This window comes from Oncorhynchus keta, chromosome 19 (assembly GCF_023373465.1).
Source record: "Oncorhynchus keta strain PuntledgeMale-10-30-2019 chromosome 19, Oket_V2, whole genome shotgun sequence".
NCBI classification, from domain to species: Eukaryota; Metazoa; Chordata; class Actinopteri; order Salmoniformes; family Salmonidae; genus Oncorhynchus; species Oncorhynchus keta.
The window spans coordinates 76,608,011-76,680,099 of record NC_068439.1 but is presented as its reverse complement, the minus strand read 5'-3'; the positions used below and the strand labels follow the sequence as shown (position 1 = coordinate 76,680,099).

The following is a 72,089-nucleotide window of genomic DNA, read 5'->3' as shown; positions in this document are numbered from 1 at the left end:
ACATGGATATCTACCCAACTGTCGGTGTGCTAATTAGACATGTAAACCGTTATGAACATGGATATCTACCCAACTGTCGGTGTGCTAATTAGACATGTAAACCATTATGAACATGGATATCTACCCAACTGTCTGTGTGCTAATTAGACATGTAAACCGTTATGAACATGGATATCTACCCAACTGTCGGTGTGCTAATTAGACATGTAAACCGTTATGAACATGGATATCTACCCAACTGTCGGTGTGCTAATTAGACATGTAAACCGTTATGAACATGGATATCTACCCAACTGTCGGTGTGCTAATGTGACATGTAAACCGTTATGAACATGGATATCTACCCAACTGTCGGTGTGCTAATGTGACATGTAAACCGTTATGAACATGGATATCTACCCAACTGTCGGTGTGCTAATTAGACATGTAAACCGTTATGAACATGGATATCTACCCAACTGTCGGTGTGCTAATTAGACATGTAAACCGTTATGAACATGGATATCTACCCAACTGTCGGTGTGCTAATTAGACATGTAAACATGGATATCTACCCAACTGTCGGTGTGCTAATTAGACATGTAAACCAGTTATGAACATGGATATCTACCCAACTGTCGGTGTGCTAATTAGACATGTAAACCGTTATGAACATGGATATCTACCCAACTGTCGGTGTGCTAATTAGACATGTAAACCGTTATGAACATGGATATCTACCCAACTGTCGGTGTGCTAATGTGACATGTAAACCGTTATGAACATGGATATCTACCCAACTGTCGGTATGCTAATGTGACATGTAAACCGTTATGAACATGGATATCTACCCAACTGTCGGTGTGCTAATGTGACATGTAAACCGTTATGAACATGGATATCTACCCAACTGTCGGTGTGCTAATGTGACATGTAAACCGTTATGAACATGGATATCTACCCAACTGTCGGTGTGCTAATGTGACATGTAAACCGTTATGAACATGGATATCTACCCAACTGTCGGTGTGCTAATTAGACATGTAAACCGTTATGAACATGGATATCTACCCAACTGTCGGTGTGCTAATTAGACATGTAAACCGTTATGAACATGGATATCTACCCAACTGTCGGTGTGCTAATTAGACATGTAAACCGTTATGAACATGGATATCTACCCAACTGTCGGTGTGCTAATTAGACATGTAAACCGTTATGAACATGGATATCTACCCAACTGTCGGTGTGCAGACATGTAAACCGTTATGAACATGGATATCTACCCAACTGTCGGTGTGCTAATTAGACATGTAAACCGTTATGAACATGGATATAAACTGTCGGTGTGCTAATTAGACATGTAAACATGAACATGGATATCTACCCAACTGTCGGTGTGCTAATTAGACATGTAAACCGTTATGAACATGGATATCTACCCAACTGTCGGTGTGCTAATTAGACATGTAAACCATTATGAACATGGATATCTACCCAACTGTCGGTGTGCTAATTAGACATGTAAACCATTATGAACATGGATATCTACCCAACTGTCGGTGTGCTAATTAGACATGTAAACCATTATGAACATGGATATCTACCCAACTGTCGGTGTGCTAATTAGACATGTAAACCATTATGAACATGGATATCTACCCAACTGTCGGTGTGCTAATTAGACATGTAAACCGTTATGAACATGGATATCTACCCAACTGTTGGTGTGCTAATTAGACATGTAAACCGTTATGAACATGGATATCTACCCAACTGTTGGTGTGCTAATTAGACATGTAAACCGTTATGAACATGGATATCTACCCAACTGTTGGTGTGCTAATTAGACATGTAAACCGTTATGAACATGGATATCTACCCAACTGTTGGTGTGCTAATTAGACATGTAAACCGTTATGAACATGGATATCTACCCAACTGTTGGTGTGCTAATTAGACATGTAAACCGTTATGAACATGGATATCTACCCAACTGTTGGTGTGCTAATTAGACATGTAAACCGTTATGAACATGGATATCTACCCAACTGTTGGTGTGCTAATTAGACATGTAAACCGTTATGAACATGGATATCTACCCAACTGTTGGTGTGCTAATTAGACATGTAAACCGTTATGAACATGGATATCTACCCAACTGTCGGTGTGCTAATTAGACATGTAAACCGTTATGAACATGGATATCTACCCAACTGTCGGTGTGCTAATTAGACATGTAAACCGTTATGAACATGGATATCTACCCAACTGTCGGTGTGCTAATTAGACATGTAAACCGTTATGAACATGGATATCTACCCAACTGTCGGTGTGCTAATTAGACATGTAAACCGTTATGAACATGGATATCTACCCAACTGTCGGTGTGCTAATTAGACATGTAAACCGTTATGAACATGGATATCTACCCAACTGTCGGTGTGCTAATTAGACATGTAAACCGTTATGAACATGGATATCTACCCAACTGTCGGTGTGCTAATTAGACATGTAAACCGTTATGAACATGGATATCTACCCAACTGTCGGTGTGCTAATTAGACATGTAAACCGTTATGAACATGGATATCTACCCAACTGTCGGTGTGCTAATTAGACATGTAAACCGTTATGAACATGGATATCTACCCAACTGTGGTGTGCTACATTAGACATGTAAACCGTTATGAACATGGATATCTACCCAACTGTCGGTGTGCTAATTAGACATGTAAACCGTTATGAACATGGATATCTACCCAACTGTCGGTGTGCTAATTAGACATGTAAACCGTTATGAACATGGATATCTACCCAACTGTCGGTGTGCTAATTAGACATGTAAACCGTTATGAACATGGATATCTACCCAACTGTCGGTGTGCTAATTAGACATGTAAACCGTTATGAACATGGATATCTACCCAACTGTCGGTGTGCTAATTAGACATGTAAACCGTTATGAACATGGATATCTACCCAACTGTCGGTGTGCTAATTAGACATGTAAACCGTTATGAACATGGATATCTACCCAACTGTCGGTGTGCTAATTAGACATGTAAACCGTTATGAACATGGATATCTACCCAACTGTCGGTGTGCTAATTAGACATGTAAACCGTTATGAACATGGATATCTACCCAACTGTCGGTGTGCTAATTAGACATGTAAACCGTTATGAACATGGATATCTACCCAACTGTCGGTGTGCTAATTAGACATGTAAACCGTTATGAACATGGATATCTACCCAACTGTCGGTGTGCTAATTAGACATGTAAACCGTTATGAACATGGATATCTACCCAACTGTCGGTGTGCTAATTAGACATGTAAACCATTATGAACATGGATATCTACCCAACTGTCGGTGTGCTAATTAGACATGTAAACCGTTATGAACATGGATATCTACCCAACTGTCGGTGTGCTAATTAGACATGTAAACCGTTATGAACATGGATATCTACCCAACTGTCGGTGTGCTAATTAGACATGTAAACCGTTATGAACATGGATATCTACCCAACTGTCGGTGTGCTAATTAGACATGTAAACCGTTATGAACATGGATATCTACCCAACTGTCGGTGTGCTAATTAGACATGTAAACCGTTATGAACATGGATATCTACCCAACTGTCGGTGTGCTAATTAGACATGTAAACCGTTATGAACATGGATATCTACCCAACTGTCGGTGTGCTAATTAGACATGTAAACCGTTATGAACATGGATATCTACCCAACTGTCGGTGTGCTAATTAGACATGTAAACCGTTATGAACATGGATATCTACCCAACTGTCGGTGTGCTAATTAGACATGTAAACCGTTATGAACATGGATATCTACCCAACTGTCGGTGTGCTAATTAGACATGTAAACCGTTATGAACATGGATATCTACCCAACTGTCGGTGTGCTAATTAGACATGTAAACCGTTATGAACATGGATATCTACCCAACTGTGAACATGGTGTGCTAATTAGACATGTAAACCGTTATGAACATGGATATCTACCCAACTGTCGGTGTGCTAATTAGACATGTAAACCGTTATGAACATGGATATCTACCCAACTGTCGGTGTGCTAATTAGACATGTAAACCGTTATGAACATGGATATCTACCCAACTGTCGGTGTGCTAATTAGACATGTAAACCGTTATGAACATGGATATCTACCCAACTGTCGGTGTGCTAATTAGACATGTAAACCGTTATGAACATGGATATCTACATGTAAACCGTTATGAACATGGATATCTACCCAACTGTCGGTGTGCTAATTAGACATGTAAACCGTTATGAACATGGATATCTACCCAACTGTCGGTGTGCTAATTAGACATGTAAACCGTTATGAACATGGATATCTACCCAACTGTCGGTGTGCTAATTAGACATGTAAACCGTTATGAACATGGATATCTACCCAACTGTCGGTGTGCTAATTAGACATGTAAACCGTTATGAACATGGATATCTACCCAACTGTCGGTGTGCTAATTAGACATGTAAACCGTTATGAACATGGATATCTACCCAACTGTCGGTGTGCTAATGTGACATGTAAACCGTTATGAACATGGATATCTACCCAACTGTCGGTGTGCTAATTAGACATGTAAACCGTTATGAACATGGATATCTACCCAACTGTCGGTGTGCTAATTAGACATGTAAACCGTTATGAACATGGATATCTACCCAACTGTCGGTGTGCTAATGTGACATGTAAACCGTTATGAACATGGATATCTACCCAACTGTCGGTGTGCTAATTAGACATGTAAACCGTTATGAACATGGATATCTACCCACCTGTCGGTGTGCTAACGTGACATGTAAACCGTTATGAACATGGATATCTACCCAACTGTCGGTGTGCTAATTAGACATGTAAACCGTTATGAACATGGATATCTACCCAACTGTCGGTGTGCTAATTAGACATGTAAACCGTTATGAACATGGATATCTACCCAACTGTCGGTGTGCTAATTAGACATGTAAACCGTTACGAACATGGATATCTACCCAACTGTCGGTGTGTGCTAACGTGACATGTAAACCGTTATGAACATGGATATCTACCCAACTGTCGGTGTGCTAACGTGACATGTAAACCGTTATGAACATGGATATCTACCCAACTGTCGGTGTGCTAATGTGACATGTAAACCGTTATGAACATGGATATCTACCCAACTGTCGGTGTGCTAACGTGACATGTAAACCGTTATGAACATGGATATCTACCCAACTGTCGGTGTGCTAATTAGACATGTAAACCGTTATGAACATGGATATCTACCCAACTGTCGGTGTGCTAATTAGACATGTAAACCGTTATGAACATGGATATCTACCCAACTGTCGGTGTGCTAATGTGACATGTAAACCGTTATGAACATGGATATCTACCCAACTGTCGGTGTGCTAACGTGACATGTAAACCGTTATGAACATGGATATCTACCCAACTGTCGGTGTGCTAATGTGACATGTAAACCGTTATGAACATGGATATCTACCCAACTGTCGGTGTGCTAACGTGACATGTAAACCGTTATGAACATGGATATCTACCCAACTGTCGGTGTGCTAATGTGACATGTAAACCGTTATGAACATGGATATCCAGGAAAGAGAACAGTTTAGTAAATCATTCTAAATCCATTCCAAAAGTACAACCATGATGACTATATGCGAGATAAAAATATTGTTTCTCACAAGTGTATTGTTTCCCCATGTTATCCTTCCTATGAGCTTATAATATAAACTCCAACACGAAAAATGCTGTTTGCTTTACTTTTTAATCATGTCAGAACGATGTAACAGCGGTTTACAGCTTTTTTGTTAGTTTTCATCCTTAAAACACACTTATTTTTGTTATTTCCAATGGGCTTCACCTGAGTTTCCCCTAGTAGCTGGAATACCACTGTATTAAGCCCCTCACACCCTTCCCAAAATAAATAAATATTGTCCCAAATGTTTCACTAGTGTCATAACGAGGAGATAAGTTCTGGTCGTGTTGATGGATTTTTTACACAAAGCCAAACTTTGGGATAAAAGTCCTCAAAGCTGTTTGTTGTTGTAGTTTCCCCTGACTTTTCTCTGGTGGGGTAGGCTTGAGCAAATGTTGTAAAGTGACCTAAAATAACTCAAATGTACTCATAGCCACCTCTTCTGCTTTTCTTTAAATGCACAGCCATTTGAAATCATCTGGAAAGGAGGTGCAGTAGTCACTACACTATGTTTATTTTGTTTGACACACTTACAAAAAGTGTTCAATGTAATGATTCATGAGCTGTCAATAAAATATTTCTCGTGCCACGTTTATCACTCATTCTGTACCTCCAGTAGATGGGCCACTTCAGTGTGTAAGGACAGTACTTGTAAATCAGTGTTCTGTACTGACCTGGTACCACAACTTGTGTCCTTTTTTTAATGTTTCCTTTGTGGTAATCCCTCTGGTGAGACATGGAACCTGCTCCACTCATGCAGTAACTATTTGACTTCACAGGACTACTGGGCTCACAGCTCTGCTTACTGCTTCTATGATGTCTAATTCACTGTATCCTTTTTCAATTTGGTATTCTGAAGCTAAGCTTATCTTTCTGATTTTGATCTGTCCATGCTGGGCTTACTCACTCCACTCTCTCTCTGTGGTGCCTTTCTGGAGCTGGGCCCACCTCTCTGCTGGGTTGAGGAGACCCTCTCTCCTCTTTCTGTGTCCTGCCGCCACTCCTGCCTCTCCTATGGGTTCCCTGTCCACTTGCGACAATGGCACAGAGTGGCTGGGACACGTAGGTAGACTTTTCACAGCAACCTCCAATATTCCTTTGATTTCAGTTGAAGCAGCCATCCCTCGTCCTCTGATTCCATGACATTTTTCTTCTCAGAGTAAATCTGAATCAGTTTGCGCCACGATGCACGATGGCTCTTTTCTTTTACTTCAGAGTCATCTACAGTCGTGGCAAAATTTTTTTGAGAATGACACAAATATTAATTTCCACATTAATTTGCTGCTTCAGTGTCTTTAGATAATGTTGTCAGATGTTACTATGGAAAACTGAAGTATAATTACAAGCATTTCATAAGTGTCAAAGGCTTTTATTGACAATTGCATGAAGTTGATGCAAAGAGTCAATATTTGCCCCTTCTTTTTCAAGACCTCTGCAATCCACCCTGGCATGCTGTCAATTAGCTTCTGGGCCACATCCTGACTGATGGCAGCTCATTCTTGCATAATCAATTCTTGGAGTTTGTCAGAATTTGTGGGTTTTTGTTTGTCCACCCGCCTCTTGAGGATTGACCACAAGTTCTCAATGGGATTAAGGTCTGGGGATTTTCCTGGCCATGGACCCAAAATATTGATGTTTTGTTCCCTGAGCCACTTAATTATCACGTTTGCCTTATGGTAAGGTGCTCCATCATTCTGGAAAAGGCATTGTTCGTCATCAAACTGTTCCTGGATGGTTGGGAGAAGTTGCCCTCGGAGGATGTGTTGGTACCATTCTTTATTCATGGCTTTATTCACTTAGGCAAAATTGTGAGTGAGCCCACTCCCTTGGCTGAGAAGCAACCCCACACATGAATGATCTCAGGATGTTTTACTGTTGGCATGACACAGGACTGATGGTCCACCTTGTCTTCTCTGGACAAGCTTTTTTCTTGATGCCCCAAACAGTCAGAAAGGGGATTCATCAGAGAAGATGACTTTACCCCAGTCCTCAGCAGTCCAGTCCAAAACACCCCTAAGCTAGACTAGCCTATTTTAACAACAGCTAACTGCTAACTAACTAACTAACCAGAATATCAGTCTATCCATTATGTTTTTCCTGGAGAGAAGTGGCTACTTTGCTGCCCTTCTTGACACCACACACTTCTTCTTAACACAGCGTGCATCCAACCCGGAAGCCAGCTGCACCAATGTGTCGGAGAAAACACAGTGCACCTGGCTACCTTGGTTAGCGTGCACTGTGCACGGCCCACCACAGGAGTCGCTGGTGCGCGATGAGACACTGTGCCCGGCCAAACACTCCTTAACCCGGACGGCGCTAGTTGGCCTAGCCCCACAGACCTCCCAGTCGCGGCTGGCTGCGACAGAGCATGGGCGCGATCCCAGAGTCTCTGGTGGCACAGCTAGCCATGCGATGTAGTGCCCTAGACCACTGCGCCACCTGGGAGGCCTGTCGTCATTACATTTTAAATAGGATAGATGGCCTATATGGGTTGAATGTGATAGTCTGCGTATAACCAGCCTGAATAGGCCTGTAACTCCATTAGGTTGAATGTGATAGTCTGACTATAACCAGCCTGAGTAGGCCTATCACTCCATTCCTATTCTATTCAGAGTTTAGAGAAACTTATCAGACTGGTTAATGTGTATTTGGGATGTTGAATTTGGGAAAATCGACCCACGCTCAACCCCTCCCCACCTACTTAGCCTGACAGAAGCTTCTACTGTTTTGTTGTCGTGGCATACTACATACTTTTTACTAAACATTACGTGCTTAATAGTATGTGACGATGAGTATATAGTATGCAGTTGTAGTACGCTAGTATGGATATTCGGACATGACCCATGGTTCTCAGAACATTATGTGCTAGTGTAACGGATGTGAAACGGCTAGCTTAGTTAGCGGTGCGCGCTAAATAGCGTTTCAATCGGTTACGTCACTTGCTCTGAGACCTTGAAGTAGTAGTTCCCCTTGCTCTGCAAGGGCCGTGGTTTTTGTGGAGCGATGGGTAACGATGCTTCGTGGGTGACTGTTGTCGATGTGTGCAGAGGGTCCCTGGTTCGCGCTCGGGTATGGGCGAGGGGACGGACGTAAAATGATACTGTTACACTAGCTGGATTCCTTCTTCTCGAGTCTGAATAGAAAGTTGGACCAGGAAATGGCAATGATTGATCTGCTGTGACAGGGTAGTACTATGAAAGGCTCCAGCTATAACCAAGCCTAGGTTTCCAGAATATTCCTTGTATTGGCTAAAATAGCATTTTCCGAACGTTTATTTTGTCCAGTTTTGAGGAAATTCTGAATATGTTTACATGCGACTTCTGCTATCAGCCTACGAAGATGGCATTGAAAAGACAGGAGATGCCTGACCACCTCAGAAGGTAATCAGGGATGCAATGTGTGCGCATTTCTCCTCAGTCTGGAAGCAATCAGGCTACCGAAAGTGCATACAGTGGGCGAAGTCATCAGCACTAATCCCACATGTCTCCAGAAAACCTGTGTTTTGAGACCTGTAGGCACATTTTCATTATAATGTTGAGGGAAATATGTTCCTAGCATGTGATAAACGTGTTTGCTGGCTTCATAAATGCTAGCAAGCTAGCTAATATTTAAAAAAATATATTTTTTGGTTTGGCTAGAGTTATGCTAACCCATTTTCAATTCCTTTAGCATTGCTTGCTAGCTTGCTGGCTAGTTAAAGAGGTTAGCTTTGCTAGTTAGCTACTGGCATCAGTTGTTGTTGTGTTACTATCATATCTGGCCTATTCCACCATTTGTAGAATGCATTCTGGCATTTGAATATAGCGCTGGAAAAGATCATTCAGACACACTGTGGATATGGTAGACGCATCTAAATGTCGGTGTAGATGCATGATGCGTTCGGAATACCATGATCAGAATCCTAAAGCTGCATGAACTGTCAAGCCTAGACATGGCCCGTTAGAGCGGAAACAGGCAGCACATTACACTGCCTGCGGTGTGTAAAACAGGACTGTGGTGATAAGGACTGAATGGAGGAGGCGTGTGTGCTGCAAGGGACAGTCAGGCTAGGGAGGTGAACACATCACGGATTAGCAGACAACACTATAGTAAACTGTAGAATTTGGGAAAAGAGTGTGTATTGTCAAGGACACAGGAATAGGAAGGAGGGTGTGTGTATGTACCACCTCCCATCACACACACACACACACACGCTTCCACCTCCAATGAATAATTCAGAGGCCTGCAGCGAAAAGTGCACAGTCACCGATGGGGGCCACTCACCTCACACAACCCCTCCCCCACCGCCCCCATAATAACCCAGCACTTAATCTCTACTGAGAAACACACATCTAATCTGAATTGAGAAACATGCAAACAATCATATACAGTCACCCAGAAATACACATATACAGTCACCCAGAAATACACATATACAGTCACCCAGAACTACACATATACAGTCACCCAGAACTACACATATACAGTCACCCAGAAATACACATATACAGTCACCCAGAAATACACATATACAGTCACCCAGAAATACACATATACAGTCACCCAGAACTACACATATACAGTCACCCAGAACTACACATATACAGTCACCCAGAACTACACATATACAGTCACCCAGAAATACACATATACAGTCACCCAGAACTACACATATAGTCACCCAGAAATACACATATACAGTCACCCAGAAATACACATATACAGTCACCCAGAACTACATATATAGTCACCCAGAAATACACATATACAGTCACCCAGAACTACATATATACAGTCACCCAGAAATACACATATACAGTCACCCAGAAATACACATATACAGTCACCCAGAAATACACATATACAGTCACCCAGAAATACACATATACAGTCACCCAGAAATACATATATACAGTCACCCAGAAATACACATATACAGTCACCCAGAACTACACATATACAGTCACCCAGAACTACACATATACAGTCACCCAGAACTACACATATACAGTCACCCAGAAATACACATATACAGTCACCCAGAAATACACATATACAGTCACCCAGAACTACACATATACAGTCACCCAGAAATACACATATACAGTCACCCAGATATACACATATACAGTCACCCAGAAATACATATATACAGTCACCCAGAAATACACATATACAGTCACCCAGAACTACACATATACAGTCACCCAGAACTACACATATACAGTCACCCAGAACTACACATATACAGTCACCCAGAAATACACATATACAGTCACCCAGAAATACACATATACAGTCACCCAGAACTACACATATACAGTCACCCAGAACTACACATATACAGTCACCCAGAACTACACATATACAGTCACCCAGAAATACACATATACAGTCACCCAGAAATACACATATACAGTCACCCAGAACTACATATATAGTCACCCAGAAATACACATATACAGTCACCCAGAACTACATATATACAGTCACCCAGAAATACACATATACAGTCACCCAGAAATACACATATACAGTCACCCAGATATACACATATACAGTCACCCAGAAATACACATATACAGTCACCCAGAAATACACATATAGTCACCCAGAAATACACATATACAGTCACCCAGAACTACATATATACAGTCACCCAGAAATACACATATACAGTCACCCAGAAATACACATATACAGTCACCCAGATATACACATATACAGTCACCCAGAAATACACATATAGTCACCCAGAAATACACATATACAGTCACCCAGAACTACATATATACAGTCACCCAGAACTACACATATACAGTCACCCAGAAATACACATATACAGTCACCCAGATATACACATATACAGTCACCCAGAAATAGACATATACAGTCACCCAGATATACACATATACAGTCACCCAGAAATACACATATACAGTCACCCAGATATACACATATACAGTCACCCAGAAATACACATATACAGTCACCCAGAAATACACATATACAGTCACCCAGAAATACATATACAGTCACCCAGAACTACACATATACAGTCACCCAGAAATACACATATACAGTCACCCAGAAATACACATATACAGTCACCCAGAACTACACACATATACAGTCACCCAGAAATACACATATACAGTCACCCAGAAATACACATATACAGTCACCCAGAAATACACATATACAGTCACCCAGAACTACACATATACAGTAACACACACTTAAATACAGAAACACAAGCAAAGACATACAAACAAGAATACTGGGTAGTTGATATATGGAAAGCTCTCTCGGCTCTCTGATGGCTGCGGCTGCAAAAACAAGAACCAATCAGTGAGCATCTTAGAATCTGACAAACAGTAGTGGTTTACGTGTACAGGCTTCAACAACAACAGCAGCACCAACCAAGAGATTAGGAGAGATCAAATAAGGCCTTTTGTAATTATACTGAACAAATATATAAACACAAACATGCAAAAATGTCAATGATTTTACTGAGTTTGAATTCAAATAAGGAAATCTGTCAATTGAAATGAATTCATTAGGCCCTAATCTATGGATTTCACATGACTGGGAAGTGGCGTAGCCATGGGTGGGCCTGGGGGGGGCATAGGCCCACCCAGCTGGGAGCAAGGTCCACCCACTGGGGAGCCAGGCCCCACCGATCAAAATTTGTTTTTCCTCACAAAAGGGCTTTAATTACAGACAGAAATACTCCTCAGTTTCATCTGCAGGTGAAGTGGTCCTGGGACGGCGTGGTTGGGGTGGTTACTCGTGGCCTGTGGTTGTGACTGCCAAATTCTCTAAAATGGCATTGGAGGCAGTTTATGGTAGAGAAATCAACATCAATTCTCTGGCGGATCTGGTGGATATTCCTGCAGTCAGCATGCCAAATGCATGCTCCCTCAAAACTTCAGACACCTGTGGCATTGTGTCGTGTGACAAAACTGCACATTTTAGAGTGGCTTTTTATTTTCCCCAGCTCAAGGTGCACCTGTGTAATGATCATGGAGTTTTATCAGCTTCTGTCAGGTGGGTGGATTATCTTGGCAAAGGAGAAATGCTCACTAACAGAGATATAAACAAATGTGTGCACAACATTTTAGAGAAATAAGCTTTCTCTGCATATAGGATATTTTATTTCACCTCGTAAAACCTGGGACCAACACTTTACATGCTGCGTTTATATTGTTGTCCATTATATATCAATAGGGCTTCCTCCGTTCCGTTAGCTTTGTTTAAGCTGACAGGTAAACATAGATGTGCTCACGTCAGCATTATAGTATTGTAGTCAGTTGAATGATGCAAAACAACAGCAACCATTATGGAACTACTGATGCGTATACACTGTATTCTACTGTATTTCAGTCAATATCACTCCTACATTGCTTGTCCTAACATTTATATATTTTTTAATTCCATTCCTTTAAATTTATGTGTATTTTTGTGAATAGTTTTTTCTTTTACCAGGCAAGTCAGTTAAGAACAGGTGCCCTGGACACCATTTGTGAATTGATCGCCCCCAATCTAACTTCAGAGTTCGTTCTGTTAGGTGACCTAAACTGGGATATGCTTAACACCCTGGCAGTGCTACAATCTAAGCTAGATGCCATCAATCTCACACAAATCAGCAAGGAACCCACCAGGTAAACCCTAAATCCGTTAACATGGGAACCCTCATAGACATTATCCTGACCAATTTGCCCTCCAAATACACCTCCGCTGTTTTTAATCAGGATCTCAGCGATCACTGCCTCATTGCCTGTATCCGCTATGGGTCCGCGGTCAAACGACCACCCCTCATCACTGTCTCAAACGCTCCCTAAAACACTTCTGCGAGCAGGCCTTTCTAATTGACCTGGCCCGGGTATCCTGGAAGGATATTGACCTCATCCCGTCAGTCGAGGATGCCTGGTCATTCTTTAAAAGTAATTTCCTCACCATCTTAGATAAGCATGCCCTGTTCAAAAAATGCAGAACTAAGAACAGATATAGCCCACTCCAGACCTGGCTGCCCTTGACCAGCACAAACTGCAATAGCATCGAATAGGACTGCAATAGCATCAAATAGGACTGCAATAGCATTGAATAGTCCCCACGATATGCAACTGTTCAGGGAAGTCAGGAACCAATACATGCAGTCAGTCAGGAAAGCAAAGGCAAGCTTTTTCAAGCAGAAATGTGTGGTTCCCACTGATAAATCCATGATAATCGAACATTTCAATAAGCATTTCTCAACGGCTGGCCATGTCTTCCTCCTGGCTACTCCAACCCCGGCCAACAGCTCCAACAGTGTGTCAAATCGGAGGGCATGTTGTCCGGACCTCTGGCAGTCTCTATGGGGGAACCACAGGGTTCAATTCTCGGGCCGACTCTTTTCTCTGTATATATCAATGATGTCGCACTTGATGTGGGCGATTCCCTGATCCACCTCTACGCAGACGACACCATTCTGTATACTTCTGGCCCTTCCTTGGACACTGTGCTAACTAACCTCCAAATGAGCTTCAATGCCATACAACACTCCTTCCGTGGCCTCCAACTGCTCTTAAATGCGAGTAAAACCAAATGCATGCTTTTCAACTGTTCGCTGCCTGCACCCGCCCACCCGACTAGCATCACCACCCTGGACAGTTCCGACCTAGAATATGTGTACAACTATAAATACCTAGGTGTCTGGCTAGACTGTGAACTCTCCTTCCAGAATCATATTAAACTTCTCCAATCAAAAATAAAATCTAGAATCGGCTTTCTATTTTGCAACAAAGCCTCCCTCACTCACGCCGCCAAACTTACCCTAGTAAAACTGACTATCCTACCGATCCTCGACTTCGGCGATGTCATCTACAAAATAGCTTCCAACACTCAACTCAGCAAACTGAATGCAGTCTATCACAGTGCCATCCGTTTTGTTACCAAATCACCTTATACCACCCACCACTGCGACCTGTATGGTCTAGTCGCCAGACCCACTGGCTCCAGGTCATCTATCAGTTCTCTCAGTTCTCTGGTCACAATAACAACACCCACCCGTAGCACATGTTCCAGCAGGTATATCTCACTGATCATAACCAAAGCCAACCTCATTTGACCGCCTTTCCTTCCAGTTCTCTGCTGCCAGTGACTGGAAAGGAATTGCAAAAATCGCTGAACTTGGAGACTTATTTCCCTCACCAACTTTAAACATCAACTATCTGAGCAGCTAACCGATCGCTGCAGCTGTACGTAGTTCATCTGTATATAGCCTACCCAATCTATCTACCTTATCCCCATGCTGTTTTTATTTGATTTACTTTTCTGCTCTTTTGCACACCAGTATCTGTTAGTGTTTCATACTGGAGAGGGAATGCAGATCAACGACGCTGGACAGAGTGGAATCAGGTGTATCAAAAAGGCAGTTTATTGGTCAAAGATATCTTGTTCTACATCGTGCACGGATCTAGTTCATATAACCCCATGAGGGGTCAGGTGAAAAAGAGAACTTATACAGAGGTTACATTCATTTTTATACATAGAATAAAGTAGGTATAGCCTTGTCGTGACGTCTTCTGAATGGTCCCGTAGGGTTGGAGGCGGACCCGCTCTAGCCAGAGTAGAAGCCCCCATTGGTGCACAGCAGTCTTCTGTTCTGGGCACCCGACCATTAGCAGGGGAGAAGAGTTGTTTATTCTAGGAGATGTTTTTGTCAGGGATTCGTGAGGTAGAGGGCAGTTTACTATGGCTGGGTGTATGTGTTCATGCGATGGAATGTCTTTGTTTCCTGGAGTCGTAAGACAGCAAAGCTGAGGAGATAGTGTTAGGGGGTAGTTTTATTGTTGGCTGTGTGAGCTAGTTCCTGTTTTAGCAGGGGTACATAGTCAGGCGGTTTGGCTTGGCGCTGTATAATATATGAACTATGTATATGAATGTTTAAATATATTTATATAACATATCTCTACTTGCACATCATCATCTGCTCATTTATCACTGCAGTGTTAATCTGCTAAATTGTAACTATTCGCTCCTATGGCCTATTTATTGCCTACCTCCTCATGCCTTTTGCTCACACTGTATATAGACTTTCTTTTTTTCTACTGTGTCATTGACTTGTTTATTGTGTTATTGACTTGTTTATTGTTTACTCCATGTGTAACTCTGTGTTGTTGTCTGTGTCACACTGCTATGCTTTATCTTGGCCAGGTCGCAGTTGCAAATGAGAACTTGTTCTCAATTAGCCTACCTGGTTAAATAAAGGTGGAAAGAAATGTGACCTACTGGACTCAAACAAGGTTCAGAATGTCCACTGACTACCCTTCTATATTGCACACCCTTTAGTTTGTTCATTTTCATCTCAGCCTTCAGTGTGTCCCTTTTCATCTCACATGATTTTACACAAATGTTGTAAACTTTATCATTTCAATAGCTCCTTGGTCATATCATACTGACCTCAAACAAGGTTCAGAATGTACAATCAGTGGGCCTACACATTGCACACCCTCTAGTTTGTCCATTTACATCTGAACGAAACCCTGGTCTGGCTGACAGTGACTACCTCAGATAGATTAAGACAGGGGAGGTATGGGAAGATGGCAAAGTCAGATCCATAACTTCAGGATAAATAGTACCATTGCCCTTGGAGGGCTCTTCCAACCCTTACTCTGTGTGTCACCTGTTTGAGGGCGTCTCTCCAACGGCTAGGAGACAAACTGTCTCTGGCATGTTAGTACAGGGGGTAAGGAGACAACGAGGTAGCCCTCTAGCAGGGCTCTTCCAATCCCTCCCTGTATGTCACCTGTTTTCAGGTGTCGCTAATGGTACAAACCAAACGGGAGATACCTGCAGATGGTGATGGCTGTTGATCGTTTACGGAAGGTGGCAGTCGGTTCTGGAATATGGAGCTTTCAGTCAAGCATGAAAATGTGAGAGTGATTCCACCAGACTCAATGATTTGCTGCGGGGCTCTTGTAAACCTGACCTTAACAGGAAGCCAATCTGAGAATGATGGCTCAAAGTCCTGGGAGACGGCTGATGAAAGGGTACTACTGGCATCAGTCTGATCACAGAGCGGCTGTGGTGAAACGTACAAACACGCGTCCCCGTACACTTAGCTTACTCTAAACCGAAAAGGTTTGAATCGAACGCTGGCTTCGGCTGGACCGGCTAACAGTGGAGCTCTAAATGGAGATGGAATATAGGTAGCGGTTATGGACACTGCCGGGTCTCAGGTCCGCCTGGGTTTGGGACTCTACACATTCTATGTGGGAGCTCTCCTCCACACTCCTTGGAGCATGTTGTGGAAATGGCATGTGCCTTACCATTAGCTGACACTACCAGGCCTCAGGCTTGCCTGAGTGTGGGACACCACACATTGTAGGTGGTGAAGGAATCCTCCACGCTCACTAGACTCCAGGCAGAGACTAAACCCATTAGCCCTGCAGTGATAGGGCATTGCTTAGATCTGGATCATGCCCTACGAAGTGGGGAGAGGTATCTCCAGCTTGTCTGGGGAGGGAGGCCTGTAGTACCATTCACGCCCATTGATTTGCTGCGGACCCATAAAATGCATGGAAGAAGCCTAGGTTCCCACTGGGCACGGATCACTGAATGTCAACTTGATGAAATTCAAAGGAGCGTACCCAGCTTTTGTAATCCTGCTCAGTACGAGAGGAACCGCAGCTTCAGACATTTGGTGTATGTGCTTGGTTGAGGAGCCAATGGTGTGAAGCTACCTTCTGTGGGATTATGACTGAATGCCTCTAAATCAGAATCCCCCTAAACGTAACGATACAGTAGTGCAGCAGATCTTCAGTTGGCCCGGGAATAGCCTGCCTCTTTTGGCAGGTGAGTAGAGTCGTTCGTAACGGGGTTGGGTGCGGCCAGATGAGTTGCCGCCCCTCTCCTAAGGCACACCGCATGTTTGTGGGGAACCTGGTGCTAAATCACTCATAGACGACCTGATTCTGAGTCAAGGTTTCGTACGTAGCAGAGCAGCTCACTCGCTGCGATCTATTGAAAGTCAGCCCTCGATCCAAGCTTTTGTCGGGGACGGAAGGCATCTTCCTCCACCATCCTCCTTCTTTACTTACGGGTTACCAGGTGCACGCAGAAGGGGCCAGAGGCCAGACACAGAGTGTGAGAGAGCCCAGGCAGTCAGGAAGGCATAAGATATTGGGCTCTGGATAGGTAGGGGCCCTATAGGGGGCTAGGTGTTGGCAATATAGAAGCGTATTCAGTGTACATTCTGAACCTTGTTTGAGGGAGCTATTGAAATTATAAAGTTGACAAAATGTATGTAAAATCGTGTGAGATGAAAATTGACAAACCACAGGGTGTGCAATATATAAGACTTGTCAGTGGATATTCTTACAGCAGTTTAAGGGTTTTAGGTCACATTAACAGAGAGCTCTGGAAAATCGAAACAATGAAAAACAGAAAAATGTATGTAAAACTATGAAACTTTTAAAAATTCATGTAAAATCTCATGCGATGCAAATGGTCAAACTAAAGAGTGTTTAATGTGTAGGCCACTGAGTGTACGTTCTGAACCTTTGTTTTGAGGTGTGTGGGTCACATGACCAAGGTGCTATTGAATTTCAAAAATGTCAATAAATAATTTAAAATAGTGCGAGATGAAAATCGACAGTTTTGAACGTTTTAGGAGTAATGGTTAAAGAGCTGAAATTTGAAAAAAAAAAGATATTTGAAAAATGTGATTTGTCACTGTGTTGATGGTCGTAAGGAAAACGACAGGCGAATATCCTACCTGAATCTGTCTTTACCACGGTTTTTGTTGTTCTGTGCGTGGAGACATTCAGGCTTACTATTAGCATATAACTATCCATTCCAGGGCTGATAAATGTACTGTCGTCACTGATACCATACAATTCTCTCCAACTACTGTCAATCACGAGAGCGTTCAAGAAAAGCACCATGGTTTATTTTTTTGTACCTCTTGTTTCTCCCCAATTTCGTGGTATCCAATTGGTAGTTAGTCTTGTCCCATCGCTACAACTCTCGTACGGACTCGGGAGAGACCAATACACACTGTCAAGAACAGTGTGTGATCAGAGGTCTCGGCTGTTATATTGCGCTATCGCTATATGCAATTGCATATTCCCTCTCCGATAGAATTAATAGAAAAAAAGTAGCAAAGACGCTTAATTCTTAACACCAGAATTAGCTTCGGTGTGCTCGTTCCTGGTCGAAATAAATTGTTTGTTTTTTTCCCAAAGAAAAACGTCATAGGTAGGATATATATATATTGTTTTACTTGTAGAAATAGGTAAATGCATAATTTGTGTCATTGTTTTAATGCCTCGAATGTGCTTTGCATTTAGCACATATATGATGACAATGGCTAAAAATTTGGAATTTAGGTTGAAATAAATATGTTAGACTATCTCGGGAAAGCGCATCTAGATTTGCAATGTCAGTGATTTGGTTTCAAAATGCTGGATGATTAAATCGAATTGACATGTCAAATATTTTATCCTGGTTAAAACTGACTCAATCTAGTGTGAACAATGGTTGTATTTAACGTTTGCCATAGCAGTTTACATCGACAATGACCATGCAGTCTGTCCAATTTGCAAGGTATTGCATCGAGGTAAGGACTACGCAGTCGAGGGTTTCAACCAAAGGTGCACAGTATATACTCGCACTTTAGCCTACATTTGAATGCATGTATTTTAAATAAAGCATTCCATTTATATGTTGTAGATTTTTGACATTCAAGAGAAAATGACAGTTGCTAGATTTGGACACCGAGGGTAGGTTGGGTGTGTTCTATCTCGGCGATGAAGCCTCGTACAGACAGACTCCCACCAATTGTTTGCGATCCGGCGGAAACCCATTAATATCAATGTGACGCAATAAGCAAATCAAATCAAATCAAATTTATTTATATAGCCCTTCGTACATCAGCTGATATCTCAAAGTGCTGTACAGAAACCCAGCCTAAAACCCCAAACAGCAAACAATGCAGGTGTAAAAGCACGGTGGCTAGGAAAAACTCCCTAGAAAGGCCAAAACCTAGGAAGAAACCTAGAGAGGAACCGGGCTATGTGGGGTGGCCAGTCCTCTTCTGGCTGTGCCGGGTAGAGATTATAACAGAACATGACCAAGATGTTCAAATGTTCATAAATGACCAGCATGGTCGAATAATAATAAGGCAGAACAGTTGAAACTGGAGCAGCAGCAGTCAGGTGGAATGGGGACAGCAAGGAGCCATCATGTCAGGTAGTCCTGGGGCACTGTCCTAGGGCTCAGGTCCTCCGAGAGAGAGAGAAAGAAAGAGAGAATTAGAGAGAGCATATGTGGGGTGGCCAGTCCTCTTTTGGCTGTGCCGGGTGGAGATTATAACAGAACGTGGCCAAGATGTTCAAATGTTCATAAATGACCCAGCAGCTGCAACAAATTGCTGGGACCAGGATGGTTTGCGTTGTTGCATGCGTTGAACGAATCCAACTCGTGAGCTAGTTTTCTGTGCAGTCACAGAAACGGAAGATGATGAACCATCAAAGAAGATGAATATGTGTAGCTTTCGACATATGTTCATGGGATGGCTAGAATATACCCTTTTGACTAGCCAATACATACATTTAAAGTAATATTTGAAACGTCATATTGTTCAATGTTTTCTACCATTGTATGGCTTTTATCATCTGTCTACTACAAGGCCTACACTTTTAATTCTAAATTAAAGTTAATATTAGGCTGAACTTGATAATTATGATTATGCTTATTACTTTCATTATTATATCAATGTTATTTACATTTACATTTAAGTCATTTAGCAGACGCTCTTATCCAGAGCGACTTACAAATTGGTGCATTCACCTTATGACATCCAGTGGAACAGCCACTTTACAATAGTGCATATAAATCTTTTAAGGGGGGTGAGAAGGGTTACTTTATCCTATCCTAGGTATTCCTTAAAGAGGTGGGGTTTCAGGTGTCTCCGGAAGGTGGTGATTGACTCCGCTGTCCTGGCGTCGTGAGGGAGTTTGTTCCACAATTGGGGGGCCAGAGCAGCGAACAGTTTTGACTGGGCTGAGCGGGAACTGTACTTCCTCAGTGGTAGGGAGGCGAGCAGGCCAGAGGTGGATGAACGCAGTGCCCTTGTTTGGGTGTAGGGCCTGATCAGAGCCTGGAGGTACTGAGGTGCCGTTCCCCTCACAGCTCCGTAGGCAAGCACCATGGTCTTGTAGCGGATGCGAGCTTCAACTGGAAGCCAGTGGAGAGAGCGGAGGAGCGGGGTGACGTGAGAGAACTTGGTCTATATAGTCTATATATTGTAATCTATATATTAGTCATATATAATCCACTATAGTCGATTGCAATGGTTCTTCACAAAGAAAATGGTGCTGTTTCTATAAATACTGTTGGATGAACTGGTGGACAGGGTTTGGTAGTAACGGATTACATGCAATCCGTTACAACAAAACAAAGTGTAATTGTAATCCGTTACATTACCAGATTTTTTTGGGTAATCAGATTACATATACTTTTGAAAACTAGATGATTACCTCGAGGATTCATTTTCAATTCAGAAACGATGTTTGGGGAAAGAAAATATTTGACACGTCTCTGTTTTCGCAATGACATTCAAATCAGCATTGAAAAAATGTGCAAATTTCAATTTGTTCCACCTGAGGGAGTCTGACCACAAGTCAGAGACCACTATGATGACACACCAAATGTATTTGATGGATCGCGGGAAAAGAGCACGAATAGGCTTTTGTAGACTAAAATCCAAGCCATGTCTTCCAATGGTGCGACTGCTGTCAGCATCCAAAGATTATCCAACTTTAATAAACACTTGGGCTCTAGCAGCAGCTGCAAAGTGCAGATCCCAGCCTATGGAATAAAAGTGGGGCTTTTATTGCTCAATCTAATACATGCTGTTTAAAATATATAAATCCATAGGCCTAATGGACACATGCTCAAACTCACACACTGTTGATAGACTTAAAAGGGACAACCTGTTGTTGCTGCATCCATTTTAGGGTGTATAAATTATATATATTACAGTACCAGTCAAAGGTTTGGACACCCCTACTCATTCCAGTTTTTTTCTTATTTTTACTATTTTCTCTTTATTTGTATTATTTTCTACATTGTAGAATAATAGTGAAGACATCAAAACTATGAAATAACACATATGGAATCATGTAGTAACCAAAAAAGTGTTAAAGAAATCAAAATATATTTTAGATTCTTCAAAGTAGCCACCCTTTTTCTTGATGACAGCTTTGCACACTCTTGGCATTCTCTCAACCAGCTTCATGAGGTAGTCACCTGGAATGCATTTCAATTAAACGGTGCGCCTTGTTAAACGTCAATTTGTGGAATTTATTTCCTCCTTAATGTGTTTGAGCCAATCAGTTGTGTCGTGACAAGCCAGGGGTGGTATATGAAGATGGTCTTTTATAATAAAGACTCCCTGATGCCTCTCCTAGGTGAGGCGTTATTCTGTAACGAGTGAGCTGAGAATCGGTCCTCAAGTTCAGGGAGTGTTTTAATAAAATAACCGGAACATAATACAGAGCAAGAAACACTAACAGCACACAGGCAAGCAATAAGGTCTGTATAAGGAACCAAAGGGAATGACATAAGGGAGGTGATGGAATCCAAATGAGTCTGATGACGCACAGGTGCGCGTAACGATGGTGACAGGTGTGCGCCATAACGAGCAGCCTGGTGACCTTGAGGCTGGAGAGGGTGCACACTTGACAATAGGCCTCTAGAAAATTAAGCATGTGGCATTCATTGTTCACATGTAAATAGTACTTTTCAGTAGTGCTCAAAGCATGCCATTCCATGAGCACAGCATTTATTTTTCAAATCGAATCAATGAGCCCAATCAGTCCTCCATATGATAACAAAATCATAAACAACAGAGTAGGGCTAGCTAATAAGTGGGGTCATACTCAGGGGAAACAATTTGGCTAATCTATACTTCCATATTTCCAAGTCCTAGTCTTGAAGATCAACGGGTATAGCATTTATTGGAATGTCTGAGGTTCTGATCAAATCAAATCAAATGTATTTATATAGCCCTTCGTACATCAGCTGATATCTCAAAGTGCTGTACAGAAACCCAGCCTAAAACCCCAAACAGCAAGCAATGCAGGTGTAGAAGCACGATGGCTAGGAAAAACTCCCTAGAAAGGCCAAAACCTAGGAAGAAACCTAGAGAGGAAGCAGGCTATGTGGGGTGGCCAGTCCTCTTCTGGCTGTGCCGGGTGGAGATTATAACAGAACATGGCCAAGATGTTCATAACCAGCATGGTCGAATAATAATAAGGCAGAACAGTTGAAACTGGAGCAGCAGCACGGTCAGGTGGACTGGGGACAGCAAGGAGTCATCATGTCAGGTAGTCCTGGGGCACGGTCCTAGAGCTCAGGTCAGTTGAAACTGGAGCAGCAGCACGGCCAGGTGGACTGGGGACAGCAAGGAGTCATCATGTCAGGTAGTCCTGGGGCATGGTCCTCCGAGAGAGAGAAAGAAAGAGAGAAGGAGAGAATTAGAGAACGCACACTTAGATTCACACAGGACACCGAATAGGACAGGAGAAGTACTCCAGATAACAAACTGACCCTAGCCCCCCAACACAAACTACTGCAGCATAAATACTGGAGGCTGAGACAGGAGGGGTCAGGAGGCACTGTGGCCCCATCCGAGGACACCCCCGGACAGGGCCAAACAGGAAGGATATAACCCCACCCACTTTGCCAAAGCACAGCCCCTTGATAGACTTTGTTTTTTAAAATCATATTATTATATGTAGTAGAAAGCGATGGGTTAGAAGAAGCCTACATAACCAACCCATAAAGTAAAATGTAACATCCATATATGGCCAGCTATGTAAACTTTAACATTAATTTATCCTACAATAGATGTCGTTCAATTGGTAACATACATTTTAGTATTCTTCCAATGCCTCTTAAGGGGAAAGTAATCTAAAAGTAACTAGTAACTAATGGATTACATTTAGAAAGTAACCTTCCCAACTCTGCTGGTGGATGACAAGTTATCTTTCATTCTACAATGAGACCGAAACTGAGAAAGCCTCTTGCCATCATCTTAACGAATTGCTTATTAAAATAAATGATATGGCTAAACCGCTATGGCCTATGGTTTGCAGCTGCTGCCTCACTCATACTGCTCTCCTTCTCTGCCCCTTGATGTGGTTGTCTCTCAGTTTGCACCACTTCCTCTACAATCATCCTCTGCAAACTGTGAAATAAATATTCAAATGATTAACTAGTATTAAACACACACACACACAGAGAAAAAAGCAAACAAACATTAGAAACCATTACACCAACCTTTCTCCAGGCAGCAGAAGTGTCAAGAATTGCTGTATACTCTGACACACAAAGCATCAAACCCATAGGTTTTGATTGATCTGTGGCACATTGGTTTCACACTTTGTAAATAATACCATAAGGGAAAGTAGCATGTCTGTTTTGAGGACCTGACGCTGCTTCGCTTTTCAACTACCTCAAATCTAGCTAGTTGGAGTCTGTGTGTATACTACTGTTTGTATCACCACAAGGTAAAGCAACGCACAAGTTGAAAATGTGCGGTACACAGAATGCAGCATCCCCAATGTACCATTGCAGACTGCTCCAATGACAATGAATGACTGAGTTTGATGCATCTGGTGGACATGAGGCTTGAGGAATGGGGATGCAAATGATGAAATTTGTACTATTTCTTTAAACTGGGGGTGCCTATGTAACCGATGCGAAATGGCTAGCTAGTTAGCGGTGGTGCGCGCTAATAGCGTTTCAAGCGTTTCAATTGAAGTAATTGTTCCCTTTAATCTGCAAGGGTTGTGTCTTTTGTGGAGCGATGGGTAACAATGCTTCGTGGGTGGCTGTTGTTGATGTGTGCAGAGGGTCCCTGGTTCGAGCCCAGGTAGGGGCGAGGAGAGGGGCGGAAGCAATACTGTGACACCTAAATAGCCTACCACTGCGTCACATTTCATGCAGTATAAAAAAGCATTTCAACCTTTTCCTATTAAACTGTGTAAGGTATTTGATTTGCTGTATTTCGTCCACTAACATTACATTGTTTCATCCTTGCTCACAGGTGAAAGAAATCATGCCTTTCGGTAACACCCACAACAAGCTGAAGATGAACTACTCCGCGGAGCAGGAGTACTCCGACCTGAGCCAGCATAACAACCTGCGGGACAAGGAAACTCCAAGTGGATTTACAGTGAATGATGTCATTCAAACTGGGGTTGATAACCCAGGTAAATAGCCTTATACTTCATTCACATTATGCCTTATTCACATGACATCTGAGCAGTCTGTTACGTTTCACCGGATGTCATTTAAACGGGGACCCTCCGCAACGGAGTGGTATCGCAGCGCTCCTTGCGATTGAAGGCTTTCTATTCTGGTTAGAGCCAGTTTGTGCTGTTCTGTGAAGGGAGTAGTACACAGAATTTTACGAGATCTTCAGTTTCTTGGCAATTTCTCTAATGGAATTAATTAGCCTTCATTTCTCAGAACAATAATAGACTAACGAGTTTCAGAAGAAAGTTATTTGTTTCTGGCCATTTTGAGCCTGTAATCGAACCCACAAATGCTGATGCTCCAGATTCTCAGTTTTATTGCTTCTTTAATCAGAGCAACAGTTTTCAGCTGTGCTAACATAATTGCAAAAGGGTTTTCTAATGATCAATTAGCCTTTTAAAATGATAAACTTGGATTAACTAACACAACGTGCCATTGGAACACAGGAGTGATGGTTGCTGATATTGGACCTCTGTACTCCTATGTAGATATTCCATAAGTAATCAGCCGTTTCCAGCTACAGTAGTCATTTACAATACTAACAATGTCTACACTGTATTTCTGATCAACTTGATGTTATTTTAATGGACATAAAATGTGCTTTTCTTTAAAAAACAAGGACATTTCTAAGTGACCCTAAACTTTTGAACGGTAGTGTATATTCATGAAATATACACACACAGTGATGTTTTTTTTTGACACAGTGATGATTTAAAGATTAAATTAAATAGACTGCATGGGTGATTTAAGCCAATTATATGAATGTTGCCTTCCATTTTAGTTTATTGTGATGGTAATGCTCTGTAAGCTAGTTTGACTTGCTAGAAATTTAGAGAGACAAGTTGAGGAAAAAGTTACGAAACAAATCATGTTTTATTATAACCTGAACAAAATGTTTCTCCTATATTGAATTAAAGTTTTTTTTGTAATCTCCCAAAATACATCACGATGTGTATGTACGGGGCATTAGAATAGTAAAATACACAAGGTGCAATTTCAAAATTTGGTTGTGCATCAACAGTTTCTCTCCTTTTATGTCAGTCACTGACAGTCACTCAAAGACCTGGCAGTGTGGTGCCAGGACAACAACCTCCAGCTCAATGTGAGCAAGACAAAGGAGCTGATCGTGGACTACAGGAAAATGACATACCCAAATCTAACTGCCTGTAGCTCAGGACCTGAAGCAAGGATTTGCATATTCTTGACACCATTTGAAAGGAAACACTTTTGAAGTTTGTGGAAATGTGAAATGAATGTAGGAGAACATAACACATTAGATCCGATAAAAGATAATACAAAGAAAAAAACAACTTTAAAAAAATGTGAACAGAAATGCAAGAGAAAGGCCAAAATTGTTTATTCTAACCCATATGTAATTTAGACTTTGGCCACTAGATGGCAGCACTATATGTGCAAAGTTTTGGTGATCCAATGAACCATTGCATATCTATTCAAAATGTTGTATCAAGACTGCCCAAATGTGCTTAATTGGTTTATTCATACATTTCAGGTTCATACTTGTGCACTCTCCTCAAACAACAGCATGTTATCCTTTCACTGTAATAGCTACTGTAAATTAGCCAGTGCAGTTAGATGACAAGAATTTAAGATTTCTGCCCATGTCAGACATGTCTATGTTCTGGGATTTTTTTTGTCTATGTTCTGGGATCTTTTGTTTCTTACAACCTCAGTCGAATCACATTAGCCTACGTTAGCTCAACCATCCCACGGACGGGACACCGATCCTGAAGAAGTCCCATTCACATCGACAGGGCTGTAGTGGAGCGGGTAAAAAGTTTCAACTTCCTTGGTGTCCACATCACCAAGACAGTCGCAAAGAGGGCACGACAACACCTTTCCCCCCTGAGGAGACTGAAAAGATTTGGCATGGGTCCCCAGATCCTCAAAAAGTTCTGCAGCTGCACCATCAAGAGCATCCTGACCGGTTGCATCAATGCCTGGTATGGGAACTGCTCGGCATCTAACCATAAGGTGCTATAGAGGGTGGTGCGTATGGCCCAGTACATCATTGGGGCCAAGCTTCCTGACATCCAGGACCTACAGTTGAAGTCGGAGGTTTACATACACTTAGGTTGGAGTCATTAAAACAAATTTTTCAACCACTCCACAAATTTCTTGTTAACAAATTATAGTTTTGCCAAGTCCGTTAGGACATCTACTTTGTGCATGACACAAGTAATTTTTCCAACAATTGTTTACAAACAGATTATTTCCCTTATAATTCACTGTATCACAATTCCAGTGGGTCAGAAGTTGACTGTGCCTTTAAAATGTCAGAAAATGATGTCTTGGCTTTAGAAGCATCTGATAGGCTAATTGACACCATTTGAGTCAAATGGAGGTGTACCTGTGGATGTATTTCAAGGCCTACCTTCAAACTCAGTGCCTCTGCTTGGCATCATGGGAAAATCAAAAGAAATCAGCCAAGACCTCAGAAAAAAAAGTATGCAAGTATAAACACCATGGGTTCATGCAGCCGTCATATCGCTCAGGAAGGAGACGCGTTCTGTCTCCTAGAGATGAACGTACTTTCATGCGAAAAGTGCAAATCAATCCCAGAACAACAGCAAAGGACCTTGTGAAGATGGTGGAGGAAACAGGTACAAAAGTATCTAAATCCACAGTAAAACGAGTCCAATATCAACATAACCTGAAAGGCCGCTCAGCAAGGAAGAAGCCACTGCTCCAAAACCGACATAAAAAGCCAAACTACGGTTTGCAACTGCACATGGGGACAAAGATTGTACTTTTTGGAGAAATGTCCTCTGGTCTGATGAAACAAAAAAAAGAACTGTTTGGCCATAATGACGATCGTTATGTTTGGAGGATAAAGGGGAGGCTTGCAAGCCGTAGAACACCATGCCAACCATGAAGCATGGGGGTAGCAGCAATATGTTGCGGATTTGCTTTGCTGCAGGAGGGACTGGTGCACTTCACAAAATAGATGGCACCTTGAGGGAGGAAAATTATGTGGATATATTGAAGCAACATCTCAAGACAACATCAGTCAGGAATTTAAAGCTTGGTTGAAAATGGATCTTCCAAACGGACAATGACCCCAAGCATACTTCCAAAGTTGTGGCAAAATGGCTTAAGTACAACAAAGTCAAGGTATTGGAGTGGCCATCACAAAGCCCTGACCTCAATCCCATCGACAATTTGTGGGCAGAACTGAAAAAGCGTGTACGAGCAAGGATGCCTGACTCAGTTACACTCAGTTACACCAGCTCTGTCAGGAGGAATGGGCCAAAATTCCCCCAACTTATTATGGGAAGCCTGTGGAAGGCTACCCGAAATGTTTGACCCAAGTTAAACAATTTAAAGGCAATGCTAATACTAATTGAGTGTATGTAAACTTCTGACCCACTGGGAATGTGATGAAAGAAATAGAAGCTGAAATAAATCATTCTCTCTACTATTATTCTGACATTTCATATTCTTAAAATAAAGTGGTGATCCTAACTGACCTAAGACAGTGAATTTTTACTAGGATTAAATGTCAGGAATTGTGAAGAACTAAGTTTAAATGTATTTGGCTAAGATGTATGTAAACTGCTAACTTCATCTGTATATGCGAGGCGGTGTCAGAGCAAGGCCCCAAAAGATGCCAAAGACTCCAGTCACCCAAGTCATAGACTGTTCTCTCTGCTACCGCACGGCAAGCGGCACCGGAGTGCCAAATCTAGGACCAAAAGGCTCCTTAACAGATTCTACCCCAAGCCATAAGACTACTGAACAATGAATCAAATGACCACCTGGACAATTTACGTTGACACGCCTCCCCTCCCTTTGTTTTTACACTGCTGCTACTCACTGTTTATTATCTATGCATAGTCACTTTACCCCTACCTACATGTACAAAATAACTAGACTAAGCTGTACCCCCGCACATTGACTCGGTACCGGTACCCCCTGTATATAGCCTCCACATTGACTCTGTACCGGTACCCCCTGTATATAGCCTCCACATTGACTCTGTACCGGTACCCCCTGTATATAGCCTCCACATTGACTCGGTACTGGTACCCCTGTGTATAGCCTCCACATTGACTCGGTACCGGTACCCCTGTATATAGTCTCCACATTGACTCGGTACCGGTACCCCTGTATATAGCCTCCACATTGACTCTGTACCGGTACCCCTGTATATAGCCTCCACATTGACTCTGTACCGGTACCCCCTGTATACAGCCTCCACATTGACTCGGTACCGGTACCCCTGTATATAGCCTCCACATTGACTCGGTACCGGTACCCCCTGTATATAGCCTCCACATTGACTCTGTACCGGTACCCCCTGTATATAGCCTCCACATTGACTCGGTACCGGTACCCCCTGTATATAGCCTCCACATTGACTCTGTACTGGTACCCCCTGTATATAGCCTCCACATTGACTCGGTACCGGTACCCCCTGTATATAGCCTCCACATTGACTCGGTACCGGTACCCCCTGTATATAGCCTCCACATTGACTCTGTACCGGTACCCCCTGTATATAGCCTCCACATTGACTCGGTACCGGTACCCCCTGTATATAGCCTCCACATTGACTCGGTACCGGTACCCCCTGTATATAGCCTCCACATTGACTCTGTACCGGTACCCCCTGTATATAGCCTCCACATTGACTCGGTACCGGTACCCCCTGTATATAGCCTCCACATTGACTCTGTACCGGTACCCCCTGTATATAGCCTCCACATTGACTCGGTACCGGTACCCCCTGTATATAGCCTCCACATTGACTCGGTACCGGTACCCCCTGTATATAGCCTCCACATTGACTCGGTACCGGTACCCCCTGTATATAGCCTCCACACTGACTCGGTACCGGTACCCCCTGTATATAGCCTCCACATTGACTCTGTACCGGTACCCCCTGTATATAGTCTCCACATTGACTCGGTACCGGTACCCCTGTATATAGCCTCCACATTGACTCTGTACCGGTACCCCCTGTATATAGCCTCCACATTGACTCTGTACCGGTACCCCCTGTATACAGCCTCCACATTGACTCGGTACCGGTACCCCCTGTATATAGCCTCCACATTGACTCGGTACCGGTACCCCCTGTATATAGCCTCCACATTGACTCTGTACCGGTACCCCTGTATATAGCCTCCACATTGACTCGGTACCGGTACCCCCTGTATATAGCCTCCACATTGACTCTGTACAGGTACCCCCTGTATATAGCCTCCACATTGATACGGTACCGGTACCCCCTGTATATAGCCTCCACATTGACTCGGTACCGGTACCCCCTGTATATAGCCTCCACATTGACTCTGTACCGGTACCCCCTGTATATAGCCTCCACATTGACTCGGTACCGGTACCCCCTGTATATAGCCTCCACATTGACTCGGTACCGGTACCCCTGTATATAGCCTCCACATTGACTCTGTACCGGTACCCCTGTATATAGCCTCCACATTGACTCGGTACCGGTACCCCTGTATATAGCCTCCACATTGACTCTGTACAGGTACCCCCTGTATATAGCCTCCACATTGATACGGTACCGGTACCCCCTGTATATAGCCTCCACATTGACTCGGTACCGGTACCCCCTGTATATAGCCTCCACATTGACTCGGTACCGGTACCCCCTGTATATAGCCTCCACATTGACTCGGTACCGGTACCCCCTGTATATAACCTCCACATTGACTCGGTACCGGTACCCCTGTATAAAGCCTCCACATTGACTCGGTACTGGTACCCCCTGTATATAGCCTCCACATTGACTCGGTACCGGTACCCCCTGTATATAGCCTCCACATTGACTCGGTACCGGTACCCCCTGTATAAAGCCTCCATATTGACTCTGTACAGGTACCCCCTGTATATAGCCTCCACATTGACTCTGTACCGGTACCCCCTGTATATAGCCTCCACATTGACTCGGTACCGGTACCCCCTGTATATAGCCTCCACATTGACTCTGTACCTGTACCCCCTGTATATAGCCTCCACATTGACTTGGTACCGGTACCCCCTGTATATAACCTCCACACTGACTCGGTACCGGTACCCCCTGTATATAGCCTCCACATTGACTCGGTACCGGTACCCCTGTATATAGCCTCCACATTGACTCGGTACCGGTACCCCTGTATATAGCCTCCACATTGACTCGGTACCGGTACCCCCTGTATATATCCTCCACATTGACTCGGTACCGGTACCCCCTGTATATATCCTCCACATTGACTCGGTACCGGTACACCCTGTATATAGCCTCCACATTGACTCTGTACCGGTACCCCCTGTATATAGCCTCCACATTGACTCGGTACCGGTACCCCCTGTATATAGCCTCCACATTGACTCGGTACCGGTACCCCTGTATATAGCCTCCACATTGACTCGGTACCGGTACCCCCTGTATATAGCCTCCACATTGACTCGGTACCGGTACCCCCTGTATATAGCCTCCACATTGACTCGGTACCGGTACCCCCTGTATATAGCCTCCACATTGACTCGGTACCGGTACCCCCTGTATACAGCCTCCACATTGACTCGGTACCGGTACCCCCTGTATATAGCCTCCACATTGACTCGGTACCGGTACCCCCTGTATATAGCCTCCACATTGACTCGGTACCGGTACCCCCTGTATATAGCCTCCACATTGACTCGGTACCGGTACCCCCTGTATATAGCCTCCACATTGACTCGGTACCGGTACCCCCTGTATATAGCCTCCATATTGACTCTGTACCTGTACCCCCTGTATATAGCCTCCACATTGACTCGGTACCGGTACCCCCTGTATATAATCTCCACACTGACTCGGTACCGGTACCCCCTGTATATAGCCTCCACATTGACTCGGTACCGGTACCCCCTGTATAGAGCCTCCACATTGACTCTGTACCGGTACCCCCTGTATATAGCCTCCACATTGACTCGGTACCGGTACCCCCTGTATATAGCCTCCACATTGACTCTGTACCGGTACCCCCTGTATATAACCTCCACACTGACTCGGTACCGGTACCCCTGTATATAGCCTCCACATTGACTCGGTACCGGTACCCCCTGTATAGAGCCTCCACATTGACTCGGTACCAGTACCCCCTGTATATAGTCTCCACATTGACTCTGTACCGGTACCCCCTGTATATAACCTCCACATTGACTCGGTACCGGTACCCCCTGTATATAGCCTCCACATTGACTCGGTACCGGTACCCCCTGTATATAACCCCGTTATTGTTATTTTTATTTGACTATTTGTACTTTAGTTTATTTAGTACATATTTTGTTCACTATTTCTTGAACTGTATTGTTGGTTAAGGGCTTGTAAGTAAGCATTTCACGGTAAGGTTTACACCTGTTGTATTCGGAGCATGTGACAAATACTATTTGATTTGATTTGATTAACATGTCGCCTAACAATTTTTTTAATTGGTAAATTAATCTAGCCAGCAATCTAAACTTGTAGTAATCATGGCCGAATAGCGATCTGGCACACAGGGTTAGGTTCCTAGGGACTCTGACCTCCAGGGGGCCCGCCATTGATTTTATTAGTCACTCCCACTCAGATATCAGCCTTATGCCTTATGACATAACACTGGCTCTCTTGCGCAACATGCGCACCTGCGGTCATATCATTCCCACAGCTGTGTGTTAATAGTGTTACCTTTTGTTATTATGTTTAACCCACTATTGTAGCCTATAACTTCATATCCAGTTTGTATACCGACCTTTACCCGTGCAACAATGAATGGTAAGATGGTATGGTAATGGTAAGAGGTTGCGGATTGATAATAGGCGATAGAAAAAAATAGTGCAATGCCATGATAGGTTTTTATATAGATAAAATATTGACGACTGTACAAAATATGTTGTTTTTTTTTACAGAGGAAGTGGGTGTGCTTGGACCCGACCTGGTGGCAGAAATGGTTAATCTATCGCCTGCAATGCAGGGCAGTCCCAAAACAGTACATGGGAAGTTTAGGCATAAACTGAAAATGCCAAAAATACCAGGCTTTGTGCGACGGAGCCCCAAACCCATAGTGGAGAGCAATCCTCCTCAAACAGGTACATTTAACTACAGTATTAATTGGTCAGAATTTGTCTTCAGCATTCTATCTGATGTGTGTATAATTTACAGCGTTTTCAGAAACTATTCATAGTCCTTGATGTTACGAATAACTATGAGTGGTGGATGGAATCAGGCGCAGAGAGCAGGGAGGGGTCTGTCGTTTATCAAATGTATTACACCGGTGCAACCGAAAAAAATCACGCCAACACACAGGGCGTATATAGGTTGCCAGTCCAAAACAACAGGACAAAATAGACCAGAGAATAAAGATAAGAAAACAAATCACACCATCAAACACAGAGTAACAATAAACAAGCCCGCACAAAATACCCAGCGGGCCTAGTGCCCTTAAATACCCTACAAACAAACCCTAATACAAAACAGGTGTACCCAATTAACCACTAACCAACACAAACGGAAAAGGAATCGATGGCAGCTAATAGGCCGGTGACGACGACCGCCGAGCCCCGCCCAAACAGGAAGAGGCACCCTCTTCAGCGAGGTTCGTGACACTTGACTTATTCCACATTTTGTTGTGTTACTGCCTGAATTCAAAATTGCCTAAATATGTATTTATTTCTCACACATTACCCCATAATTACAAAATGGAATCTTGTTTTTTGAGAGAAAAAAAAAATCACATTTATTGAAAACAAAATACAGAAATATCTCATTTTACAGAAGTATTCAAACCCGTGAGTCAATAGTTTGTAGAAGCACCATTGTGTCAGCGATTAGGTGAATGGATAAGCGGAGTCAGGGGCAGGACACAGGTATGAGTCATCATCTGAATTTACTCAAAATGTAAGAAATGTTCCAACAAGGAAAAACACAAATATCCAGAGCACAAAGAACGAACCCACATGACAATGACAATCACTCACAAAACAGAAAGGGAAGCCAGAGGGTTAAATAAGGAACATTGATTATGGAATGGAAACCAGGTGTGTATAATGAAGACAAAACAAATGGAAAATGAAACATGGATCGGTGGTGACTAGAAAGCCGGTGACGTCGACCACCGAATGCCGCCCGAACAAGGAGAGGGACCAACTTCGGCAGAAGTCGTGACACATTGGCAGCAATTCAATCTTTGAGTCTTTCTGGGTAAATCTCTAAACGCTTTCCACTCCTGGACTGGTCAACATTTCCCCATTTATCTTTTTCAAAATTCTTCAAGCTCTGTCAAATTGGTTGTTGATTATTACTAGACAACCATTTTCAGGTCTTGCCGTAGATTTAAGTCAAAACTGTAACTCGGCCACTCAGGAACATTCACTGTCTACTTGGGAAGCAACTCCAATGTAGATTTGGCCTTGTGTTTTAGGTTATTGTCCTGATGGAATTCATCTCCTAGTCTGGTGGAAAGCAGACTGAACCAGGTTTTCCTCTAGGATTTTGCCTGTGCTTAGTTCCATTCTGTTAGTTTTTTATACTGAAAAGCTCCCCAGTCCTTAACAATTACAAGTATACCCATAACATAAATAGTTAATGTCTGAAAACATAATTCCACTTTGACATTATGCGGTATTGTGTGTAGGCCAGTGACTACAATCTCCATTTAATCCATTTAAAATTCAGGCCCTACAAAATGTGGAAAAAGACAAGGGTGTGAAGTATATAGACTAAGCTGTCTACTTTAAGGTTAACTCCAATGTACTATACTATGAAGTAGCCTGTATGAAGTACTAGCCTACTAGCTCAGTATATTGATTTGTCATATTTATTATCCCTAAAGAGGAATTCTAAATGGAAAAAATTAAGTGTCATGTTATATTTTCGTTCACCACGAGAAATTATTTGCACTATATATACACTGCTCCAAAAAATAAAGGGAACACTAAAATAACACATGCTAGATCTGAATGTATGAAATATTCTTATAAAATACTTTTTTACATAGTTGAATGTGCTGACAACAAAATCACACAAAAATGTTCAATGGAAATCACATTTATCAACCCATGGAGGTCTGGATTTGGAGTCACACTCAAAATTAAAGTGGAAAACCACACTACAGGCTGATCCAACTTTGATGTAATGTCCTTAAAACAAGTCAAAATTAGGCTCAGTAGTGTGTGTGGCCTCCGCGTGCCTGTATGACCCCCCTACAACGCCTGGGCATGCTCCTAATGAGGTGGCAGATGGTCTCCTGAGGGATCTCCTCCCAGACCTGGACTAAAGCATCCGCCAACTCCTGGACAGTCTGTGGTGCAACTTGGCGTTGGTGGATGGAGTAAGACATGATGTCCCAGATGTGCTCAATTGGATTCAGGTCTGGGGAACGGGCGGGCCAGTCCATAGCATCAATGCCTTCCTCTTGCAGGTACTGCTGACACACTCCAGCCACATGAGGTCTAGCATTGTCTTGCATTAGGAGGAACCCAGGGCCAACCGCACCAGTATATGGTCTCACAAGGGGTCTGAGGATCTCATCTCGGTACCTAATGGCAGTCAGGCTACCTCTGGCGAGCACATGGAGGGCTGTGCGGCCCCCACAAAGAAATGCCAACCCACACCATGACTGACCCACCGCCAAACCGGTCATGCTGGAGGATGTTGCAGGCAGCAGAACGTTCTCCACGGCGTCTCCGGACTGTCACGTCTGTCACATGTGCTCAGTGTGAACCTGCTTTCATCTGTGAAGAGCACAGGGCGCCAGTGGCGAATTTGCCAATCTTGTTGTTCTCTGGCAAATGAAAAACGTCCTGCACGGTGTTGGGCTGTAAGCACAACCCCCACCTGTGGACGTCGGGCCCTCATACCACCCCCATGGAGTCTGTTTCTGACCGTTTGAGCAGACACATGCACATTTGTGGCCTGCTGGAGGTCATTTTGCAGGGCTCTGGCAGTGCTCCTCCTGCTCCCCCTTGCACAAAGGCGGAGGTAGCAGTCCTGCTGCTGGGTTGTTGCCCTCCTACGGCCTCCTCCACGTGTCCTGATGTACTGGCCTGTCTCCTGGTAGCGCCTCCATGCTCTGGACACTACGCTGACAGACACAGCAAACCTTCTTGCCACAGCTCGCATTGATGTGCCATCCTGGATGAGCTGCACTACCTGAGCCACTTGTATGGGTTGTAGACTCCGTCTCATGCAACCACTAGAGTGAAAGCACTGCCAGCATTCAAAAGTGACCAAAACATCAGCCAGGAAGCATAGGAACTGAGAAGTGGTCTGTGGTCCCCACCTGCAGAACCACTCCTTTATTGGGGGTGTCTTGCTAATTGCCTATAATTTCCACCTGTTGTCTATACTATTTGCACAACAGCATGTGAAATTTATTGTCAATCAGTGTTGCTTCCTAAGTGGACAGTTTGATTTCACAGAAGTGTGATTGACTTGGAGTTACATTGTTTTGTTTAAGTGTTCCCTTTATTTTTTTGAGCAGTGTATATATATATATATATATATATATATATATATATATATATATATATATATGTATGTGTGTCACCGTTCATTGTCACGTACAGACTGCACTAAAATAACTATTCAATCATTGTACTTGGTGGTCTGTGAAAAAAAACTTATTTTTTTCCCAGAGGTGATTATGGACTTTTTGGAGAACCTGAAGGAAAATCTCTTGGTGGAGGCTTGCCAGCAGTTGCTCTTGCGAGAGGACAAGCTATTTGGCCAAGAAACCATGACGGTAGAGGGGTTGGTTCAGGTTTGCAACGAGGACGATAAAGACACGCTCCAAAAAGACTATGAAACCCTGCTGCTCCACTTATGGATGGCAGTTCACACCACCTTTAATTCCACACCCTCAGGAGAACACCTAGAGATACTTCGGAGTGCGGTGGAAACCATAACGCTGCTGGAAGAGAAGGACCAGCAATGGGAAGGGCGGCCCGAGGGCAGCAGCGAGGCCCCCGTGTGGCGGCCACACCAGTGCCGGCACACCCACGACACCCTGCTTGAAAAAATGGTGGATTCTCAAATGAGGAATGCGACATTGGAAGAGGACAATATTAGCGTTAACAGTGTGGACAACCTGTCAACGTCCATGAAAAGGGAGGTATGTAGGATGGGCAAGCGTCTGAAGGAGGACGTTCTCAGAGTGGCCAGGGACATAAGGGACTGCTACCCCCCAGACTTTGACGTGTGCAACTTGTATGTGAGACTTTACCATCAGAAGTTCTCAGCAAGGTTAACAGAACTGGCCCGCTCTGGGCTCGATGTGGATGACTGTAACTACCTCCTCTGCTGGGTGAACAATTACTATCCAAAGTAAGTGGGAAATGGGAAGGCAGTTGCCCTGGATTCTTGAAGGGCTTGATAACAATCAGTGGGAGTGATTGGGGCAATTGTGCAATCTTCTTAAAAAACAAACAAATCACATTTAAGTGATGTCAAACCGCATATGTAATTGATTTGAGTTGATTGGGCCATTACATTTAGAAAATTGCACAATTTCCCCTGTCACTGCCATTGATTGTTAGCTAGCAGTGGCTAAAGTTAGCTGAAGTTTGTAGTGGCTGTTTAAAGAACTGAACCATGGATTATAGTTTCTCCAGACCCATTATAGTTTCTCCAGACTATTTACATTATGATGAATCATTTAGAAAAGTTGTAAAATCCTGACCTTCCCCTTTAAAAAAAGGCTAGTTCCCCTTTTTAGAAAGTCTGCTAACATAAATAAATAAAGTTTTTCTACATTATCCTCCTGCCTTGTACAGTCTGAGTGTTTCTGAGATGTCTCGTATGGTTTCTATCAATGACTTGATGTCATTTACAACATGTTTATATCTGTTTCAGTGACATCTTAAAACACAAAGACCTTGAGGGGCACATCAACATGGAGTCTTTGGGAACTCTTTTATCTGAGAAGGATCTCACAACATTGGAGGAGCAGTATCTACTACAAAAAGAGGTAAACAGGATGCCAGAAACAGCTACATCTAATGAACAGGCTAAATCCATGTGTATACGTCTAGACCACCCTTTCAGAGTAGCGTCTGTTTGTGCTGTCTTGCCAACTCCTATGGTGTGTTAACGACCATACACTCTTAGAAAAAAACAACAACGTTATTTCCAATTCTAAAGCACTCTGAAAGTAGCCCGGTCCAAGATGTTTGCGCTATCTTTCCAATCCCTACACTCTTAGAAAAAAAATAATTCCAAAAGGGGTTTTCAGCTCTCCCCATAGGATAACCCTTGAATAAACCTTTATGGCTGTAACAACAGATTTCCTCTTCTTCATCTGAAGAGGTGTAGCAAGGATCGGACCAAAACACAGCGTGGTGAGTGTCCATGTTTTCAATAGAAAAACTGAAAACGACAGAATACAAAATAACAAAGTGAATATAAACGAAACAGTCCCGTGTGGCACAAACACTGACACAGGAAACCAACACCCACAAAACAACAGTGAAAACCAGGCTACCTAAATATGGTTCTCAATCAGGGACAACGATAAACAGCTGCCTTTGATTGAGGACCATATCAGGCCAAACACAGAAATAGAAAAACATAGAAACACAAAATATAGACTTCACGCCCTGACCATACTAAATAAAGACAAAACAAAGGAAATAAAGGTCAGAACGTGACAATGGCTCCAGGTAGAACCCTTTCCACAGAGGGTTCTACATGGAACTCAAAAGAGTTCTACCTGGAACCAAAAAGGGTTCTCCTATGGGAACAGCCGAAGAACCCTTTCGGAACCCTTTTTTCTAAGAGTGTGTACTTTCAGAGTAGCCTGGTCCCAAATCTGTTTGTGCTGTCTTGCCAACTGCTATGGTGTGTTAATGACCACAGGGCTTGGCAAGATAGCACAAACATATCTGGGACCAGGCTACATTCAGAGTGCTTTAGAATTGAAAATAATGTATTATTTTATAATGTTGCATGGAATGTCTTTCAGAACCATAGTGTCAAACTTACAGAATTGTGATGACCTGTGCTATGTCGATTTCAGAGTAGAGTCAGGACCTGGTTCTCCAAGGCTCTCAGTAAGGAGGAGGAGGGTTGGCTCAGTGGAAAGAGTCCAGAACTCATTGACGGGTACTGCTTCTGTCCTCTGGCCATTGACATCATACAGGTTGAAACCTATTGGATTACTACTACTTCTTCTAGTACTTGTCTGTGTTCAGCCCTACTCTTTCTTTGGCCTGAACATGTTCTTCATTGTTTTCATACTACAGATATGAAGTAGCTTTTTCTCCCGCATGGTTTTATATAAGCTTCATATTAACATGTCAACCTTGACATAATTCTATTTAAACTGACATTACCCTCCAAAACCAAAGTTTGTCTGATATTTTCAGACCTCAAAACAATGAGCCCCATAAATCAGAAATATTTAATAAATGCACTGAATTTCATACATTTCTACTGTTTGGTTCTGAGAATATGAAAATATACTTATTTATGTCACTGATGGAGTGCTGAGGTTTAGAGGGGTTTTACATCAGAAGTTAATGGTTATCTGTAGGAGCCAGATGGCTTTGGAATGTGCTGGTTGGATGGGAGGAAGTCACAGGATTGCTATAGGGGAGACGGGTGGACATCTGTGGATAAGGCAAAGGAGAGGTTAAGGTCAGGTCAGACGCCCTTAAGGAAGAAATTATGGTTTATTAACCTATTACTTTGTATTCCTGTCAAACCATAAAAGATGTAAGGATTGGAGATGAGTTGTGCCTAAATTGGAGTATATATACTCGTGGTGCCAGCAGCTTACCAGTAGCATACCACCCTGCATACCACTGCTGGCTTGCTTCTGAAGCTAAGCAGGGTTGGTCCTGGTCAGTCCCTGGATGGGAGACCAGATGCTGCTGGAAGTGGTGTTGGATGGCTGGTAGGAGGCACTCTTTCCTCTGGTCTAAAAAATATCCCAATGCCCCAGGGCAGTGATTGGGGATTGGGGGCCCTGTGTAGAGTGCCGCCTTTTGTATGGAACGTTAAACGGGTGTCCTGACTCTCCGAGGTCATAAAAGATCCCATGGCACTTATCGTAAGAGTAGTGGTGTTAACCACGGTGTCCTGGCTAAATTCCCAATCTGGCCCTCAAACCATCACGGTTGCTGTAAATGAGAACGTGTTCTCAGTCAACTTACCTGGTAAAATAACGGAGAAATAAAGTGTTGGTGGAAACATGTAAGGATTAGAGAGAAGGAGTTGTGCCTAAATTGGGGTATATATACTAGTGGTGGTGGAAACATGTTTTGTCTAATGCAGCTGTATTGATCCTCTGGGAGAAATTTCACTTGGTTAAGCTTTTCATAGTGTCTTGGTTAAGCTTTTCATAGTGTCTTGGTTAAGCTTTTCATAGTGTCTTGGTTAAGCTTTTCATAGTGTCTTGGTTAAGCTTTTCATAGTGTCTTGGTTAAGCTTTTCATAGTGTCTTGGTTAAGCTTTTCATAGTGTCTTGGTTAAGCTTTTCATAGTGTCTTGGTTAAGCTTTTCATAGTGTCTTGGTTAAGCTTTTCATAGTGTCTTGGTTAAGCTTTTCATAGTGTCTTGGTTAAGCTTTTCATAGTGTCTTGGTTAAGCTTTTCATAGTGTCTTGGTTAAGCTTTTCATAGTGTCTTGGTTAAGCTTTTCATAGTGTCCGTAGAGTTTTTTTACTCTGAGAATTAGAACCTAACACTACACTGAATTGAGTTGACATGGAATTAATCCCATCCCTGCTCTAGCCTGTGTTGACTGTACAGGGTCAGGTTTTATGTGCTAATACTGTATGTTGTTCTGTTTACTAGGCTGTTGATGGGGCCATGAGAGAGGCCAGGACTATTCTGGGCAGTGAGGCTAAAGCCCAGAGAATCCTTTGTCAGCTGGACAGCTTCTTGATGAGGTAGTATACCCATTTCTTATTGCTCTGGCCACTGGGTCGTGCTCCTTAGGCACCAAATGGAATAAAACAGACTGAAACAGAGAGAGACTACCTGGACTTGTCCAATAAGTAACACTGATTTTCCTTTTCCATTGCAAAACATTGTGGTTGTGTGCCTTAATGAACACGTCCTGTCGTAGTTGAACATTTACTTTTCCATTGCTCATCTGAACTCATTCACCAAGTTTCTATTGGAAAACCAAATGAGTTTTTGCATTAAATTTGAATGGTTTGGCTTAGGCCTGTCCACACTGAGCTAAATAATATTTTACTGATGAACATGCACGTTGATATCCAGCATCATGCTCAAAGTCATTCAATTAGCTTACTGTGTTCTGGTTTCAAAGCCACACAAACAAATTGCGTAATTCTACATGGCCTTTTTTGCTGGGAGTTGGTAAGTCAACCTTGGTGTTCTATCTACACTGTATTGTTGCAGACTGTCTTTGACCTGGTTTAGTTTATAATGGATATGTATGCTACAAATGAGTAATATCCACTGCATTGTTACTATTCAATATTTTACTGACATGATAAAGAAGAACCTGGAGATGCCTGTTGACATTTTGTACAATGTATATTTGCAGCTATAAGAGCTCTCTTGAAGAATTTGTGAAGAGAACAGGGGAGAACACTCAGGCAGTCGTGAAAGCTAACCTGGTTAGCATCGAACAGTTCAGGTAGGCCAATGACCGTTTTCCATTTCGCCAAGTCATTTGTTTCATGAATTTGCTTGGTATTTGAAGGGTAGCTAGCTACACATGAGCTTCATAACACATGTATAATCCTTACATAAAGCATTCATAAGCACTAAGTAAGCATTTCGTGGATGCTTTTTGTTTCTACTAATCCCCAATCTCATGAAACAGTATTGATCTATATGCATGCAGTCTCACAATCTGAAGTTGTATCATTTGTTCTACTTATCTAGCTACTTTTAGACACTCTAGGAAAGGGAACGGTCAGTTGTAACTGAATGCATTCAATTGAAAATGTGTCTTCTGCATTTAACCAGTGGTGGAAAAAGTACCCAATTGTCATACTTGAGTAAAAGTAAAGATACCTTAATATAAAATGACTCAAGTAAATGTAACCCAGTAAAATATTACTTTAGTCAAAGTCTAGAAGTATTTGGTTTTAAATATACTTAAGTACCAACAGTACATTTAATTGCTAAAATATACTTAAGGATCAAAAGGAAAATTATAAATCATTTCAAATTCCTTATGTTAAGCAAACCAGACTGCACAATTTTCATATATATATATTTTTACAGATAGCCAGGGACACACTCCAACACTCATACATTATTTACGTCCGAAGCATTTGTGTTTCGTGAGTCCACCAGATCAGAGGCAGTAGAGATAACCAGGGATGTTCTCTGTTTAGTGAGTCCTCCAGATCAGAGGCAGTAGAGATGACCAGGGATGTGCTCTGTTTAGTGAGTCCTCCAGATCAGAGGCAGTAGAGATGACCAGGGATGTGCTCTGTTTAGTGAGTCCTCCAGATCAGAGGCAGTAGAGATGACCAGGGATGTGCTCTGTTTAGTGAGTCCTCCAGATCAGAGGCAGTAGAGATGACCAGGGATGTGCTCTGTTTAGTGAGTCCTCCAGATCAGAGGCAGTAGAGATGACCAGGGATGTGCTCTGTTTAGTGAGTCCTCCAGATCAGAGGATTACCAGGGATGTTCAAGTGATAAATGCGTGAATTGGACCATTGTCCTGTCCTGCTAAGCATTAAAAATATAACAAGTACTTTTGGATGCCAGGAGTAAATGTATGGAGTAAAAAGTACAGTATTTTCTTTGGGAATGTAGCGAAGTAAAAATTGTTAAAAATATATATATAGTAAAGTACTGTGAGCGGACTTAGGTTGCTCGAAAACGAAAAGGTGGAATAAACGAGTCGGGAGCAGGTTTTCTCACATTGAACAAAGTTCTCTATTGAGGTATTTTCTCTTCTCAAACACTCCCACACAATCAAGGATGATCTCACAAGGATATCACAAATCTTCTTCTTTCCAGGAATAAGGAACACAAGGTGAGTAACTTTTAACTATAACATAAATCACGGGTGTGTCTCTGCCTTATTAACTATCCGTTAGTGGATTCCTGGTTGCCATTCCCAAGAGGTAGTTTGTCCTCTTCTTCTCCCTTTTCATCAGGTAAATCCTCCCCTTTGGAGAATCAACCACCCTGTTTTTCCTCCAGTCTCCCCCACTGCCTATTCTTGTAGGTGGAAGAAAATAGGTGATTAGTACCGTCAGCTGTGCTTAACTGCCTCTGATCACCTTTACTCACATGCTGGGCTGGGCTACTATCCGTGGGGCCAGCTTGTCCCCTGGTGCTCCTTTTGGGTACAGATATCCCCAAAAAACGACTTAAGTAGTACTTTAAAGTATTTTTACTTAAGTACATCACTGCATTTAACCCAACCGCTGCGGGGGGCTGCCTTAATCGACATCCACGGGAACAGTGGGTTAACTGCCTTGCTCAGGGGCAGAACGACAGATTTTGACCTTGTCGGCTCGGTGATTGAAAGTACCTTTTGAACTGCCATTGTCATTCTATCCCTCCAATCCTCCCAACCTCTTATTTGACTTCATAAATCCAACATTGATGTAATGACATTGGATCCTCCTTTACAGAGACTTCATAGTGAGAAGAGAGGAGTCAATCCCAGAAGAGACCAGGACAAGTTGTATGTCCACATTGGCAGACCTGAGAGACTGTGGCTACGGATACTTCACCGGCCCCATACATGAGGAGCTCAGGGTAGGCTACATGCGACAGCAGAGACACCAAGCATAATAGTCTAGCAAGACTCCAATGTACAATGCTCCGTTTGCTCTGATAATTTGGTTGACATTTGGCATCTAGTTCAAAATCCCAGACAGCCTTTCTCAAATTAGATGATTTTGCCTTACCAACGAGTTAAACGGCCTCTGGATAGCACCATAGTTAAAATCTAAACAAATCTTAAAAACAGTTTACTGTCCTTGTGCATGCATTCATATGCCATTATAACAGCTATATAACACAACAGTTGTCATAAGCTGTCGTAAGTAATGTTCAAGACTTATGAGTCACGGCATGAGATGTTATGAAACCGATTATAATGGGTGTTATAAATGACTGTTCATCCTGTTGTCATGCTCTAATGTCAACTGTTAATAACAACTACTATTATACAGTCGTCTTGACAACTTAAGTCATATGTTATTACATGCTACATTAGATTCTACATACCAGATGTATTAACAGGATGTTGTGTAATTTACCACTCTCTGTGTATATAGAATGTCATATGTTCTGTTAGATTCTGGGTTAAAATTGGAACATTGTAATACTCAGAAGTATAGTATCTGAGGAGTGATAGAGACTGTTTTGTTTTACATCAGAAGTTAATGGTTATCTGTAGGAGCCAGATGGCTTTGGAATGTGTTGGGTGGACGGGAGGAAGTCACAGGATTGCTATAGGGGATACAGGTGGAGGTCTTTGGATTAGGCATCAAGGGGGTTGAGGTCAGATCCCCTTAAGGGAGAAACAATGGTTTATTACCCAATCACTTTGTCTTCCTGTCAAACCATAAAAGATGTAAGGATTGGAGAGAAGGAGTTGTGCCTAAATTGGAGTATATATACTAGTGGTGGTGGAAACATGTTTTGTCTAATGCAGCTGTATTGATACTCTGGGCATAATACACTTGGTTAAGCTTTTCATAGTGTCTTGGTTAAGCTTTTCATAGTGTCTTGGTTAAGCTTTTCATAGTGTCTTGGTTAAGCTTTTCATAGTGTCTTGGTTAAGCTTTTCATAGTGTCTTGGTTAAGCTTTTCATAGTGTCTTGGTTTAGCTTTTCATAGTGTCTTGGTTAAGCTTTCATAGTGTCTTGGTTAAGCTTTTCATAGTGTCTTGGTTAAGCTTTTCATAGTGTCTTGGTTAAGCTTTTCATAGTGTCTTGGTTAAGCTTTTCATAGTGTCTTGGTTAAGCTTTTCATAGAGTCTTGGTTAAGCTTTTCATAGTGTCTTGGTTAAGCTTTCATAGTGTCTTGGTTAAGCTTTTCATAGAGTCTTGGTTAAGCTTTTCATAGTGTCTTGGTTAAGCTTTCATAGTGTCTTGGTTTAGCTTTTCATAGTGTCTTGGTTTAGCTTTTCATAGTGTCTTGGTTTTTCATAGTGTCTTGGTTAAGCTTTCATAGTGTCTTGGTTAAGCTTTTCATAGTGTCTTGGTTAAGCTTTTCATAGTGTCTTGGTTAAGCTTTTCATAGTGTCTTGGTTAAGCTTTTCATAGTGTCTTGGTTAAGCTTTTCATAGTGTCTTGGTTAAGCTTTTCATAGAGTCTTGGTTAAGCTTTTCATAGTGTCTTGGTTAAGCTTTCATAGTGTCTTGGTTAAGCTTTTCATAGAGTCTTGGTTAAGCTTTTCATAGTGTCTTGGTTTAGCTTTCATAGTGTCCGTAGAGTTATTTTCTCTGAGAATTAGAACCTAACAGCCCCTATAGAGTGTTATGAAACCGATTATAATGGGTGTAACCCTAACCCTAACCCTAACCCTATAGAGTGTGCATAGATGCCTTAAGTAAAGTGACCTTAATTTGAAGTGTTATGAAACCGTTATGAATGTGCTTATACGACAGGATGAGCTGAGAGTATCACAAAACGTGACCATTCAAAAGGATCTCCAAGAAACATGGTCAAATGGGAGCACAGATGTACTTTTTAAAATGTATTTTAAAAAGGACCCATTATAATACCAACAACTTGCCAAAAAAAACAACAACATTGAAACGAAAAGGAAACAAATAGAATTTGACAACAAAATCAACACTGCTGGGGAACAACAGGATTTGCGAAGGCTGTGAAAAAAGGCAAGATGTACAGGCTACAGTAACAATGACAGCTATAGTATTTAAAAATGGCTAGTTAATCAGGTACTAAGAAGCTAGATAGTTGATGCTAGCAATTTGTTAGCGAGCTAGCTAACTTCACTAACTACAGGTGGAATAAAAAAAAAGTACTGTCAGCAGACGGCTCGTAGCTGGTCTGCGCTTTTCTGCCACAGTGTGCTCCACTGCAGTGCCTGAGATGTCAGGATGTCTACAGTAGGCACACAGGAGATTCAGTGAGGGCTGATTCTTCTCTGCACCCGAAACAAGTCTGGTGGTGCTTTCATCGAGGCCCCGTGTAACAGCAGAGGGGTGTTAAGGGTGGAGACCTCGGAGCGGGCAGCTGGGTGGTGGTCTTGCCCTGTGTCGAGTCACTCCCTGAGAGCAGTGGACATCGCCATTCAAACTGGTCCAATATCCTGTCAATGGACTCCCCTAAATTTCTACAAACTGGGTCAAAGATCCTCTGGGTCATTTCCAGGCAGAAACCAAGTGGTGCTCATTTCTACGATTTTATGAAATAACAGAAAGGGAAAAAAATGCTCATGAGTCTGTGCCTCTGCAGCATTTTCTGACCACTGGTACCAACTGCTTCAAGGTCAGATATTAACCTCTCCATGACTTCCTGTATCCTCAGGTGCAGTACCATAGGCTGTGGACACAGGCCTGGTTTACTGGGGGTCAGATGGTACTGGATGAAGTTCTGGGGACACTGGACAGACACATGCAGCAATTCACAGACCTCAAATCCATCTGTGTGGAGGTAAGTTTACACTCACACACACATTGACCTTACACACATAGTAACATTACATACATATGGACATGTGTGTGTGTAGGAGCTGCTGGGCCGGCTGCACATGGAGATGATGGTGGAGTATGTGAAGAGGATGATGAAGAGGAAGATGAGGCTGAAGGACAAGGAGCAGCAGGAGGCAGCAGCCAAGTTACTGGCTGAAGACAGCAGCAAACTGAGTACCTACTTTACTGAAGCGGTAAGCACTGAAGACGCACACACACACACACACCTCATATTGCAGTTAATATAGCTTGAGCGTTTGTGTACACAAACACATGAAAGTAATAGCATTGTTCTTGCTCTGACCCACAAACTACTCAAACACTTCCAAGCTTTGACTTTCTATGTACTGTATTGTTCTTCATCATCACTTTCACTTTCTTTAGTCTCTGGCCATTCTGCATTCTTTTCTAGGTCTTCCTCTTGTTCTGCAGTGCATCTGCTCTATTTCTTCTCCTCCTTTCTAATTTGCATGTCCTCTGCCTGTTTCTATTTCTCTTCTCATTCTCTGTCCTCTTCCATTCTCTTCTCATGTCCTCCAGCCTTCTCTTTCTCCTCTCATTCGGTCTCCATCTCTCTGCTTGCTCATGTTTCTGTTTTCTTTCTTTCCCCAGTCTCTCATTCCCCCTTTCTCAACCTTTCTCTCCTTCCCTCTTCATGCCTTTCACGAGGAGCTTGATCACTTCCCTCATCACCTGCCTGTCAGCACCTTCCTCGAGCTTTCTCTCTCGCTGCTCTATAGCAGGCCAACCTCGTCACTCCATCCCTCCATGATGAATGTTCTGTAAGATATAGGCTGTCTATAAAATAAAGAATATGAGTGTTAGCAAGCCTATGTATTTCTAACACAAGATGATAAATGTATTCAACTTCTTTCAGAAAAGCTTTGGAGGACTTTAAATGAAACGATGGGCAGAAAGAGAAATTCAACTCCGATCTTTCATTGACGGCTTTATTCATCACAAAACCATTTGATGTTGCAACTGTATTTATTTTAATGCTGATGATTCAACCATAAACGCATCAGCAACCACAGCTAATGAAGTCACTGAAACCCTTAACAAAGAGTTGCAGTCTGTTTTGGAAATAGGTGGTCAGTAATAAACTGGTCCTGAACATCTCCACAACTAAGAGCGTTTTATTTGGTACAAATGATTCCCTAAGTTATATAGACCTCAGCTGAATCTGGTAATGAATGATGTGGCTGTTGAACAAGTTGAGGATACTAATTTACTTGGCGTTACCTTAGATTGTATACTGTCATGGTCAAAACATATAGATTCAATGGTTGTAAAGATGGGGAGAGGTCTGTCAACTTTTCAGAGAAATAAGCTTTTATTGTATGTTTGGAACATTTCAGGGATCTGTTATTTCAGCTCATGAAACATGGGACCAACACTTTACATGTTGCGTTTATATTTTTGTTCAGTGTAGTATCAAATCAAATGCAACTTTATTTAAAGTGAATGTAAACATCTCAATGCAGTAAATTAGACATTTTAATGCCATAATACAGTAAATGACAGACATTAAATATGAAAGTATGCATGATTTGACCTATCCACTGTCCACAGGGGTCCAAAATAAGCTGGCTGAGTGAGGTCCTCCCTAAAATGGCGGAGGTGGTCAGACTGCAGGACCCAGGAAGCATCCAGCTGGAGATTGTCACCCTGGCTAGGGACTTCCCAGACCTTAGGTGAGACAGACAGACAGCCCCTCCACAGGCTGAAGACATAGATGGAGAGTTTACATTCACATTTGACATGGTTCTGGTCTTCTCCTCTATATTTCTGATACATATTTGACATGGTTCTGGTCTTCTCCTCTATGTTTCTGATACATATTTGACATGGTTCTGGTCTTCTCCTCTATATTTCTGATACATATTTGACATGGTTCTGGTCTTCTCCTCTATATTTCTGATACATATTTGACATGGTTCTGGTCTTCTCCTCTATATTTCTGATACATATTTGACATGGTTCTGGTCTTCTCCTCTATATTTCTGATACATATTTGACATGGTTCTGGTCTTCTCCTCTATATTTCTGATATATATTTGACATGGTTCTGGTCTTCTCCTCTATATTTCTGATACATATTTGACATGGTTCTGGTCTTCTCCTCTATATTTCTGATACATATTTGACATGGTCCTGGTCTTCTCCTCTATATTTCTGATACATATTTGACATGGTTCTGGTCTTCTCCTCTATATTTCTGATACATATTTGACATGGTTCTGGTCTTCTCCTCTATATTGCTGATACATATTTGACATGGTCCTGGTCTTCTCCTCTATATTTCTGATACTTATTTGACATGGTTCTGGTCTTCTCCTCTATATTTCTGATACATATTTGACATGGTCCTGGTCTTCTCCTCTATATTTCTGATACATATTTGACATGGTCCTGGTCTTCTCCTCTATATTTCTGATACATATTTGACATGGTTCTGGTCTTCTCCTCTATATTTCTGATACATATTTGACATGGTTCTGGTCTTCTCCTCTATATTTCTGATACATATTTGACATGGTTCTGGTCTTCTCCTCTATATTTTTTATACATATTTGACATGGTTCTGGTCTTCTCCTCTATATTTCTGATACATATTTGACATGGTTCTGGTCTTCTCCTCTATATTTCTGATACATATTTGACATGGTTCTGGTCTTCTCCTCTATATTTCTGATACATATTTGACATGGTTCTGGTCTTCTCCTCTATATTTCTGATACATATTTGACATGGTTCTGGTCTTCTCCTCTATATTTCTGATACATATTTGACATGGTTCTGGTCTTCTCCTCTATATTTCTGATACATATTTGACATGGTCCTGGTCTTCTCCTCTATATTTCTGATACATATTTGACATGGTCCTGGTCTTCTCCTCTATATTTCTGATACATATTTGACATGGTTCTGGTCTTCTCCTCTATATTTCTGATACATATTTGACATGGTTCTGGTCTTCTCCTCTATATTTCTGATACATATTTGACATGGTTCTGGTCTTCTCCTCTATATTTCTGATACATATTTGACATGGTTCTGGTCTTCTCCTCTATATTTCTGATACATATTTGACATGGTTCTGGTCTTCTCCTCTATATTTCTGATACATATTTGACATGGTTCTGGTCTTCTCCTCTATATTTCTGATACATATTTGACATGGTCCTGGTCTTCTCCTCTATATTTCTGATACATATTTGACATGGTTCTGGTCTTCTCCTCTATATTTCTGATACATATTTGACATGGTTCTGGTCTTCTCCTCTATATTTCTGATACATATTTGACATGGTTCTGGTCTTCTCCTCTATATTTCTGATACATATTTGACATGGTTCTGGTCTTCTCCTCTATATTTCTGATACATATTTGACATGGTTCTGGTCTTCTCCTCTATATTTCTGATACATATTTGACATGGTTCTGGTCTTCTCTATATTTCTGATACATATTTGACATGGTTCTGGTCTTCTCTATATTTCTGATACATATTTGACATGGTTCTGGTCTTCTCTATATTTCTGATACATATTTGACATGGTTCTGGTCTTCTCTATATTTCTGATACATATTTGACATGGTTCTGGTCTTCTCTATATTTCTGATACATATTTGACATGGTTCTGGTCTTCTCCTCTATATTTCTGATACATATTTGACATGGTTCTGGTCTTCTCCTCTATATTTCTGATACATATTTGACATGGTTCTGGTCTTCTCTATATTTCTGATACATATTTGACATGGTTCTGGTCTTCTCTATATTTCTGATACATATTTGACATGGTTCTGGTCTTCTCTATATTTCTGATACATATTTGACATGGTTCTGGTCTTCTCTATATTTCTGATACATATTTGACATGGTTCTGGTCTTCTCCTCTATATTTCTGATACATATTTGACATGGTTCTGGTCTTCTCCTCTATATTTCTGATACATATTTGACATGGTTCTGGTCTTCTCCTCTATATTTCTGATACATATTTGACATGGTTCTGGTCTTCTCCTCTATATTTCTGATACATATTTGACATGGTTCTGGTCTTCTCCTCTATATTTCTGATACATATTTGACATGGTTCTGGTCTTCTCTATATTTCTGATACATATTTGACATGGTTCTGGTCTTCTCTATATTTCTGATACATATTTGACATGGTTCTGGTCTTCTCTATATTTCTGATACATATTTGACATTGCACTATGCACTTTGCACCATCTGCTGAAATAAACGTTTGAAAGCAAAACAAATGATTCAGGGTTTGTTTAGACATATTTGGTATTTTGGTTCCTGAAGTATTTTGCTTGCAGTTACTGCTGGCTTGCTGGCTCTGTGCTTGTCTATTGCTAGATTCGCGCCACTATTGATTTTGGCTCGGATATGGTCGATTAAATCTGCTACAACTAGTGGCGGGTCTGCAGAAAGATTTTAAATGTGAGTGTTGAAGTAACTTTCCTCCTGTTGCCCAATGGTCATAATTGCTTGCAATATACAGTAGCCTATGAAACAAGGTAATTCATACACAGGCTCACACACTTTATTTTTTATATAATGTCCCAATAGTTATGTCAAATCAGTCATGACGTTGTCAGAGGATTTAACCTTTATTTAACTAGGCAAGTCAGGATGAATGGTCTCTAGACGAAATTGTCTCCTATCAGATTGGCCAGGGCCCGGTTTCCTGAGAGCAATGGAATTGAGGCCGAACAGGGGATCTTGCAACAGGACAATGATCTAAAACACACAAGCAAAGCCATAACAGAATGGCTCAAAAAGAAGTGGAGGGTTATGGAATGGCCGAGTCAAAGCCAAGATCTCAATCCTGTCGAAATGCTGTTTAGGGGACTTGAAGCGGGCCGTGAATGCAAGAAATCCCTTGAACATGACATAGTTGAAGCAGTACTGTAAAGAAGAGTGGAAAAAAATCCTCCCAGTCAGTATAAGAGACTGATAGACAGTTACAAGAAACGGACTGCATGAAGTTATTTCAGCCAACGGGGGCAACACCAGTATTGAAGCTAGGGGTGCACTATGGAATTGCATTTTTCATTTTTTTTAAAAACTTTTTGATCAATAAATTATTACAAAGTATAATCTTAAAGTTTAATTTGTTAAATTAGGTTACCTTCATCTGTCAATAGTGTTGAAGTGAAGATTACATATCCATCTGTCCAAATATTTACAACAACAAAAATACCACTTTCCAGGGGTTGTGCTTGTTTTTTCACATGGCTGCATGTTGATGAACTATAATGGACTAAAATGGAGTGTTTTCAACTTTGTTGACGACTGTTTCTTGTTTTGCTCTTCCACCTTTTCTCAGTTGGAGACATATTTCGGCTCTGCTTTCCCTCAAAGCCGACCTATCCACTGCTGATATCCGCGGCATCAAAGAGAGCCTGGTAGAGAACCGGCCCACGGTCACCACCTGCAATACCATCCCACCATTCTTCTCCAAGGTCCCAGCGGGCAAAACTTGGAACATGTGCAGACCAGCGTGCATCTGTTATGGGGGAAGGGGGTATTCAAGCCAGGATTAGACATTGGGCTATCTACCCATTTTGTCGCTCCTCTCGAATGGCTACAATGATACTGTATATGCACATTCACTTTGCAAGTCTACTCTTGTGTAGGTGAGTGTACAAGTAGAAGGGGATAGATGTCTATGTGTGGGTGGGGACATGTGCATCCCACAATTGTGATTAACTAATATCTGCTTGCCTGAATGTTGATTCTCTATTAGCGGTTCCTTTGTCAAAGGTCTCTATCTTTTTGGAGGAAGTTCTATAAATCTAATGTGAAAGGAATTAAGGCATTAGATAAAATATATATACAGTGCCTTCGGAAAGTATTCAGACCCCTTGACTTTTTCTACATTTTGTTAAGTTACATGACATTTTTTCCTCATCACACACAATACCCCATAATGACAAAACAAAAACAGGTTCAGAGGATTTTTGCAAATGTATTAAAAATAAAAAACAAAAATAGCTTATTTACATAAGTATTCAGACCCTTTGCTATGAGACTCAAAATTGAGCTCAGGTGCATCCTTTTTCCATTGATCATCCTTGAGATGTTTCTACAACTTGATTGGAGTCCACCTGTGGTCAATTCAATTGATTGGACATGATTTGGAAAGGCACACACCTGTCGACATAAAAGGTTGCCTGTCAGAGCAGCAACCAAGCCATGAGGTCCAAGCAATTGTTGGTAGAGCTCCGAGACAGGATTGTGTCGAGGCACAGATCTGGGGAAGGGTACCAAAAACATTCTGCAGCATTGAAGGTCCCCAACAACACAGTGGCCATGATTCTTAAATGGAAGAAGTTTGGAACCACCAAGACTCTTCCTAGAGCTGGCCGCCCGGCCAAACTGAGCAATCAGGGGAGAAGGGCCTTGGTCTGGGAGGTGACCAAGAACCCGATGGTCACTCTGTCAGAGCTGTAGAGTTCCTCTGTGGTGATGGGAGAACCTTCCAGAAGGACAACCATCTCTGCAGCACTCTACCAATCAGGCCTTTATGGTAGAGTGGCCAGACAGAATTTCAACCCTCAGTAAAAGACACATGACAGCCCGCTTGGAGTTTGCCAAAAGGCACCTAAAGACTCTCAGACCATGAAAAACAAGATTGAACTCAAGAACCAAAAAAGGACCCGAGGCTGTAATCACTGCCAAAGGTGCTTCAACAAAGTACTTAGTTCAGGGTCTTAATACTTATGTAAATGTGATATTTCCATTTAGTTTTTTTATACATTTGCTAAAATGTATTAAAACCTGTTTTTCCTTTGTCATTATGTGTTATTGTGGGTAGATTGATGAGAGGGGAAAAAAAACAATTGAATCCATTTTAGAATAAGGCTGGAAGGTAACAACATGTGGAAAGACTTTCCGAATTTAGTTGTAACTGTTGTTGAAAGGGTTAGAACTGTGTTCTGCTGCAAGTGACACTTTCTGCTCTTCAAGGGACAGGTCCCAACTTCGTTTGTGCCCTAGGATCCATGTGTACAGGGGTGGTCTTCTAGTGACAGGGAAAATTTCCCTACCTGGGTTGGGGACGTTTTTGTCCCGGGAGGGAAAATGGAAGACAACTGGAGATCTACTGAGAGGGAGATGGAGTAGTATGTGTAGCAGGGTATCTATCGTGGTACATCTACGTGGATAATGGACAGGCATTGATTATGGTGGAACTGGTAAGTATGGATAAGTATCTCAAAATGGTGGTAAGGACAGTGGTATCTCAAAATATAACCGACAGTTGAAGTTTATGTACACCTTAACCAAATACATTTAAACTCAGTTTTTCACAATTCCTGACATTTAATCCTAGTAAAAAAAATCCCTGTCTGTTAGGATCACCACTTTATTTTCAGAATGTGAAATGTCAGAATAATAGTAGAGAGAATGATTTATTTCAGCTTCTATTTCTTTCATCACATTCCCAGTGGGTCAGAAGTTTACATATTAGTATTTGGTAGCATTGCCTTTAAATTGTTTAACTTCAGTCAAAGGTTTCAGGTAGCCTTCCACAAGCTTCCCACAATAAGTTGTGTGAATTTTGGCCCATTCCTCCTGACAGAGCTGGTGTAACTGTCAGGTTTTGTAGGCCTCCTTGCTCGCACACACTTTTTCAGTTCTTCCCACATATTTTCTATAGGATTGAGGTCAGGGCTTTGTGATGGCCACTCCAATACTTTGACTTTGTTGTCCTTAAGCCATTATGCCACAACTTTGGAAGTATGCTTGGGGTCGTTGTCCATTTGGAAGACCCATTTGTGACCAAGCTTTAACTTCCTGACTGATGTCTTGAGATGTTGCTTCAATATATCCACATAATTTTCCTACCTCATGATGCTATCTATTTTGTGAAGTGCAACAGTCCCTCCTGCAGCAAAGCACCGCCACAACATGATGCTGCCACCCCCGTGCTTCACGGTTTGGATGGTGTTCTACGGCTTGCAAGCCTCCCCCTTTTTCCTCCAAACATAACGATGGTCATTATGGCCAAACGGTTATATTTTTGTTTCATCAGACCAGAAGACATTTCTCCAAAAAGGATGAACTTTGTCCCCATGTGCAGTTGCAAACCGTAGTCTGGCTTTTATGGCGGTTTTGGAGCAGTGGCTTTTTCCTTGCTGGGCAGCCTTTCGGGTTATGTCGATATAGGACACGTTTTACAGTGGATATAGATACTTTTGTACCGGTTTCCTCCAGCATCCTCACAAGGTCCTTTGCTGTTGTTCTGGGATTCATTTGCACGTTTCGCACCAAAGTACATTAACCTCTAGGAGACAGAACGCGACTCCTTCATGAGCAGTATGATGGCTGCATGGTCCCATGGTGTTTTTACTTGAGTACTATTGTTTCTACAGATGAACGTGGTATCTTCAGGCGTTTGGAAATTGCTCCCAAGGATGAACCATACTTGTGGAGGTCTACAATTCTTTTTCTGAGGTCTTTGTAGATTTCTTTTGATTTTCCCATGATGTCAGGCAAAGAGGCACTGAGTTTGAAGGTAGGCCTTGAAATACATCTACAGGTACACCTCAAATGATGTCAATTAGCCTATCAGAAGCTTCTAAAGCCATCACATATTTTTCTGGAATTTTCCCAAGCTGTTTAAAGGCACAGTCAACTTAGTGTATGTAAACTTCTGACTCACTGGGATTGTGATACAGTGAAATAATCTCTGTAAGCAATTGTTGGAAAAATTACTTGTGTCATCCACAAAGTAGATGTCCTAACCGACTTATGATCCTACTGAAAAACAATCTAGATATTTAGGTGCAATCTGTTAATAGATCCTCAAGGAAGCTGGATTGCCTTGAATATACTACTTGATGATGAATCGATGTGGCGCATCTAGGCCCTCATTGTAAACAAGAACCTGTTCTTAACAGACTTTTCTAGTTAAATAAAGATTAAATTAAAATTAATAAAATAAAGTATATAAGGACGGTATCATGTTTATGAATGACATTGTAAACAAGGACACTAAAATGTTGTTCACCCAAGCAATTGACAAAGGTGTATGGAGATGTACGCTCAATACAAAAATATAACCAACTCAATCACAACTCTGCCTCAAAAATGGAAGAGGCAATTACTCAAAAGAGAAAGGAATGAATTAGTTTGTCTGCAGCCAATCCAAAACCATGCATAGCTTAAAATAACTTGTATAAAAGGTTGAGAGCTTTGAGAACTATACCGCATAAAATTCAAGATAATTTCGAACTGATTTTTGTTGTCCCAATATCATGGCATCGGGATTATGAACTGATATGCAAATCAACAAGACACATCATTCTGTTATTTACAGTTTGAACTATTATATAAAATTCTTGCCAATAAAAAAAGAATCCTAAATATATGGGGTGTTGAACAGTCAGCCCTGCATGTGCGGACTGCAACAAAGAAACATAATCAATAGATCATCTCCTTTGGTACTCTCCTTCAGTGGCTTGGTTTTGGAATCATGTCCAGGAGTGGTTGGTGACTCAATGTCAGTGTTCAGATGAATTAAACTGTACTCTTCGCTGCTGAATTAAACTTGACTGTTCTGTACTGTACGCTACTGTATTAACCTCTACTATACTGTAGCATGCCATACTGTAGTCTACTGTATTCTACTGAATAAAACTCTGCTGTCCTGTATGTACCATATGTTACTTTACTGTGCCATACTGTACCGTGTAGGGGTGTAACGGTACACATATTCGTACAGAACGGTTCAGAGACCTCAGTTTGGTCCGCACTGTGAACGAATGAATTGATAAAAAATAAAAATATATTTAAACACTACGAAGGCCTATAGTGTCACGAATGAGTTATGTCATACCCACAGATGGCCACAGGATGGCGCAAGAGAGCTATTATACACCCATACTGTTTTTTTGCCTTAATAACCCTAAACCGACACATAACCTATTTTAGCCCTAACCCCTAACAATAGGTATAACCTATTTTAGCCTTAACCCTAACCCTAATTCTTGGGTAGGGTAGCCTAGAACACTTTTAGAAACTATTTTAGTAATAATATTATGTTAGTAAATACCATTATAGTACTAAATAGCATTTAGAGAAGAAAAAAATCAAAAGCTATGTAAGCATTTTGCTGTTTTTTTGTTATTATTAGTTATTTCGTCATATTTATTATTGCAAGGCAGAACACTTGCTAAACAAGCCACATGTGGTTTGAATTGGATGTGACCTAGGGTGCGTTAGTAAATTCACTCTGGAGTGCCAGAGAGCGCTCAGAGTTTGCTCTGGGCGTTCAATCAATCAAATGTATTTATAAAGCCCTTCGTACATCAGCTGATGACACAAAGTTCTGTACAGAAACCCAGCCAAAAACCCCAAGCAGCAAGCAATGCAGGTGTAGAAGCACGGTGGCTAGGAAACACTCCCTAGAAAGGCCAGAACCTAGGAAGAAACCTAGAGAGGAACCAGGCTATGAGGGGTGGCCAGTCCTCTTCTGGCTGTGCCGGGTGGAGATTATAACAGAACATGGCCAAGATGTTCAAATGTTCATAGATGACCAGCAGGGTCAAATAATAATAATCACAGTGGTTGTAGAGGGTGCAACAGGTCAGCACTTCAGGAGTAAATGTCAGTTGGCTTTTTATAGCCTCTCCTGCTGTCTCTAGAGAGTTGAAAACAGCAGGTTTGGGACAGGTAGCACATCCGGTGAACAAGTCAGGTTCAGAGCGCACACTGGATGCTCTGGCAGAGGAGTAGGGTTGACCAGAGCGTTCTGACCTCACAACGGCAGTCAAGCACCCAAGCTAACTGGCTAACATTGGCTAGTTTGCTAGCTACTTGTCACGTTCTGACCTTAGTTCCTTTGTTTTTGTCTTTATTTTAGTATGGTCAGGGCGTGAGTTGGGGTGGGCAGTCTGTTTGTTTTTCTATGTTTTTGTGTTCGGCCTAGTATGGTTCTCAATCAGAGGCAGCTGTCAATTGTTGTCCCTGATTGAGAATCATACTTGGGTAGCCTGGGTTTCACTTTTGGTTTTTGGGTGTTTGTTGCCGTGTGAGTGTTTGGGCCACACGGTACTGTTTCGGTTTTCGTTCGTTCGTTCACTTTAGTGTTTAGTATTTCAGTGTTCAGTTTGTTTCATTAAATACTACGTCATGAACACTTACCACGCTGCACCTTGGTCCTCCTCTCTATCTCCAGACAACATCCCTTACACTACTTTCAGACACAAATGAGAGAACACCTCACTCTGACCATTTTACTCCCCCTAGCAGAGCTGGTTAGCCTGTTGTATGTTATCCAGAGCATTGGTGACCAACTGTGCTGCTGGCAACAATTTAATTTTTTTTTTTTGTTGACGTTTACTGACACCAGCCATATTCAATTAGTAAGAAAAATACACTTTATATATCAGCTGCCTCACCAATGTTTTAATGTGAATTAATGAATTAATAGGCCTGTTGCTTTTGGGAGAGCAAACAAATAGTGAGTATGTATTGAACCCCGGCAAAAGCATCACTAATCAGATGCACTAAACCTCAACCCTAGTAGACATGCATTATTTAAAAAAAACTCAACATATCAAATTGGGAGTAAACAGCCTCAGAATAGAAAAGACAAGAGCACTTCTTCCAGCCCGCCAATAAGTTACATCATCCACCTCAGAGGCCTTCTTTGATAACCTGACAGTGAAGCAGGAGTTTATGACTGGAGTTGACACAGACAATAAGTTACATCATGCAACCTTTACCGCGTGAGAAGGCAGACTGCTCGCTGCTGCTGACTACACAAGCTTTTAGCGGACTTGTTGAGATGGCTACTTTTGCGAGAAGGCAGAGAGTGTTGATGCTGGTTGATGAATTTGACAATGAATGTACTAGGAAATTATGTTTTTGTTTGTCGACCAGAGGTGACTGAATTAATATTCAGACTTATGGATAATCGTTATAGTAAGGAAGTATAATTTCAAAACATTAGCATAAAAACAGGTAATAAACATGAATCATTATATTACTTCACAGTAATATGTTAAATGCCTTTTCAGTCCTTCCTCTTGCATTAGCAGTGTGAAAAGGGACAGAAATCTCAAGCAGGAGTTTTCCTTTGAGGGGGAGTGGTGTATCCAGGGAGAAAACTAATCTTCTGAAATGCCATTCGTGGTCATATGCTGCCATATATTGGAATTGTTTAGCAACTGCAGTAGTACTGAATAAAGTGTATATCCTTACTAAAGTATTAATTACTCAGAATTGCACAATTGAAAATTGTCTAGTTAATTGTATCACTTACAACAATAAAATAACAATTTATAGCATAACTTTATATTTATTGAGATGGGTGATATTATCTGCCAAAGTAACACCCCCTTAACATAATAACATGGACACTGAAAAGTAGCTTTTAAAAAATATAAATAAATCTGGTAGCTCTCAAAATAGCCTTTACTTTGCTGAGCAGTTTGTTTTCAGGAGTGTGCTGCCTGCCTGTCATCAGGAGTCTGTCTGCTTGCCATGTCATCAGGAGTGTGCTGCCTGCCTGTCATCAGGAGTCTGTCTGCTTGCCATGTCATCAGGAGTGTGCTGCCTGCCTGTCATCAGGAGTCTGTCTGCTTGCCATGTCATCAGGAGTGTGCTGCCTGCCTGTCATCAGGAGTCTGTCTGCTTGCCATGTCATCAGGAGTGTGCTGCCTGCCTGTCATCAGGAGTCTGTCTGCTTGCCATGTCATCAGGAGTGTGCTGCCTGCCTGTCATCAGGAGTCTGTCTGCTTGCCATGTCATCAGGAGTGTGCTGCCTGCCTGTCATCAGGAGTCTGTCTGCTTGCCATGTCATCAGAGGTAGATATTTGAATAGTGAAAAGTTAATATGTTATTGCCACGCTTTCATAAAGAGGCCTAGTTTACATATTAGTAATTTAGCAGACACTCTTATCCAGATCGACAAGAGTGAATGCCTTGCTTTAAGGGCACATCACATTTTTCACCTAGTCGGTTCGGGGATTCGAACCAGCCACTTTTCAGTTATTGCCCAACGCTCTTAACCGCTAGATTACAAACCACAAAAAGTTAAACACAAAAAAGCAACTGGTAGTTTATAAATGGTAAACTGGTTACATAAAGGACTGCTGTTAGAACTGTCAGACTGCCATTGTTTTGGGGACATGTCTGTCTATTTCAACAAATATCTCAAAATGTATGTATTTTAATGGTTTGAAGTTGTACACCATTTTAATCAGGACAACCTATTATTTCTAATGATGTAAATTTGGGCACTGTTACCAATTGCTGGTAGTTAAAATGTAAAAACATAGTAATAGTCATGGAACTCTGAGTTCGTCCCATTGTTTCCTATAGGGGAAATATAGGTATGTCTGTTTATTACACAAAATATCTCTCAATGTGTATATTTGGATTTTTTTCAAGTCAGACACCATTTTAATCAGGATAATCTCCTCTTTCTAATCATGTAAAGCTGGGCAGCGTACTCTGTTGTCATCAAACGATAGCCCCAAAATACTCTTTGCCCTTGGAACGCTGAGCTCCCCCATTTTGTTTTCCTATGGAAAGGCATGCTGGTATATTTTTGCCAAATATTTTGCAATGTGTATATATATTTTTAATACTCTGCTGTCATCGATCGCAAGACCAGAAATAGTCATTTTTTTCTTACTTCCTCATTATGCAGACATAACCACACTTGGCACCATCGAAGTGCAAATGTTTACTTTCTACATAAGTTATTTTTCAGTTTCGTCCTAAGAACAGATTGTATTGGTACAATAAAAAAAAGTATACATTTTTTGCTGCCATTTAGGGAAAATTGAATTCTAAGGATAATTCCAGTCAGAAGAAGATCAGAAAAGGTTTGTTTCAAGTCATTTTCTATGACCCCGCGCTAGTGTTCTAGCTCAACCAACGTTCTTTGGCTGTTTTTCAGCCTTCGGTGAATTTTGACTAGTTCTATTGTCCAGCTTACTGACTCACATGTTGACCAGACCGCACCACTTGCACCATTGCGTGCATGTTGATTTTCTCCACCCACACCAGACTGCGATCAGGACACGCAGGTTGAAATATAAAAGCAAACTCCGAACTAATTATATTAATTTGGGGACAGGTTGAAAATGGTTGGAAATTTAGCTAGCTAGCTTGCTGGTGTTTGCTAATTTGTCCTGGGATATAAAAATTGGGTTGTTATTTTACCGGAAATGCACAAGGTCCTCTAACCCGACAATTAATCCACAGATAAAACGGTAAACCAAGTTTGTTTCTAGTAATCTCTCCTCCTTCAGGCTTCTTCTTCTTCTTTGGACTTTTATTTGACAGTTGGCAACCAACTTTAAGGTGCACCACCGACTGGACTGGAGTGTGGACCTCAGTTCATCTTTCAATCACGCACATGGGTATATGTTCCTTAAAACCAATGAGGAGATGTGAGAGGCAGAACTTGCAGCGTGTCAAGCATCACAAATACAACCAAGTTCTATTTTAGCGCCTGGCTACGCAGACAGTCGTTGACGCGCGCGATCAGTGTGGGTACAATGATTGAAGAACATGTATGTGTACATTTATTTTGCAACGCTCGCACCCACGACGGGAGCGGTGTGGTCAGCATGTCAGACCAAACCGTACTCTCCAGCTCCCGATCATTTTGTCTGTCATAGTTGAAGTGTACCTATGTTGAAAATTACAGGCCTCTCATCTTTTTAAGTGGGAGAACTTGCACAATTGGTGGCTGACTAAATACTTTTTTGCCCCACTGTATATACTGTATTCTATTCTACTAAATCTTAGTCTATGCCACTCTGACATTGCTCGTCCATATATTTATATATTCTTGATTCCATTCCTTTATTTAGATTTGTGTGTATTGGGTATATGTTGTGAAATTGGGAGATATTACTGCACTGTCGGCGCTAGAAACACAATCATTTCGCTACACCTGCAATAATTTCTGCTAAACACGTGTATGTGACCAATAAACTAAGGACCCTGGGACTAAACACCTCCCTCTGCAACTGGATCCTGGACTTCCTGACGGGCCGCCCCCAGGTGGTAAGGGTAGGTAACAAACACATCTGCCACGCTGATCATCAACACGGGGCCCCTCAGTGGTGCGTTCTCAGTCCCCTCCTGTACTCCCTGTTCACTCATGACTGCACGGCCAGGCATAACGCCAACACCATCAATAAGTTTGCCGATTGGTAGGCCTGATCAACGACGAGACAGCATATAAGGTCAGAGACCTGCCCGTGTGGTGCCAGGACAACAACCTCTCCCTCAACGTTTTAAAGACAATGGAGATGATTGTGGACTACAGGAAAAGGAGGACCGAGCACGCCCCCATTCTCATCGACAGGGCTGTAGTGGAGCAGGTTGAGAGCTTCAAGTTCCTTGGTGTCCACATCACCAACAAACTAACATGGTCCAAGCACACCAAGACAGTTGTGAAGAGGGCACGACAAAACCTATTCCCCGTCAGGAGACTGAAAAGATTTGGCATGGGTCCCCAGATCCTCCAAAGGTTCTGCAGCTGCACCATCGAGAGCATCCTGATGGGTTGCATCACTGCCTGGTATGGCAACTGCTCGGCCTCCGACTGCAAGGCACTACAGAGGGTAGTCCGTACGGCCAGTACATCACTGGGGCCAAGCTTCCTGCCATCCAGGACCTCTATACCAGGCTGTTTCAGAGGAAGGCCCAAAAAATTGTCAAAGACTCCAGCCACCCTAGTCATAGGCTGTTCTCTCTACTACCGCATGGCAAGCAGTACCGAAGCACCAAGTCTAGGTCCTAGAGGCTTCTAAACAGCTTCTACCCCCAAGCCATGAGACTCCTGAACAGGTAATCAAATGGCTTCCCAGACTATTTGCATTGCCCCCCCCCTCCCCCTTTTACACCACTGCTACACTCTGTTGTTGTCATCTATGCATAGTCACTTTAATAACTCTACCTACATGTACATATTACCTCAACTAACCGGTGCCCCCGCACATTGACCCTGTACCGGTAGCGCCCTGTATATATATATCTCGCTATTGTTATATTACTGCTGCTCTTTAATGACGTTTTATTTGATTTGATTATATTTGATTATGGCACAGGGGTGCGGAGAGAAGTGTTGCTTTGAGATAACTAGCTTGTATTATCAGATCAGACAAAAAAGGGCCAGTTTCCTCAGACACAGATTAGGCCTAGAAAACATGTTTAATGGAGATTCTGCTTTCAGAATAATGTTTAGTCCAGGACTAGAATGCATCTGTGTGGGAAATCGGCCTAACGTATTTTATTTTGTATTCTTACTTAAAATGCTTGTATTCTTTTTCTTTTTTTATGGGTTGAGGACAACTACTGTAGAATGATGAAACCCATCAAAATCAATGAAGGATGCTCCTTGGTTATGGAGCCAATGTCATAACATGTCATGAGTGTTCTAGAAAAAAAATCAGACGAAGCTGTAATCAAATTGAAACTACATTTCATAAACATTTTGCTAGGGTTGAGAGTCAGTCTGGTTTAACCCCCCCCCCCCAGACCTTTACAATTATATGAATTTCTCCCTCCAACGTGACTGATTACCATTAGATCATAATCCAACAGTAGATTAACATGAGACCAACATTTCCAAACAGGTGCCAATGATCTGTTCTCACCGTGCCACACCTCAGGAAGAGGGTGGGGTTTCCTAAACTCTGACCTGTGGCTCCCATTTTGTTTTTTGCCCTAGCACTACACAGCTGATTCAAATAACTCATCATCAAGCTTTGATTATTTGAATCAGCTGTGTACTGCTAGGGAAAAAACAAAACTGCACCCAGGTGGAGCCCCAGGACTGAGTTTGGGAAACCTTGATAATGATCAAGCCAAAATTACATTAGTGACTTTGTATCACAACATTTCAATACAATACCTACCATTAGAATGATGGGAAACATAGTACAGACCAATAGAAGAAATCTTCTTCCTCTGTGAAGTTGTTGGTAAATTCTGGGGATAAAACGTATTTGTCTACTTATTTGATTTAATCAAAACTAGGAAATAGAAATGACAATAGCCCCATAAAGAGAACTCACTCAACAGAATGATTTTTCAGATGAGACTCTGGGGGATGAACATATTGTGTGAAAGGAAATGTGTTCTTGAAGTTGATGATGTTGAGGGAAATGCATTCTTATGACTGTGATGATTGCTTATAGAGGAGAAAGGACTGGCAGGATTATTTATGTGATTTTGTACAGCAATGCTGACATTTCCATTACCTCAGCTCAAGCATTTCCAGACTAACCCTAACAACATGTCAAATTAGTATTTCGCTAAATGTTCATTAAAGGCTTTCTCTTGATAGAAGGATTTAGCAACAGCTGATGATGGATTGTGACAGATATGTATAGAAAATGACTATATGAAAAAGAAATGTCAAATTATAATTTAATTTACATTGCTTTGTTTAAAGGTTCTCAGTGAACAGATCATTCCGAGACACATTCATACATTTCATATTTTAAACTCTGCTCCCCCTAGTGGTTATAATTTGAAAAAGAGTAGGCTTATATTTTGAGTGTAATCATTTTGATTTCTTGTAAAATTATTCTACAAATAGCCTTCAATTCTATTGTGAACATGCCATGTTGACCAATAACTAAACCCATTTGCATAATGTTATTTGGGCTGTTATAGTACGGTATTTTTTGTTGTTCTTTTGGAATTGATTGAAACTATGATAAAAATGTCTATCGATTATAATGTTATAACATCCGAATGTCATCAAATTGTTTTCGGGGCTTTTATGTATACAAATAAATACGCTCTTCTATTTTTACCCATGACCTGCCACTGGCATTAAACAAAGCCTGTGTGTACATGTACGCTGATGATTTAACCATATACGTATCAGCAACCACAGCTAATGAAGTCGCTGAAACCCTGAAGAATTGCTGTCTGTTTTGGAATGGGTGGCGAGTAATAAACTGGTCCTAAACATCTCTAAAACTAAGAGCATTGTATTTGGTACAAATCATTCCCTAAGTTCTAGGCCTCAGCTGAATCCCCAAGTCAGCTGAAAAGTTGTCACGTTCTGACCTTAGTTCCTTTGTTTTTGTCTTTGTTTTAGTATGAGTTGGGGTGGGCAGTCTGTTTGTTTTTGTCTTTGTTTTAGTATGAGTTGGGGTGGGCAGTCTGTTTGTTTTTCTATGTTGGTTTTGAGTTCGGCCTTGTATGGTTCTCAATCAGAGGCAGCTGTCAATTGTTGTCCCTGATTGAGAATCATACTTAGGTAGCCTGGGTTTCACTTTAGAGTTGTGGGTGTTTGTCTTCCGTGTCAGTGTTTGTCGACCACACGGGACTGTTTCGTTCATTTCACGTTTATTGTTTTGTATTTCGTAGTGTTCAGTTTATGTTTTAAAATAAACATTATGGACACTTACCACGCTGCGTTTTGGTCCTCCGATCCTTCTCGCTTCTCCTCCTCAGAAGAGGAGGACGAGATCCCTTACAAAAGTAGCTTACATACCTGGCACATTAGTTGACTTAGGTCTGAGGCCTTGACTCAGCACCCTAACTAAGATGTACTGTATTTGCTTAAAATAATAAAACATTTATTCTGTTACCAGAGATAAGAAGAAGACATTTTGAATGTATTATAAGGGGTGTGGAATTTTGTCTCTCCAATCATCAGAGCTAATCTCTTCTTGGCCTCTATCCAACACCACACCCTCTAGAGGTTCAGAGTGCACATGCTCACACACAGAACCAGGAAGTGAGTGCGGCAAAATGGCAGAAGCTATGGACTCCATCAGTTGTTCGATTTGTCTGGATACACAGAAGGATCCAGTGACAATTCCCTGTGGGCACAGCTACTGCATGGGCTGTATGAAAGGTTACTGGGATCAGGATAATCAGAAGGGTGTCTACAGCTGCCCACTGTGCAAGGAAAGCTTTTTTCCTCGACCAGTTCTGAGGAAAAACACTCTGCTGGCTGAATTAGTGGAAAAACTGAAGGAAAGACTTGAAGTTGCTTCTCCAGTTCACTATTATGCTGGATCTGGAGATGTGGAGTGTGACTTCTGCACTGGGAGAAAACTCAAAGCCGTCATGTCCTGTCTGGGGTGTCTGGCCTCTTACTGTGAGACTCACCTCCAGCCTCACCATGAATCTCCTGCTTTCAAGAAGCACAAGCTGATCAAAGCCTCCACACAACTACAAGAGAAGATCTGCTCTCGTCATGACAAACTGTTAGAGGTTTACTGCCGCACCCATCAGCAGTTTATCTGTTATCAGTGTTTATTAGATGAACATAAAGGCCACGATACAGTCTCAGTTGCAGCAGAAAGGACTGAGAAACAAAGGCAGTTGGAGAACAAAAGGCAGAAATCCCAGCAGAGAATCCAGAAGAGAGAGAAGGAGATGCAGGAGGTGAGACAGTCTATGAAGTCACTCAAGTTCTCTGTTCAGGCAGCGATAGAGGACACTGAGAGAATATTTACTGAGCTGATGCGCTCCATTGAACGAAGTTGCTCTAAGGTGAAGGAGTTGATCAGAGCCCAGGAGAAGATGGAAGTGATTCTGGCTGAAGAACTCCTGGAGCAATTGAAGCAGGAGGTCGCTGAGTTGAGGAGGAGAGACGCTGAGTTGGAGCAGCTCTCAAACACAGAGGATCATATCCATTTCCTCCAGAGTTTCCAGTCTCTCTCTGACCCTCCTGGATCTGAGATCATCACCGTCAACCAAAGCATCTCCTTTGAGGGTGTAAAGACATTACTCTCTGGGCTGAAAAAGCAACTAGAAGATGTATTTAAGAAGGAAATGACCAAGGTACCTGGACTGGATCACCTTACATTGGATCCCAACACAGTACATAACCGTCTGTGTCTATCTGAGGGGAACAGAAAGGTGACATGGAGTTCTAGGTTCCAGTCCTATCCTGACCATCCAGACAGATTTACCTCACACCCACAGGTCCTATGTAGCAAGGGTCTGTCTGGAGCCTGCTACTGGGAGGTTGAGTGGAGAGGGTTTGGGGTTTATATAGCTGTCTCATATAAAGGCATCAGCAGGAAATGCAGAGAGGAGTGTTTGTTTGGACAGAATGATCAATCCTGGTGTTTAATCTGCTCTCACTCGGGCTGTTCTTTCTACCACAATGATAAAAAGACTGCCATACGTGTCCCCTACTCCTCCAGAGTAGGAGTGTACCTAGACCACAAGGCAGGGACTCTGTCCTTTTACAACGTCTCTGATACAATGATCCTCCTCCACAGAGTCCAGACCAAATTCACTCAGCCCCTCTATCCTGGGCTTGGATTTCAGCATGGGATCCATTTTGGTTTTGGACCATCTGTTAAGATACTTTCATTGACACAGAAAGGAACTTTGATATGACTATATGTAGACATGATTACAGTAATTGCATACAGATGTAGGATCTTAATTTGAGCCCAGTTTGCTACACAAGGAAGAAAAAAAACTCCAGCAACAGGAAATGATAATTTTTATGGAGATTAAATAATGGAGATTTTTGTTCGGGGTTGATCAATTTTTCGTAAGGGAAAATCAAGTCTGAAATTTCAAAGTGGAAATTTCAAACTTCAGAAGCCTTTTTAAACTGCAAGTTAAATTCCCTCCATTGCAGGAAAGTTATCCTGCAACAGAGGGATCAAATTAAGATCCTACATGATCTGAAAAAATATATACTTTACAACTAGAAAGGTTAAATGTCCTAAAGAAAATGTGTGTGCTTGCTTCAGCCGTCAACAAATATTTGTTATGGAAGTAGGAGGTGTGTTAGATGTAGAATTGAAGATGAACAGAAACTGAAGCAGTTTAATAATAGCCTAGTATGAATAGGTCTGATTTCTTTTCTTTAATATAAGTAAAATCTATGTAGGCTATGTTAGTAAAAGTATTTTTCATTTTAGTGAAAGAAGATGTTGTTGTTGTAGATGGTAGACAATAGCATACAGCATATATAGTCCAAGGAGTAGATAAATATAAGATTTTTAGCTCGAATGTGGCCATTACGAACCAATTAATTTGCATAGGGGTGTGGCCTGACAAATGTATTCTTGTAAATCAGACAGATTTGACATGTACCTATATAGCTATCAATTGGAAAGAGTGACTTTCTTCATTGTTTTCAATCCATTAGCCAAATAAAACGTGTTTATTACTATTCACAGTTTGATTTTGTCAAGTTAATTGAAATCTCATTTGATTGTCCTATCTGTTCATCTTTTGAGTGTCGCTTTGCCTTCACACTCTTGAGTTTCCATTTTGGGTTGCAAGTCTATTTCTGACATGAGGTGAGGTGAAAGGTTAAACTGAGGTCACACCAATTCCAACCCTGAAGGGAGGATCTGATTGGCATAGAGTAGATGAACGTACGTCTGGCAGGTTTTAAAAGTAGTCAAGTCAGCTTTTTTTTCCATAGAGCCAGCAGCAGCATGCAATCAAATGAATGGCCCCAGTTTGCTTTTTAGTGAAGTTGCTGAACCCAACCACTGTGGATTGTGGAACAGTTTGAAATTTAAATTAAGCTCACATGATGGCGCGGTGTGGATGCTTGACTTGGTGGAGTGTTCGATTCCGCCAACATGTTGTTGAACAGGCAATATTTTTTTGTTAAAGTGCACAATGGCATAACTGAGCACCACACTCAGTAATATTTTCAAAGTGAACCAGGTCCTGTCAACAAAGCTGTGGTGTGGACTGTGCCTGTGGGTATACTGTACCCTGAAAAGGAAGTAAGATGAATAGTATCTATGAAGCATAGCATATTATTCTTATATACACTACACATGAGGGAGGCTATAATCTTAATTTTGGTGGTCAGTAAGGGTTAAATGCTTCGCTCACTGTTGAACTCGGTTGCCCCAGATTTCAGTGGTCAACAACAACTCAGCCACCACTCTCCACCCCCAACAATAATTCCACAGGTAATCCAGAAAGGTTGCCAGTGGCCCACTCTATTCAGACCAGCATTCCACATGCTTTAGCAATCTGTCCCCTGGCCTCACACACTGCTAGAGCTGTTTTTGTTTTTTACTACAGTGGCTGAAAACACGTCCAGAGACTTCGGCCTGTATGCAGCCCTCTCTGCCCAGGCCGACTGACCATTATACGTGCCACCACAAAGAGATGTATTGCAGTTTACATACAGTTTTAAAAAAGTAACTGAGCCACCGCGTAAGCACTCTCTCATATGTTATACTTTAACATGTGCATGCTCTCTCCTAGCTTCAAAGCAATCAAGAGAGTTTTTACAGTGTTTCTTTTTTTTACAGAGTCCAGCACAATGTAAAAACAGTGTAAAAACTCTTAGGTGTATCGAAGCTAAAAACTCTTAGGTGTATCGAAGCTAAAAACTCTTAGGTGTATCGAAGCTAAAAACTCGTAGGTGTATCGAAGCTAAAACTCTTAGGTGTAGGAATGAATGATACTGTCTTTTTTTAGTATTCTATCAGAAAAATGACATGCTTGATTTTCAGAAAAACATAATTGGTTGAGCTCAGGCACTATAAACACATTTTTGGTGCATTTTCCAATTTGTTAGGTGCATGAACCTAACATGGTGGACATTTTGAGCATAAATTAGCCATAGCTATGTGAGTGAGCAAGACTGACCTCGTAAAACAGTGAACACTGGAACAGGATTTAAACTTCTCTATCAAACATATTTTAACATCTAGATTATTATTATTTTTTTGCCTAACAGGATGGACATTTATGAGTGGGACATACAGACTAACAACATGACAAATAGATACAACTGAGAGTTCATTTGTATTGAGCTTTGCACCCTAGCTTTCCCACCAAAGACATTATGACACTTCCTGAATGTGCTGTCATTGCCACAAGGGGTTGTTTTCTTAAATGGAGAATTACAACAAGCCAACAGGGTGGAAAGGGATATCAAGGACACACAGAAAATCTGAAATAAAAATAATAAACACAATAATGATGAGGGAAAAAAACGTTATTTATGAAAGATACGTTCTGTTATAATCTCCACCCGGCACAGCCAGAAGAGGACTGGCCACCCCACATAGCCTGGTTCCTCTCTAGGTTTCTTCCTAGGTTTTGGCCTTTCTAGGGAGTTTTTCCTAGCCACCGTGCTTCTACACCTGCATTGCTTGCTGTTTGGGGTTTTAGGCAGGCTTTCTGTACAGCACTTTGAGATATCAGCTGCTGTACGAAGGGCTATATAAATACATTTGATTTGATTTGATAAATTACACCTGGGGACATGGCAAAAACGCCTACATCCAGTGACAAAAAAGTGTTTAAAATGCATAAAATTCCTTTTTGGTGTGCATATTTTGACGTTTTTAAGGTAAAGGACACCTGACATTATATGTAAAGCCTGTTGGAATCCACATTTTACACTTAATAAGAACTGATATTTTCCGGAGACAGAAAAGCCACCGCATAATATAAATGAACCTGTCCTCAAAATGTAGGGATCTCATCCAATTGAACAAGTGTCCTCATTTTTCATTCATATTTTTTTCCCCATCAATTTTACTGTAGCGAGCTCGTGAGATTGCGTCTCAGCCAACAATGATTGGCACCAAAATAAACGAGTAAGAAGTTGCCATTTTAAGTGACGTCGTACAAAATGGGCGTAAGTAGTGACGGAGCTGGTGTAGATTGACAGCTACGTTGACAGCTACATTACAGTGGCGTTGCAAGAACCGACTGAGAACGTTCTGGAGGTGAGTCGAAGCAAGTTTGAAGAGCAATGGTGACTAAGCTAGATGACCTTTAAAAAATATATATATATTTTTTTATGTTAATTATTCAGCAAATATTCAAGGGTAACAGAGCAGATCAACTTGTATAAAAAAAAAATTGGCCAACTATAACTAGGTTAGTTAACGTTTCTGTGGCTTCCATATGTTATAGTCATTGGCTAATCTTAACTAGTTATTACTATAAGCTGACACCTGTCATTTTGTACTGATTTGAGTGTCCCTTTTTGGTTTATTCCAGATACCCCATTTTTGGGCGTCTCGAGTTTTCTCTGCGGGCTCTAGTACCCCACACCGTAAGGTCGGACTGCTCTTTCGGCACTGTTGCAGTGCCGCTTGGTCTCCACAACCCTAACGTTACTGCTCATCCACACAACACTTTATTGCGTCTCTGGGCGACCAGCGGTGTGTTTATGTCTTTGTTTTGCGAAAACGGTGAGTACCCGGACGACAGGAGCGACGGATGGGAAAGGTATTTTTAAACTCAATTATACTTTAATTACTGTGTGGCATTTCGTGCTGCATTTATTTACAGCATGTTCTTACGGTGAATGCGCCTCCTAGGTGGACCAAGATGGCGTCTTCCTCCCCTCGCGTACTGTTCCTCTGAATGACGCACTCTGCAGCACATTGCTCAACCGAGGCCTGGTTTGCTTCTCAAACCCCATTATTGCCTATTACATGTGCCATGATTTAATAGTGATAAAATTGCCAATATAGCTAACATTATCTTTTCGTACCAATGGTGGAATTGACGTGTTAGGTTTATATTGAAACCCACTGTAGTGCACGTATGTTATATGATTCATATGCCATATGTTTGAGTAATAGATGTGTGCATTTTCCTATGGTTAGTGTTGGCAAGCTACAATGGCATAGCTAACCATATGATACTACTGTTTGTAGGCCAGTTATGCCTCTCCAAATTAATTTGTACATTGTGGTTGTTTTTTTGGAAGAAGATTCGAAAAATAAGATATATTCGTACTTTTCACGTAAAAACAAAAAAAAGTAATGGCTACTTCAGTACTATCCAAAATGATGAGATATAACCTACGGCGGGCGATATGGCCTGGAGATCTACTCTTCTTTTTTTTCTTTTCACTCTTCAGGGCTATTCACAATGTATTTATTTCTCTAAATAAGCGTTATACTATTAAACTTAATTACAAACAGTTAGCAATAATGTAATGAATTCAGGGCTTGTGAAATTATACCAAGGATAAATATAAGCCTTCCACAGGACTCATTAATTTAATAATTTTGTCCAAAGTGTAAACTGATGGCAAAAAACAGATCTGGCATTCAAGTCTTTCTATTAAAATGCCTATTTTTGTTAATTTAACCAGAACTAATGAATAACTTCTTGTATTGTGCGTTATGAGCATGGGTCTCAAAACACTCTCACCACAAGCCTACATGCTAGCGAGTAGCCAGCTAATCTTTTATATTTCAAGTTGGATCTATTTGCAAGCTGACAAGGAAGAACTGTGGAATTGTTGTAAACGCACCCTCCTGTCTCCAACTGTTTGAACAGCCTCTTCACTTTGTTCAGATGTTGAAATCAAGTGGCCTACCTTTCTCAGAAGAAGGTGCCGCCAGTTCCTTGTTTTTTTTTATGCTTATTGGACATCTTTTATAAATCACTGACTAGACAGCTAGCACAATGGTCTTGGGTTAAAATGCTGCTAGTAGTATGTGGTACCGCA

The 72,089-nt window shown here is 41.7% G+C and overlaps 3 protein-coding genes across 5 annotated transcripts in view; all 3 read left to right on the top strand.

Annotated features, from left to right (window-relative positions):
- The first annotated feature begins 18,774 nt into the window (after nucleotides 1–18,774).
- Nucleotides 18,775–56,451, top strand: LOC118371459 (tumor necrosis factor alpha-induced protein 2-like). Its single transcript, XM_052471337.1, has 13 exons — nucleotides 18,775–18,962; nucleotides 24,820–24,985; nucleotides 32,934–33,113; nucleotides 36,660–37,347; nucleotides 37,876–37,990; nucleotides 39,038–39,160; nucleotides 40,818–40,912; nucleotides 41,539–41,631; nucleotides 43,598–43,724; nucleotides 46,472–46,597; nucleotides 46,674–46,829; nucleotides 48,208–48,329; nucleotides 51,984–56,451. Exons 2-13 carry the CDS (start codon nucleotides 24,832–24,834, stop codon nucleotides 52,198–52,200), a joined length of 2,196 nt encoding a protein of 731 aa, XP_052327297.1. The 5' UTR covers nucleotides 18,775–18,962; nucleotides 24,820–24,831; the 3' UTR covers nucleotides 52,201–56,451.
- Nucleotides 56,452–65,390: 8,939 nt separating this feature from the next.
- On the top strand, nucleotides 65,391–67,806 carry LOC118371461 (tripartite motif-containing protein 16-like). Its single transcript, XM_035756897.2, has one exon. It carries the CDS (start codon nucleotides 65,405–65,407, stop codon nucleotides 67,010–67,012), a length of 1,608 nt encoding a protein of 535 aa, XP_035612790.1. The 5' UTR covers nucleotides 65,391–65,404; the 3' UTR covers nucleotides 67,013–67,806.
- A 2,454-nt stretch (nucleotides 67,807–70,260) lies between these two features.
- The window catches only part of LOC118371462 (eukaryotic translation initiation factor 5-like), a 10,319-nt gene continuing 8,490 nt past the window's right edge, over nucleotides 70,261–72,089 (top strand). The window contains exons 1-2 of one of the 3 annotated variants that reach the window (XM_035756900.1): nucleotides 70,261–70,344; nucleotides 70,622–70,815. The gene's annotated coding sequence lies outside the window, so the exon portion shown is untranslated. Of the gene's footprint in view, nucleotides 70,374–70,621; nucleotides 70,853–72,089 lie in introns of all 3 variants that reach the window. The other 2 variants (XM_035756898.1, XM_035756899.1) reach the window with 2 other exon arrangements.

Coding starts and splice junctions, on each gene's coding strand:
- LOC118371459 (XM_052471337.1), top strand. CDS start 24,832: ATGCCTTTCGGTAACACCCACAACAAGCTGAAGATGAACTACTCCGCG. Junction 33,114..36,659: donor GAGCAATCCTCCTCAAACAG/GTACATTTAACT, acceptor TTTTTTTCCCAG/AGGTGATTATGGACTTTTTG. Junction 37,991..39,037: donor AGTATCTACTACAAAAAGAG/GTAAACAGGATG, acceptor TGTCGATTTCAG/AGTAGAGTCAGGACCTGGTT.
- LOC118371461 (XM_035756897.2), top strand. CDS start 65,405: ATGGCAGAAGCTATGGACTCCATCAGTTGTTCGATTTGTCTGGATACA.